The 53,601-nt window shown below is 44.9% G+C and overlaps 5 protein-coding genes, 13 non-coding genes and 1 pseudogene across 18 annotated transcripts; 7 read left to right on the forward strand and 12 right to left on the reverse strand.

Annotated features, from left to right (window-relative positions):
- Positions 1–303: 303 nt before the first annotated feature.
- On the reverse strand, positions 304–11,116 carry LOC116589449. The gene is made up of 3 exons (XM_032341387.1): positions 9,840–11,116; positions 1,699–2,057; positions 304–788 (listed from the first exon to the last, which is right to left on the reverse strand). Exons 1-3 carry the CDS (start codon positions 10,245–10,247, stop codon positions 326–328), a joined length of 1,230 nt encoding a protein of 409 aa, XP_032197278.1. The 5' UTR covers positions 10,248–11,116; the 3' UTR covers positions 304–325.
- Positions 1,704–5,458, forward strand: LOC116587644 (histone H2B type 1-C/E/F/G/I). Its single transcript, XM_032338271.1, has 2 exons — positions 1,704–2,129; positions 4,726–5,458. Exon 1 carries the CDS (start codon positions 1,740–1,742, stop codon positions 2,118–2,120), a length of 381 nt encoding a protein of 126 aa, XP_032194162.1. The 5' UTR covers positions 1,704–1,739; the 3' UTR covers positions 2,121–2,129; positions 4,726–5,458.
- A 63-nt stretch (positions 11,117–11,179) lies between the features above and the next one.
- Positions 11,180–11,689, reverse strand: LOC116587633 (histone H2A type 1). Its single transcript, XM_032338260.1, has one exon. The coding sequence runs from the start codon at positions 11,639–11,641 to the stop codon at positions 11,249–11,251; it is 393 nt and encodes a 130-aa protein (XP_032194151.1). The 5' UTR covers positions 11,642–11,689; the 3' UTR covers positions 11,180–11,248.
- A 316-nt stretch (positions 11,690–12,005) lies between these two features.
- Positions 12,006–13,610, forward strand: LOC116587645 (histone H2B type 1-C/E/F/G/I). Its single transcript, XM_032338272.1, has one exon. It carries the CDS (start codon positions 12,041–12,043, stop codon positions 12,419–12,421), a length of 381 nt encoding a protein of 126 aa, XP_032194163.1. The 5' UTR covers positions 12,006–12,040; the 3' UTR covers positions 12,422–13,610.
- Positions 13,611–17,321: 3,711 nt separating this feature from the next.
- On the reverse strand, positions 17,322–17,714 carry LOC116587670 (histone H4). The gene has a single exon (XM_032338298.1). The coding sequence runs from the start codon at positions 17,686–17,688 to the stop codon at positions 17,377–17,379; it is 312 nt and encodes a 103-aa protein (XP_032194189.1). The 5' UTR covers positions 17,689–17,714; the 3' UTR covers positions 17,322–17,376.
- Positions 17,715–18,500: 786 nt separating this feature from the next.
- Positions 18,501–18,572, forward strand: TRNAM-CAU. Its single transcript has one exon. It is a non-coding gene; the product is annotated as a tRNA-Met (tRNA).
- A 2,231-nt stretch (positions 18,573–20,803) lies between these two features.
- On the reverse strand, positions 20,804–30,417 carry LOC116589450 (annotated as a pseudogene).
- On the forward strand, positions 22,388–22,460 carry TRNAR-UCG. Its single transcript has one exon. It is a non-coding gene; the product is annotated as a tRNA-Arg (tRNA).
- TRNAS-GCU lies at positions 26,165–26,246 on the reverse strand. The gene has a single exon. It is a non-coding gene; the product is annotated as a tRNA-Ser (tRNA).
- A 1,868-nt stretch (positions 30,418–32,285) lies between the features above and the next one.
- TRNAQ-UUG lies at positions 32,286–32,357 on the reverse strand. Its single transcript has one exon. It is a non-coding gene; the product is annotated as a tRNA-Gln (tRNA).
- Positions 32,358–32,809: 452 nt separating this feature from the next.
- On the reverse strand, positions 32,810–32,881 carry TRNAQ-UUG. Its single transcript has one exon. It is a non-coding gene; the product is annotated as a tRNA-Gln (tRNA).
- Positions 32,882–33,985: 1,104 nt separating this feature from the next.
- Positions 33,986–34,068, reverse strand: TRNAS-UGA. The gene has a single exon. It is a non-coding gene; the product is annotated as a tRNA-Ser (tRNA).
- A 457-nt stretch (positions 34,069–34,525) lies between these two features.
- On the reverse strand, positions 34,526–34,597 carry TRNAM-CAU. The gene has a single exon. It is a non-coding gene; the product is annotated as a tRNA-Met (tRNA).
- A 331-nt stretch (positions 34,598–34,928) lies between these two features.
- TRNAG-GCC lies at positions 34,929–34,999 on the reverse strand. The gene has a single exon. It is a non-coding gene; the product is annotated as a tRNA-Gly (tRNA).
- A 3,727-nt stretch (positions 35,000–38,726) lies between these two features.
- On the forward strand, positions 38,727–38,799 carry TRNAR-UCG. Its single transcript has one exon. It is a non-coding gene; the product is annotated as a tRNA-Arg (tRNA).
- Positions 38,800–41,682: 2,883 nt separating this feature from the next.
- Positions 41,683–41,764, forward strand: TRNAS-AGA. Its single transcript has one exon. It is a non-coding gene; the product is annotated as a tRNA-Ser (tRNA).
- Positions 41,765–42,130: 366 nt separating this feature from the next.
- TRNAR-ACG lies at positions 42,131–42,203 on the forward strand. Its single transcript has one exon. It is a non-coding gene; the product is annotated as a tRNA-Arg (tRNA).
- A 1,471-nt stretch (positions 42,204–43,674) lies between these two features.
- TRNAM-CAU lies at positions 43,675–43,746 on the reverse strand. The gene has a single exon. It is a non-coding gene; the product is annotated as a tRNA-Met (tRNA).
- Positions 43,747–44,799: 1,053 nt separating this feature from the next.
- TRNAW-CCA lies at positions 44,800–44,871 on the reverse strand. Its single transcript has one exon. It is a non-coding gene; the product is annotated as a tRNA-Trp (tRNA).
- Between the last annotated feature and the right edge of the window lie 8,730 nt (positions 44,872–53,601).

The following is a 53,601-nucleotide window of genomic DNA, read 5'->3' on the forward strand; positions in this document are numbered from 1 at the left end:
GCTGGAAACGCAGCTCAATCAGCCTCCGAGGAAACACGGACTGGCCAAGCGACGGATCAGACGTTTGGCGAGGATTCGGGCGAGGGCCGGAGCAGGGCAGTGGGCAGCCAGCGAGAGTGCACAGGATACCTATGCCACCCGAGCAGCACTGGCCGCCACTCCTAGCAGCCCTCCCACGCTTAGCCGGGGGGTGGGGGGGGCGGTAGAGGATGGGGGGTGCGGGGAGGGCGGAAATCCCACTCGTGCGGCAGCTCTTCAGGCCGAAATTGTAGGTGGCTCTGAAAAGAGCCTTTGGGTTTAAAATTGGCGCTCCCCTTGCAGAGACTTAAGCCCTCTCGCCGCGGATGCGGCGCGCCAGCTGGATGTCCTTGGGCATGATGGTGACGCGCTTGGCGTGGATGGCGCACAGGTTGGTGTCCTCGAAGAGCCCCACCAGGTAGGCCTCGCACGCCTCCTGCAGCGCCATGACGGCCGAGCTCTGGAAGCGCAGGTCGGTCTTGAAGTCCTGCGCGATCTCGCGCACCAGCCGCTGGAACGGCAGCTTGCGGATCAGCAGCTCGGTGGACTTCTGGTAGCGCCGGATCTCGCGCAGGGCCACCGTGCCGGGCCGGTAGCGGTGCGGCTTTTTCACGCCGCCCGTGGCCGGCGCGCTCTTGCGGGCCGCCTTGGTGGCCAGCTGCTTGCGCGGGGCCTTGCCGCCGGTCGACTTGCGTGCTGTCTGCTTCGTGCGAGCCATGGTGAAAGACTGCAAACCGGATTTACAACTGAAAGGTCCCTCGCCCCGGCTCCTATTTATAAAGGCAACGTCCCCCTGATTGGTCCGAATCTTCAAATTCCGCGCGGTGAATTAAGTAACCTGGTGAGTCTTGTGATTGGCTACCAAAACTCACTTAAGAAAGTCTTCTGTGGTGATGTGCTTTTATCTTCTCACTTACAGTTCTCCGTCCCTTTTCCAGCCTGTAGTTTGTTTTAGACTGCCTTAATCGGTTTTGTTTTAATCCCCTTGTTCGGTATTAACTTTAGGAAGACACAAAAATGAAAATTCATAGTTCCTGAGCTATAGTTTCAGAAGCTCTGCTCTTGGACCTGATTGACCCAGTCCAGTTTCGTCCTTTATCGTTTCTCAAAGCTTCTGACCTTGAAGAAACGTATTTTTTGCAGTGGAAACACTCTATCCCATAATTCCGAACGCCACTTCCAGATACCACTTCCAGACACTGGTTCTAGGGAACAAAAATCGCATCGCTGTTGAAATGTGACGATCCCCTGAGCCTTAAACCTTAAATTTTGCCGACTTTGATCAAAATGGGAATGTCATGGCATAACGTTGAAAATATTCAGCTAATTTTTGTGTTCTCTTTCCTGCATTGAGTATCCGGGTAACTGCAATTTGGCGGGGAAAGAGGGTCATAAATTTATATCAGGCTTTTGTCTCTTTAGACGGGGATTTGGGAAGACACATAAGACTCATAAATAGTTAATACTGACGAGACAAACTTCAGCTGTTTTTGAAAACTTTTTCCTAATGGAGAAAAGAGGCTAAAGTTGTTGCCACATAAACAGCCAATCGGAAAGGAGATAGGAAGTCTCCTTATTTGCGTAAAGTATTTCTACTGGCTGACTTGCTCCAATCAGGCATTAAGGTAGATTAAGCCGCTATTTGCATACAAGCCATATAAAAGTGGGCCAACCCGGCACCCAACTTTCACTTTAGTAGGTTTAGGTGTTAGATCCTCATCATGCCTGAACCCGCCAAGTCGGCGCCGGCCCCGAAGAAGGGCTCCAAGAAGGCGGTGACCAAGGCGCAGAAGAAGGACGGCAAGAAGCGCAAGCGCAGCCGCAAGGAGAGCTACTCGGTGTACGTGTACAAGGTGCTGAAGCAGGTGCATCCCGACACCGGCATCTCGTCCAAGGCCATGGGCATCATGAACTCGTTCGTCAACGACATCTTCGAGCGCATCGCGGGCGAGGCGTCCCGCCTGGCGCACTACAACAAGCGCTCGACCATCACGTCCAGGGAGATCCAGACGGCCGTGCGCCTGCTGCTGCCCGGGGAGCTGGCCAAGCACGCCGTGTCCGAGGGCACCAAGGCCGTCACCAAGTACACCAGCTCCAAGTGAGCCCGCCAAGTAAGCTTCTTGGTATATACCAAACCCCAAAGGCTCTTTTCAGAGCCACTCATTCTTTCAACTTAAAGAGCTTTAATACTGAACTGTTTTAGTACTAGAAAAAAGCTGTGACGCAAGCTAAAAATTTCTATCTCCTACATTCCCATCCTTGTTTTCTTAGTAGCTTGTCTTACTGCGGCAGAAATGGCTTTAGGAAACGCAGAACAAAAAGAAAAAAAAAAAAAAAACCCTTGCTTTAAAGATAAGGTATTTGTAGTTGCTGAACTTTGGTTTAGAATTTCAGAAATTCTTCAGGACTTGCAGCTGCGAAAGTTCTGAGTTGTCCCTACAAGTTGAATATATATCGGGCATTCTTTATAGACAGGCTTGTCTAGAGAGCATGCTGTGCTCTGGGTCTGTGAGACCTACTTAGTGGAAAACAGGAAAATGTATACCTGGAAGTGTGAGAAACTAACTTTCTAGTAAATGGAAGTGGTTGAGGGGAAAACTTTACTGAAAAGAAAGGATGTCTTGAAGAATAACTCACTCAAAACTAATTATTTTGCAAGTAATAGAGACATTCAGGCTTCTTTGAAAAAGGTTAAACAGGACTCACAGGGAGAAGGGGAAGAAGCAACAGCAAACAGCCTAGGAACAGTGCCTCTCTTATTGGGGGCAATGTCTCTGGCTGTCAACACAGAAGCCAGGCGTGGGTAGTCTCCCCTTAAGAGACTTGATAGGAACCATTAGCAGAATATAATGTCAGCTATAGATTTTTTAAATACCTTGAAATTAATCTCAACCACGATACTTCAGTTACTGTCCTCACTTTTGACATTTCACCCTTCTAGACATTTACCTGTTGGGTCATGGAGTTTGGGGCAGGGAGGGCAGTGGTTAGTACAGAGTATTCTAGAATCATAGATTAAATTCCTGTCGAGTGGAAGGACGAGGACTCTGAATTGATTCCCTCATGTATTGGAGCCTATTAAGTTTCAGAAAGTGACAGGTACTTGGGAAAGATCAGTGAGCAGGATAGAAACAATCCTTGACCTCACAGGGCTCCCCGTCTAGAATGGACATTTTAGCAACCACACAGACTAACAGAAGGGGCAAGCCTCTGTCTGAAGATCACTTTAGCATTGCCAAAGCTGAATGGATTTAATCTTGAAAAGCAATTCTGGTAGAGTAAGAGACAATAATAAGGAAAAACAAGACAGCAAGAGAGGAGAATCGATGTAGAGGAAAAGACACCCAGAGTTTGTGTTTATGGACTATAGTTAACCGCAGGGGCTCTACAGTTACACTTTCATCTAGCCATGTCTCATCTTTGGTTCACGAGGATTTTGAGAAGTCCTAGTGGTATGCCTTACTAAAATACAGGATCTGATCTTGCTGAAATGCAGAAAGGAATGTTAGCATAGCAAATCTGGTCCACTGGTCCTTTTAAGGACTGTATTTTATGTACCCCTATGAGTTAGTACTAGATACTCTTGGAAGTTACTGGTTAAACTAGATAAAAGTCTGTTTCTCACACAGATACATAGCTCAGGCCTGGAATGGGGCCCCGCTCTCCTGAGGGAACTCCTTTCCCTGTGTGTAATGTGTGTTTGCTCTATTATTTGAGAATAGTCTCAAATACATTCTGCTATTAAATTCTGCTACTGAGGACCAAGACAAGACCAAAAATTGGATGGGTGAAACTCCTAAGAAATGTTAAGTAGGTGATTTCTAAGTAAAACACTTCTAAGAAGTGTTAAATAGGTAAGCGAGGAATTTTATGAGATGGAGACAATAATTCAAAAGCTGTATTTAACAAGAATCATAAATTAGTAGCCCAGAAGTCATGACACGTGGAAAAAGAAAGCAGAGCTCATGTGCTACACGTAGATAGGAAGAGAGGAAAGGACGGAGAAGTGCCAAGGATTTGTGAGACACCAAACAGTGATGAGACAGTCAGGATTTATATAGTCTTAAATTGTCCACCCATGTTCCACCCACCCACCCACATTAGCCACCTTTGTCCTCTGAAGACAACACCCACATAAAATGTATGGTTGCTTGGGGTGTCCCTGTCAGCCTACACAGGAGGCCATGTGCCTCAAAAATGGCGTGCCTCATAGTGTGTTTGACGACACTACAAACTAATCTAACACGTAAGTAATTTCCTACCTTTAGTCTAAGATGTCCACTCCAGCTCCAACTATCTTGTTCACATCCCATTCTGAAGGAAGGAGGAAAGGGTAAGGAGACAGCCCCACCCTTTAGTGAAATCCTGAGAACGGTGGAACACTGCCTTTGCTAATACACCGTTGGCCACAAATAGTCGATGGCCACACCAGCCACAAAACTTGGGGAGTTCAATTAGTATCTAAGAAAGGAAAATTCATTTCAGGAGACAACTACTTACCTGGAAATAAGTAGGTAGTTCCTGCTTAAGTAGGTAATTATAAATTATAAATATTATTAATAAGAGGTAAACTGATGAGTTCTTACAGGAGGACACTGGAGCTTCCTGGTGCAACACAAATGAATTCTAAATATTGGCAATACTTGCTTCAGTTAAGAAGAAAATAAAACAATATAACTCTAGTTAGAATCACATTTTCTGTTTCAGATGCAGAGTGCTCAATGCTATTGGGAATCCCAGTTGAGCTAGAGGCAATCAGCACAAGTCTTGGAAGATCAAGAAAACACGTTGCAAGTGGAGGAAGACCTCCATGGGCGGATTCGTGAAAAAGATCAGGCTGAGTTTGGAGTCCAGTGTCAGCCCACTGGTTTTAATGTGCATTCCAAGTCTGACCATCCGGTATACAAGTTCAAGTCTTCCCTGCCTCAGTCCTGGCTTTTATGCTCTTTTATCTTAGTGGATTTTCTCAACTCCTTCAATCATTTCGTCAACTCATTGTTTATGTGTCAAACCTCCTGTAAGATTCAGTGTTGCTTTTATGCTAAAAGCTCTGCTCTTGCATTTCAAGAAACCCTGACAGGTTCCTCGGAGCCTTCCAAGTCTGAAATGCCTACCTCACTCAACTGGATGTATATCATTCAATTAAAACACAAGGGTGAACCAGCCATGGTCTTTGTTACTAGCACATGAAATCTTATCTTGTAGAGGACATGATAAGGTACGCAACTACAAAACAGCAATAAGACATGCTTAAAATTGGAGGGATTTGAGGCCCACTACTTGGGCTGAAATTTGTGTCATCATTTACCAGCTGGTTGACCTTAGGAATTGTGAAGAACCACTTTGTTTCCGTACTCTTTCTTCTGAAAAATGATGACAGTGATTATTTGGAAACTCAGATCTCTTACTTTTTATTTTAAATAGATTATCACACAATTAATACTCTTTTCCTTAATAACTGTTGTCTTTCAAACCATAAGAGACTCTTAATCTCACAAAACAAACTGAGGGTTGCTGGGGGGAGGGGGGTAGGGAAAGGGGGGTGGGGTTATGGACTTGGGAAGGGTATGTGCTATGGTGAGTGCTGTGAAGTGTGTAAACCTGGCGCTTCACAGACCTGTACCCCTCGGGCTAATAATACATTCTATGTTAATTTAAAAAAATTTTTAAAATAACTGTTGTCTTTGAATCAGGCTGGCGGTCCTCCAGGAGATTAACACTCCTTTATTCCTGCCCTTGCCTCTTGGATCAGCATCCAAATTAGGTGTGCTCAGGAACCTGGACTCATACTTTTTAAAAACATTAAAAATATGTGAATCAATACTGAATTTACCTAGCAACTCCAGCTTGAGAAAACAGAAGACGACCCTGGTTCTATCTAGTTGTCTATCAGACCGCTGAGTATGCTCCCAACTTAGGATCTGTTTAGTCATCACTGTAACTTCTCCGTGGAAGGGTCCTCTCACAGGTGTGTGCAGACCTGTCTCCCTCCCAGATGCCTCCGGGGCATCTGAGGGGCCAAGTCTTCCCCACCCACCTTATTTAAAACTACAAGCCTCCACTACCACCCCACTCCACAGTCCTTAATCTTCTTGGCCTGTTTTCTTAATCTCTTTCCTACCAAAATACTGTATTTGTTTATTTTTGTTTATTTCTGGTCTCCCACAGTGAGAACATCCGTGAGCTCCACACAGGGAACTTTCCCAATGTTTGTCATTGCTCTGTTTTCGTCCCCTAGAACAATGTGGGACACATAGTAAGCACTCAAAAAGTTTTGGATGGATGGATGGATGGATGGATGGAGTGAAATTAAACCATGCAGGTAACACAAAATGGTCCTCCATTCTCTAGCAGCAGAGATAATATTTCCATGACTGGATTATTCAAATGAACCCTGTGTAAAGGAGTTCCCCTCACTACGCTTCTTCGACACTGTATTTGGGCTACTAAAGGCCCCTAACCCACAGAGTTATTGGCTGGATTAAATAAAATGATCAATGTAGGAACCAAAGTATACTTTTGAACTAATGAAGTCACAGCTTTTTTACCTACACAATTTCCACAGCAGGTTTCATTAACACCCTTCTTGGACAACTGACGTAACAGAAACAGCTGTTACCCAGAGCCCGCAGCTGGCCATCAGAGGGCTTGGATACCTCCAGAAACACCGCTGCTGACGGCCCCAGTGTAGTACAGGTGGGGAGCTCACCCCGGGTTCTGGACCCAAGAACCTCTTGCCTAGACCCTGAAGACATTTGCATTTGTAATCCGAATAAACGGGAGTCTGTTGCCTGAGGGTAAACATTTTGCCTGTGGCAAGACAAACTAGTGAATTTGAAAGACCAGGATATGAATTGCATTTAACCCCTAACTTTCAGAGATTTTCCCTTTTCTAACTATAAAATGCTCAAGGTCAGCTTCTATTTTCAAGGTCTGGAATGCACAAAGCAGGAAGAAAACTGGGCCCTAAGTTTTGTACTGGAGCCCAATGGAGACTACCTAAAGCAGAACCTGCTTATACGAGAAACAGACACAGAAAGTCCTGTGTTTAATTCCTCTCAAGACCTTACACGTCGGAGCTAACGTCTACAAGCCCGTACTTGATCGTTTTCTCTCTGTTTCTCTGCCTTCATCTCCTCCGACTGTGCCCTGTCCATTGCAGGAAGCCTCCTGGCAGTTCAGCAACCCTCCCCCCTTTTTTAAGGGTTTTTTTTTTTCTTTTTAAGATTTTATTTATTTGACACACAGAGAGAGAGCACAAGTAGGCAGAGAAGCATGTGGGGGCGGAGGTGGGGAGTAGAAGCAGGTTCACCGCTGAGCAGAAAGCCTGAAGCGGGGCTCGATCCCAGAACCCTGAGATCATGACCTGCGCCGAAGACGGAGGCATCTTTCAAGTCTCTGAGTCTCCACTGATTCTATTAGTGTCATCTGCACAGGTGGCCTTATCTAAGTCTCAGCTCCCCATGGCACTCCTTACTGTAGCTTTATTTTTCTCCTACGTACCGTTTAACATACTACACGTGGCATCTACCTGATGTATTGTCCCTCCTAGACTCACATGTAAATTCCACAAGGGCAAAGGATTCTGTCTGGATGGTTCTGAGTATATTCCCAAAGCACAGAAAATCATCTGGCACATTGCACGCTCTCAACAAAGATATGTGGAGTAAAAACACTTTTTAAATTCACGCACGTTAAGAAACATTTGTTGGGGGCGCCTGGGTGGCTCAGTGGGTTAAGCCGCTGCCTTCGGCTCAGGTCATGATCTCAGGGTCCTGGAATCGAGTCCCGCCTGGGGCTTTCTGCTCAGCAGGGAGCCTGCTTCTCTCTCTCTCTCTCTCTCTCTCTCTCTCTGCCTCTCCGTCTACTTGTGATCTCTGTCAAAAAAATAAAATCTTAAAAAAAAAAAAAAGAAAGAAAAATTTGTTGGGGGAATCGTCATGGCATAATGAGGTCTTTAAATGGTGGACATGTTTTTAAAGTATTGAGAGCAAAAATGATACCATTTCCCTTATGATGATCAAGGCAGTGGGCGGAAGAGACACCGATAAAACATCTGGCTAGTGTTGGTGATGTGGAAGCTGGGTGCAGGGTACATAGAGTTTATGAAGCTAATATTTCTGCTTTCTTATATTATGAAATGTCACATAATGAAAAAGTTTTTTTTTTTTTAATGAAAAGATTAGGGGAAAAACAAAACAAATCAATTAATAAATAATGGCCATGGAGAAAAGCCAGGTGAATAAGCAAACAGGACTTTGTGTCCAGTGGGAAGATAGACAGGTCTCCACAGGTTGTCTGCCAGAAATCCAGAAGGTTCCTCTTTGTAGCATCCCTTAAAACCTGGCATTGCCAATCGCCCAAAGCAGATCTCATCATAGACTCACATAGAGTCTATACATAGTCTATATACAGAGCCCCATCCTAAGAAATTGCTATGAAAGTCAGATACTGTTTGATTCATTGCAGAGACTAACAGCCCTCAAGCAAGCCAGAAAATCATCTTTTAAGAGAGCATGACATTCTCTCTGAAAGCAAGCTACAAGAAAGCCTTGTTCCGTAGATAAATCCTTGCTAAAACTGAAGTCAAATCCAGCAGGAGCTAAGCACATGATTAGAATTTATGTAGCATCTGTTCTCGACCCTAACGACCTATTGGAAGCACCTGAGTTTTGATTACTTTTGCCTGGGATCACCCCCACAGACTACAATTAAAATGCTACTGATTGGACCCCAGGTAAAGATATTTTTTTATAAAACATCCAATGGTCTGTAATGTGCACTCAATATTGAGATCACTGATCTCTATTAAGTCAAACTATCTTCCCACGTTCTTCTTAGAGAACTTTTAACTCTGATATAAATAAGCATGCTATTTACAAATGTTCATTCCTGGTGAGAGTTCACAGTTGCTTTCTTGAGGCCAAAAATATTTTTTAAAATGGCCTTCTTAACTAGTATTAGTGTAAGCCACATGAGGTGAATCTGGTACAGTGTAAATCCTGACTAGCCCTAGGGGGGTGGGGGGGTGGCGGGTCGTGCAGGGGTGGGGTGTTTCTGATGATTTTCATCTCTAGCAAGCTGATGTCCAAGTCACTGTGATTAGACACTTGATGGGTCAGAGTGTAAAAGCCATCATGACTGTCTTGGGCTCTGCTCCCAGTAAGCTCATTAGAAATTCTCGTAATTCTTTAAGTCAACTACTAGTCTGCTTTCTGCCTGTAAAGGTCATGTCATAGGAAAGCCCTAACTTTCAATTTCAACTAGAGATGGGAATTCAGCAAATTGCCTTCAGACGTGAAAAGACAACCGAACATGACCACATACATAGCTGGTTTTTCAACTGTCGTAGCCCAAACTTGTGGGAACTCACCCTTGCAAGGAGCAATAGCAAACAGCGACCTTCACCCAACTTCAACCTCTTATGGATAAAGGACCTCATCTTCCACCTGTGCCCGGAGAAGCGTAGAACTACCTACACTTGCCAACAACCTTAAAGTGGATACTCCCCGTCCCAAGTCAAAGCGACCCTCGGGCTGCCAGGTGCGACTTACATAGCATTTCTCCAGTCAGAAGTTACATTATGATATGCCCAGGCCAAGCTTGAAGGGCCAAGGAATGTAGGAGACGGCTCAGGAGCTTGCAATTCTGAAACCAAACGCCTCCTACGAAGTGTAAATATCAGGAACCAACTCCAAAGATAACCTCAAAAGGCATTTAATACCTCGACAATTCGCAGTCATTATTACAGCCATCTTAGAGAAGTGGGTGGCTCTTAGAAGAGCCTTTGAGTTAATAGGACCAAGGAGGGGAAAGCTTTACGCCCTCTCGCCGCGGATGCGGCGCGCCAGCTGGATGTCCTTGGGCATGATGGTGACGCGCTTGGCGTGGATGGCGCACAGGTTGGTGTCCTCGAAGAGCCCCACCAGGTAGGCCTCGCACGCCTCCTGCAGCGCCATGACGGCCGAGCTCTGGAAGCGCAGGTCGGTCTTGAAGTCCTGCGCGATCTCGCGCACCAGCCGCTGGAACGGCAGCTTGCGGATCAGCAGCTCGGTGGACTTCTGGTAGCGCCGGATCTCGCGCAGGGCCACCGTGCCGGGCCGGTAGCGGTGCGGCTTCTTCACGCCGCCCGTGGCCGGCGCGCTCTTGCGGGCCGCCTTGGTGGCCAGCTGCTTGCGCGGGGCCTTGCCGCCGGTCGACTTGCGCGCCGTCTGCTTCGTGCGAGCCATCTTACGGGGAGTTCAGGAGTAAAACTAAACTGAGAAGTAAGCCTGAAGACTTTACCATTATATAGACTCAGAAACCTTCCGATTGGTCTTGCATTTTTCAAAAGTCCCGCGCAAAAAAACCATTGGCTAAAGAGGGAAAGACGTGATTGGTGAATTACTACTAGACTCCGATTGGATGAATTAGTCAACATTCCAATCTCCGTCTTTACTGTAGACCGCGATCCGAGAAGTTAGCTTAATATTCTGCTTCATCTCAAATTCTAAACAAGTCACCTGGGGATCGGGGAAGATGCCAAATCTGGGGATCTACGTAGTGAGGCCTAAGATTCCGAGGGTCACGCTTTCAGAACAAACATGTATTTTCGTTTTCTTAAGTGGTTACTTTTACTGAACTGAACCTTGAGTGCCCTGGACTGACCCTTCCTATCTCCACTCTGGGAAACCACACGTTAAACGCCTAGCGGATGTACCAGTGTGCAACAAATGGTGACCGACTCCCGTACAGGGGCTAATTAAGCTTCATTCAATTCCTCCTTGAAACAGCTCGCGCCGATTTCCTGTCCTATAGCTCTACTAATAGCTAAGCCATTCCAGGCTAGCACCCCTTCCACAGCGACTCCCTTAACTACCCCTTTTCTTCTCGCTTCTCTAACTCTACTAAACACGACTCAGGGAGCAAAAAGTCAAACTGTCCATCTAGAGACAAGGTTTTGTAAACGTTACCATCACTAACTAGTTTTTCTTCAACTATAGTAAACCCTTGCTTACATACTAAGAAAGTCCCCTTACCCTGGGCCACAAAGTACGGTTGGACAGCCAAAACAAGCGACAGTAAGTAAACTACCGTTGGCCTACCCAGACTGTAACCAGTTAAGGCTTACATAGTAGAAAAGCAGGACTCCGATTTGGCTACAAGCTTTTTTGTGAAAATGTGGACGGCTCTGAAAAGAGCCTTTGAGTGAGACAGGTTTTAACTAGATACACCAGTATGTTACGTAGATTCACTTGCCCTTGGCCTTGTGGTGGCTCTCGGTCTTCTTGGGCAACAGCACGGCCTGGATGTTGGGCAGCACGCCGCCCTGCGCGATGGTGACCTTACCCAGCAGCTTGTTGAGCTCCTCGTCGTTGCGGATGGCCAGCTGCAGGTGGCGCGGGATGATGCGCGTCTTCTTGTTGTCGCGCGCCGCGTTGCCCGCCAGCTCCAGGATCTCGGCCGTCAGGTACTCGAGCACGGCCGCCAGGTACACGGGCGCGCCGGCCCCGACCCGCTCCGCATAGTTGCCCTTGCGGAGCAGGCGGTGCACGCGGCCCACCGGGAACTGCAGACCCGCCCGCGACGAGCGCGTCTTGGCCTTGGCGCGGGCCTTACCGCCCTGCTTTCCGCGTCCAGACATGCTCAGCAAGACAACAACGCACCAAAAAGAGAAAAGGAACGCCTCACTAGGCAAGAAGCTAGAATATTATAGTCTGCGGCGGCCTGGTAAAGTAGCCTATGCCGTGGGCCCAACACAAACCCCAGCCAATCAAAAGGCCCATACAAATCAACCATCCTCTTAATTTACATAGGGCGTTTACTGTTGCAAGGTCAATTTACTTAAAGTTGGATATATGGGGGAAGAGCCAATGAGAGTTTAGGATAATCAAGGAGCCTATCAGGGGTTAGGATATTTCAGAAGCCAATCAGAAAGCTCAATTCTGCAATCCCTAATTTGCATACACACCAAATAAATAGGAGGGCGCTGGGCCGTGGGCGTGCATCTTTCGTTTTGTGGTAGAGGTGATATACCAGTGCCATGCCTGAACCCGCGAAATCCGCTCCAGCCCCGAAGAAGGGCTCTAAGAAGGCGGTGACCAAGGCGCAGAAGAAGGACGGCAAGAAGCGCAAGCGCAGCCGCAAGGAGAGCTACTCGGTGTACGTGTACAAGGTGCTGAAGCAGGTGCACCCCGACACCGGCATCTCGTCCAAGGCCATGGGCATCATGAACTCGTTCGTCAACGACATCTTCGAGCGCATCGCGGGCGAGGCGTCCCGCCTGGCGCACTACAACAAGCGCTCGACCATCACGTCCAGGGAGATCCAGACGGCCGTGCGCCTGCTGCTGCCCGGGGAGCTGGCCAAGCACGCCGTGTCCGAGGGCACCAAGGCCGTCACCAAGTACACCAGCTCCAAGTAAACTTGTCACCTTCGGCAGCACCAACGTCATCAGGCTCTTTTAAGAGCCACCCACGTTGTCATTTAAAGAGCTGTAACTTTACAAGCTTGGTGAAAATAGAACAAACAGTATTTTTGGTCGCTAATAACTATCTGGGAACACAAGTTTCCGGCATGAGACCATGAGACCATCACCAAGGAATAAATCTAAGTAACCAAGACTACCATGCATTCTGCTTCGCTACTCCATAGCTACTAAAAGCAATACACCTATGATGTTCCCACCTCGAGAGAAGGCTTTCCCGTTTTCAGTTTTTCGTTGTTCTCCCATTACTCTAGATCGGGAGTAAGTAGGGGAAAGCCGTTCTCCCGGTTTTGAGTTGCCCTAAAATCAAAACAAGGGAGTAAGCATTCTTGAGAAAACGAAACTACCTTCCTCCACCCCCCACCCCCGTTAACTTTTTGTGAGGTTGGGAGTGGCTACAGCGGCATCTAATGGAGCAGGGCACTGTCTGCAACTTGCATTTCTAAACCACAGTGGGTGACTGCCAGTCTCAAACGCGCGTCCTTCCATTTCGACTAATCTTCACCGCATATTTTAACGTAGCTAAATATTGCCTCTTGGCAAGTTCAGAAACTTTTCCACTAGTTTTCTACCCGGCTGAATACATAGGGGTTTAAGAGACCCTCCTTACAAATGGAAAACATGAAGGGGGAGGAAGCAAGTGAAAGTCTCCATCTGTGATTTGGCGCGCGGGGGTGGAGGGGTGAGGGGGGTGGGAGGGTAGGAGTTGCGGGGGAGGCATTAAGAGAGAGATCTGCCTCAATTTCTCAGCCTCTTCACTCCTCAGCCCATTGGAGTCCCAGAGTTCTCCCTAAACCTCTCCGTGTCCCCAGTGATCTTGTCCTCAGTCACATCCTCATTCCCTGGGATTTTAAGGGAGAAGAGTTAAAAAGGAATTACCATTCGTGTGCTTGTCCTTTGCCTGATTTCAGCCTGCAGTCATACAAAATGGAATCTCCCATTTTACAAGGGAATGACCTGAGGAATTAAGGTTAAGTAGCCCCTTGCATAAATAAATAAAAATGGGGTCTGAATCCCCATCTAAGGACTGTTGACTTTTTCTCAAACTAGAGACCGGTTGCAATCATAGGAATGGGCTAACAGGCTCAGAGGGAAAACTGACCATTAGAATAAAAGAAAAGTAAAACTGACCAGGAGATAACACTTGTGCTTTGATGCATAGCACAGTTTAAACCGGCCAAAGTATAAAACAAGATATGGAAACTAAGGATCACTAGGCAGCAACTTTGGCTTTTCTGAGCACTGTGCTTTAGGGGGTAAACCATGAGCAGTGGCAATGTATAATAGCTCAGAAATCTGCTTCTCCTTATTAGCTACATGTCTTTATCTACAAATCTCTACAAAGTAGATCTCTATGAACATTAATATAAGTGATGTGGGAAAAGAAAAGCAAGGCAAAAGAAGAAAATTTCCTTACATCCTACAGCCTATTGGCAAGTCCTTGAAGCAGGTAGAGTGACCTTCCTGTGGGAGCTCAGCTGCCTCCACGTTAACACCTTGCCAGAGGCAATCTTAGCTTAACATTTTGGCAATGCCCCCAGAATCCTGTAAGTCTACTTCAATACATAAAAATTCCCTTGGAAACTTTTTTCTCTACCCCCACAAGATATCTGTTAGCGGTCATTCTCCAAACATATGATCCACTGATAATACATCTGAAGAGTCTCATGAATGAGTTTTTACTAAGTAGTAATAAATGACTTTTTCCTAACAATAGCTAGTTCCCTCAAGGTCCTGAAAACCGTCTTTCCAAATATCTTGAAAGCTTGTGCTGTCCCTTACCCCCTCCCAACTTGAAAGCATATAATGGGCCAAGCCTCATGGCCCCACTGCAGCTCTTTGAGCCCAGGTGTCCTGTCCCCGTACTTTAATAAAACCACCTTTTTGCACCAAAGATGTCTCAAGAATTCTTTCTTGGACATCAACTCTGAACCCCAACCGTTTCCTACATAAGTGACTCGGGTTTGTAATGGAGTTTGTGAAGATTCTCTAAGCCCCACAGGTAATTAAGGCATCCATTTCAGGCTCTCCAAAGCTAATTTTAAGTGCATTTGAAAACACTTCATGAAAAGACATACACAAGCGTGCCTTAAGGAAGAATCTCTTAGAACATGATACAGTCCTGATGGCCTGTTTTCAATGCTAAATTTTGGCCAGTTTCTTAAACCTTCCCAAGCATTTCCTTACCTCTAAAATGGGAATAATGAGCAGTAACTACCATGTGAAATTGCAGAATGATCAGTAAAAGAACACAGTAAAGCATTTAGGACAGCACCTACTCAGAGGAAAGTCTCCCAAAATATTAACTGTAGCTAAAGCCTCTGGTTGAAGTGTGCCCAGGTCCCACGGGAAGGTGCCCGTGGTCCTGCCCATATTAGAATCTGAGTCTTGAGGCTTTGAACAAGGCAGTAGGCCACAAAAACTACCAGCAAGTGACACTAATTAGGTTTCCTTGTCTGGCAGTATGAGTAATCTATATCCCCCTACTAAGAGTCTAAACCACTCCTTAGAATATCTCTGGACCCTGTGAACTCTTTAGAGGACAACCTGGGCTTCCCTGACAGACTTCCCTTGCCTCTGCCTGCCAATTCAAGCAACATGTGTCTCATTTTCCAGGGACTTCCTCATGTCTCACTAGTACTAAGGGTACCTCATTGAACAGAATGTTGAGTTATAAGGAAGGGACCCTGGAAATTCACACAAGAGCTAAGTAGGAACTTTTTATTCCTGTTTTGTTCTCATGCCTCCAGTTTTCTTTGCCTAATTTCACTGTAGCGTCTGGCCAGTCTGAAGAATCATCTTCAGAAAAGGAGCTGCACTTTTAAAGCAAGAAGAAAATCATGAAATTGCCATCCATAACCTCTCCCAGACTAGGGAATTCTAGGGCCACGCTTAAGATTGCTGCTGTGTTGCCAACAACTTAGAAGACTGCTATCAGTCTCACTTCATAAAAGAACTATACTTTGATACACTCAAAGGAAAATCAGATAACCTCAAAATAAGAAATCTTTATACCAAATAAATGACCCACAGTCAAACATTACGAGCAAAACATGAAACTTTATCATAGTAAATCACTGGGATTTGGGGATTGTTCATCACAGCATAATTAGCCTAGGTGGATCAAGACGTATTACACTGCATCTAGTTTCTGGGAATTGCTTTTATCAGGGAACAATGAGTTGCCATATTGCTACATCTGGCTAAAGCTCATTTGTTTTCGGAGCAATGTTAGATTGTGTGATTACGCCTGATTGTGTTATAAATCACCTATCTATTGGTTGACATCTGCTTGGTTGTTTGCATTTTTAAAAAATGTACAGGAGGAGCACCTGGGTAGCACAGGCAGTTAAGGGCCTGCCTTTGGCTCCAAGGGCCTGCCTTCAGCTCGGGTCATGATCTCAGTGTCCTGGGATGGAGCCCCATGTCCTACTTCCTCTCAGCTGGGTCCTGCTTCTTCCTTTCACCCTGCTTGTTCTTTCTGTCAAATATAAATAAAATCTTAAAAAAAAAAATGTATAGATGCTTTGCTGCAAAATATTAAGTAGAAATTTCATTGTGTGGATTATTTTATAATATTCTATTAATAACATGTGTGGATTACTTATAATAATGGACTATAAGGCTTAAAACCAGGAAGTGAGAAGTAGATATAATTATAGGGAACATTGTCAGGAAATCTGCTTTAACCCTGTCCCTCCTCCCCAATTAGCTAAGCTGACTCAAAGACACTTTTTTCAATGTTAAAAATGAAGGACTCGAACAAATCATTGGTTTCCAAATGCTCATCTATGGTTAGTATCATCAGTCTGTCCCAGTTTTCTCTATTTTCTATTTTCCCTACTCTTTGTAAAAGTGAAAGTAAGGTCGGTGCAGTAAATTTTAATTTAAAAGTTATATAAAGGTTTTTAAAAAATTATATTAAAGGTTAATTTACATGTTTTTAATCCTATAATTCCTCACTGATATATTGTCTTGTCTAAAAGGTACAAAAACTGCCTGCCTCAGTCGTTTGTGTCTCAATTTCATTATTGGGCCTCTGCACGCAGGTAATAAAACTGCATTTTTTCCTCCTGTTCATACGTCAGTGTAAATTTTAATCCAGCTAGAAGAACCTTGAAGGAAGAGGGCTCTTTCCTTCCCTATACTTAGTAATTTGGGGTGAAGAATCCCGATGCCTGTATCTACAGGTTTTAAAAAGTCCCGCTCATTACATAACAACCTTATCTACGTGAGGTTTTCAAACTCAGAAAATTTCGGGGGCTATGCTAAACACTAGCGGTCAACCCGCGAGTGAATCTCTGCCCCACCCCACCCCCACCCCCGGGAGTGCCTCCGGGACCTCCGAGCCCGCGGGAAAAGCGCGGCCAACCCGAGGCCGGGGCGGGGCCGGCCGTTCCGCGGGAACTCCTCTTTGTTCCCCGCCGCCCGGCGCCGCGGGCCTGCTCCCTTTGTCCCTCGCCCGCCCCGCCATCTTGGGCACGGAAGCCCGGCGGAGAAGCCTGGCCCGCAGCCTGCCCGCCGGGAATCCCCACTTCCTAGACATCAAGATCCGAGCGAGCACTTCTATCCCCGAAGTACTCGAGAACAGAGGCGACCCCGTGGGAAAGCAGACAATGCCACGTGGGCTCTCTGCCGCCACAGACACGCTCTGGGGGCGGCTTAAACAGACCCGAATGCCGCGAAGCAGAGGCAGCACAATGAGGTGAACTCCCGAGTCCGAAAGTAATCAGGTTAAGTCAACACACCAAGGAATTTCTATTAGTTTTGAAATCTTAACTCAAGTACCGAGGCTTAAAACGGGATAAGGCAGGCTGCAGCTCTCTCAAGAGACATGTGGGCGGCCCTGAAAAGGGCCTTTTGGATGAGAAGTACGGCGGGTGAGATCGGTTTTAGCCCCCGAAGCCGTAGAGGGTGCGGCCCTGGCGCTTGAGCGCGTAGACCACGTCCATGGCCGTGACCGTCTTGCGCTTGGCGTGCTCCGTGTAGGTGACAGCGTCGCGGATCACGTTCTCCAGGAACACCTTGAGCACCCCGCGGGTCTCCTCGTAGATGAGGCCGGAGATGCGCTTGACGCCGCCGCGCCGGGCGAGCCGCCGGATGGCGGGCTTGGTGATGCCCTGGATGTTGTCGCGCAGCACCTTGCGGTGGCGCTTGGCGCCTCCCTTGCCCAGGCCCTTCCCGCCTTTGCCACGACCAGACATGGTGAGGAGACTGAAAGGATTTCAGAAAAATGCAAAGCGATGGTTAGGGCAATCGCCTTATATGTGCGGAATGCGGACCTAATTGAAAACTGGAAGCGCGCGCGCGGGAACAGCCGTTCCCCGGCCCCGCCCCTCGCGACGAGCTCGGTGACGTCACGGAGGCTGGGCCACAGCGGACAGCCTCCCCCTCCCCGTCCGCCACTGTGCCCTCTGCAGGGACAGCTACAGCGCCCTGGGTCTCCGCCTGGGGATTTCGGACCCCTGAACCGCATCACACTAAAGAAAGGAGAGTTAGGCACTGACTGTCTTGCCGCATGGCGTGCCTTGTGCGATCGCGCAGGCGTCTGCGTGGGCCTGGGCGCCCCCGGCCTTCCTGCGCCCGGGAACCGGCCCTTCCCTCCGCTGGCCTCCGCGCCGGGCTCACGCGGCCAGGCGGCACCTCCGTCACCAAGCCTGGAGAGTGTTCTTCCCAAAGGTGAACGCGCGCCTGATCAGGGTCTCCGAAGCGGAATGTTCGCCCGCCGTGCGGAAGCCCGCCTTCCTTCCCTGTTGATTAAAGCTTCTCATTCTCTCTTGTGTATCCTGCCACCTCTCTTCTGCGTCCGAAATCCGAACAGAGTGCTCGTGTTACCTTCTCTGCGCCTACTTTGTTCTCTCTTTGATTCTGGTAGCGAGATTAATCCTAAGAGAACTGGTAGCTCGTGGGAAGCGAAGGGCTGAAGCAAACAGAAGACCGTGCGTGGGTTCTTCCAATAGGAGGAATAGCCTTAGAACACAGTTAAGAGTATTACTAGGAAAACAGATTTCATAGGAGCAGAGTGGCGCAGCGGAAGCGTGCTGGGCCCATAACCCAGAGGTCGATGGATCGAAACCATCCTCTGCTAATGCAGTTTTTGCTATACTGCACCATTTTAGCTGAAGCTTTGTAGCTTAGTGTCACGACAGGGAAAGAAAACAGACCCAGATGTTTTGTTTTGTTTTGTTTTGTTTTGTTTTGTTTTGTTTTGTTTTGTTTTGTTTTGTCTAACTCCGGAGTTTAAATTACTTCCTGAAAATAAACGTGAAACTGTTTACAGTCTCTAGAGATAAATAGAACGTCGGCAAATCACAATTATTATTAACTAATATGTCTTCCCATAATAAACGCTATTTCTAGGGGTTGCCCAAGTGATAGTGCTATTGTTGCCACCAGTTATCACGACAGTCTCATTGCCACAGGAAGCCGGGGAAACGCTAAAATAAGCTGAGTGTGGCAGTGAGGGCAGGGATGGAAGTCCAGATAAATTTAATCTTCTATAAGTAATTCAGAAAGCCCCACTTGTTACGTAGTTGTGGCCATGGGGCTAGAGGGATAGAAAAGAAATCTACCGGGCCGTCCCAGCGCCAAACCTTTGCAATTCAAGAGTCTTAATCTTCGAAGTAAATAAATAACAGTCTGAGCCAGAGTGTAAAGTTTTGGTGGCCACGATGGAACTCTGACCTGAGAAAACCACTTATGTGGTCGCTGCTGCCATCCTTTGCAGTCTCTAACAGGACTGTTATCTATGCTCATTTTTTAAAGTGTATGTTTTATATATTTCTCAGAAAAGATCCCTATTCAGATATTTATGTGTCAGATACTGTGCTAAGCACAAAGTAGCCTATAGTCTAGACATACTTTCAAACAAGTATGTATAGTAGAATAAGACATTTCTTTTAAAAGATTATACACCAAATGTAGTGAGAATAAGGAAAAATGATTGGTCCTGATAGCCCCATGATCAACCAGTAATTGGATGAATTTCTAGAAGGACTCCCATGACTGAACATATACTCAAAGTTAAGATTTATTACAGCACAGGGGAAAGTGCAGACACAGCAGGAAAGAGATATTCTGATTAAGTATTCTGACAACCTAGTTCATAGTGGCCCACTGCTTCAGGTACACAGGATAGCATCATGATGCAGTAATTAAGTGAACATTCCGGTATTTTAGTTTACAGAGTGTGACCAAGGGTCATCACCATGGCTACAGACATCTGTGAAAACTTGAGTAAAATAGGTTTGCTGCATTACCTTTGCCCTGACAATGCACCAATTTGGAAAAGAGGTTTCTAGATAGGGAAATAAACAAATAAATAAATACAAGGAGGCATAACAGTTAAGAGTCTCTAGAGAACTACAAAACATTCAGTGTGCTCAAGCACACTGCACGGCACGGCAGTGAGGGAGATAGGAGGAGAAGGATTTGGGGAGAAAAGTAGAATGGCTGTATTCTGATCATCTCCCATTCACCCTAGAGGTGAAGGAACAGTCCTCCGCCCTAAACAATGCCAGATGGCCGGACACACCATGCTCAACACTGGGCAGATGAGATGGGTAGCTGTTTACCAGTCACATATACTCACAGCCTGGAGGGGGAGGGCACAGCATGGCACGCAAGTTGGCTAAGATCACACTCCCGAGTGACCAGCAAAGGCTGTGGGAGGTAAGCTTTGTAGCAGACAGAGAAGAGTGACCGCTGGCTTCCTCCAAAGGATGGAACTGGCTTATTTTCTTCCTTCCAGAACCAACAGAGAGGCGAAATCCATTAGGCTGAGGAGCTGGGATGCACCTGGTCTGATTGATAGAGAAATTAGCGAGGTAGAAAGCATATCCTATGAGAACAGGTGAATTCCCAGGACTGTTTAGGGCCCTGTAAGATTCAAAGATGCCAAAGGAGTCCTTGAAATTTTAGGTCTTCCAACATAATACCGAGCTGTGGAAGAAGAGATAAGGAAAGGGACAATCATAAGGAAGTTAATATGCAGTGCAAACAGCTTTCGATTTTATTCCTCTATGGGCAATAAGAAACTATCACCAAGTTTGATCAGAGGAGTAATATAATCAAATTTTCTAGCCAGAAACAAAAAATCTCTGCAGCTTTCAAGTTTATGGTCTGGTCTTTGATTGTGTCTTTGTTTTTTATTTGTTTTATCATAAACTATACAATAATGTCTTTTATAATGTATAGGGTTTTAAAAAATTATTTCTTCAACTTCAATTTCAACTTCAACATATACAGGCACAAGTAAGCGGACTAACCTATTGGAACTTGCAAACTTGATCACTTCAGAGAGAAGAGAAAATTATCCCTTCAGCCCGCTAAACCAGGAAGCCAATTCATCTGCCCACCTCCAAAAACATGCAGTTGAAATGATAGATGGATTGACTCCCCCGGCCCCAACCATCATTCACAGCCATAACCAGGCCCATATTAGCAACACATTTCTCGTCAATAATCATTAACTGTCCAAGGCTTTCATCATGATCTTCTGCTACAGATATCTGGGATATCTGTTTCTTAGGTATCCCCAGAAAGGACATTGACGCTTGAGGGGAAAGATCTTTGACACCAAGACACCAGTCATCCTCAAGAATTCTTTTGGCTGGAGATCCTTGCCAGTGATCTTCCTGAAGATTGTGTCTCCCTCCACTGGGTTGGGTGACTGAGCCTTGGCGATCTCCTCTTACCACTCAACCCAACACTAACCATGATGGTTTAGCCACCATCTTCCTGCTTCCAGAGAGAGAGGAAGAGAACAAGTCCATAATCAGATTTTTGCAGGATAAAGGAATCTTTGAGTTAAATAATACCCATATTAAAAATGATTGCAAAATTCAAAAATATATGTATTTGAGAAATTCAGCATGTTTTTATTGAGCTCCTACTATTTGCCAGATGTAATCCTGTGGATAGGGAAAAAAAGACTGTATAAAAGACTCCATTTCTGTGCTCCAGAAACTGCTAATTTAACATCACAAATGAGCCAAGAGGGCCAAAGCTCCCAAGGCCTGGGATTTTAGAAAATTAAGGTAATTCGACATGCGTATACTCGACATTATCCTCAAACAAGGTGCATGAGGTCACACAGATTCACTGATGAACTCAAAAACAGTCATCCAAAATGTTACTTGAAATCTCTATCACTTTATGGGGCCAAGCGCTCTACAAAACATTATAAACTCTATAAATATCTCGACCATACAAAGAATGATCTTATTGCAACACATTTTTGTGTTGAATCATCTATTAACTGTAAGAATTGTTAACAGTCGAAATTTTTGTAATCCTACTAGAGTGTTAATTTCTTAATATGTGGAAGCTTCAGATAACACTAATGACCTTGGACCATTCTATACCCCTCCTGAAACGCCAACCAAAGATTGCTATTCTTCTCCAAACAGATAGAGACACACGTGGGAAAGTGCTCTGATGTCACATTACAACAATCCAATAAGTCCCAGAGGAGTATGAGAAGTGGGCCCTGCAGGTATCCATGCAGGACAGCGAGAAAGAAAATGGTGCAGATGCTAAGACTTGCCTTCTGGGTGCGGTTTGCACAGTAACTGTTAGGAGGACCTTCCAAGGACCTAGAGTCTCAAAATAGTGAATGCGGACAATATTCAGTATTTTGGCAGCTTTCAGGTGCCATGAACAGCTTTTCTGCTCAGGAGTGGTAATGTCCATGACTTTTCTCCCCCTGGAGGACCCAAGACCGAAATAACTGTCAGTTCCTACCCTTCCTGAGTCCCGACTCGGTGGCCCCAAATAACCCTGATCATCTCATTTCCCTTTCTTCAATAGCGAGAAACGCGGGTGGCCGGCGTTTGACAACTCGGGACGGGTCGGAAAGTTCATTATACTTTCTAAGTTCTGCGGCAGAATGCCACAGCTGGGGACCACGTGGCCTAACGGATAAGGCGTCTGACTTCGGATCAGAAGATTGAGGGTTCGAATCCCTTCGTGGTTAGTCCTTTTTATGCGCTCTCCCAAACTGCTGTATTTCATGTGCTGGGAAGAATCGCTCGTTACCTGTTTTCCAAACCCGTTTCTTTTCTTCTACTCTAATTTTTTTTTAACTTTTTTTGTTTTTAATTTAAATTCTACTAGCCAACTTCTAGTACACCAGTAGTTTCATATGTCGTGTTCAATAATTTATCACTTACATATAACACCCAGTGCTCATCACATCAGGTGCCCTCCTTAATGCCCATCACAGGGCTACCCCATCCTTCCACCCAACTCCCCTCCAGCAACCCTCAGTTTGTTTCCTAGAGTTAAGAATCTCTCATGGTTTTTTCTCCTCTCTCATGACCTCCCACTCTGTTTTCCCTCCCTTCCCCGATGGTCCTCTGCCCTGTTTCTTATATTCCTCATATGAGTGAAACATATGATAATTGTCTTTCTCCGACTGACTTATTTCGCTCAGCATAATCCCCTCCAGTACCAACTCTAAAGAGGTCCTTCTCAAAGACCTGCGGAGAACCAGTGTCAAGACGCAAGACAGGCTGAGAGTCAAAACTGGAGCAAGGCCGTCCCAGAAACTGAGGGCTCCCAAGCTCTCCTCAAATTTGGATTTTAAGAGGCTGAGTTTCATTTTCACAGTTTCAAAGGAACTCAGGTCTGTAAAGCGACAGTTCTCTCAGATTTGCTGAGTCCCAGACCAAGGCCCGACCCCAGGGGCCAGGACAGTGGGAGCTTTTTGCTTCTCCTGTTTTCCTTCTTTTCCTTCACATTGGTCTTCTAGTCTGAGTCTGCACATCCTTGCAAGATCTGGCTGCTGAAGGCTGTGTTACTGGTTTTCACTCTTCCCCCGCCTTTTCCTTCTTAACCTCCCTTTTTCCTTTGCTTTTATTGCTGTCAAAAAAGGATGACAACAGCCCAGATTCAAACCTAAATTACAGAACAGAAAAACATAAAGTAATGAAAAGATCCCAGCTGTTTACAGAGTGTGTAGGCAAGCAGGAAAACAGAGAAGACAGCTGCACAAAATACACAAAGACACATTTTTGTGCCTAAATAGCTGAATTTAATAATTTGGGATGAAGAAAAAGTAATTTCCAATTCTTGACTTCATGGTGAAACACAGTTCCTTCAGATCACGTGAAGGATGCTTTCACTGGGTGAAGCAATGAATATTAAAACAAGGTAATAATTACATCTTCCTTTCCCCAGCCTCTTTTTTAGATGTCCGGTATGACTCTGGTTTTCCCTAGGCAGCTGTCATGTCCAAATTGTACAGAGTTGGGGCTTGAGCATTTGTTGCCACGCATTGAGATTTCTCAGACTAAAAACAATTGCTATGTGTTAATGTCATGTGAAGCCACTCACTGTCCCTTCCTCACAAAACGTACCATGTACACTAAGTATCCTTTTATAAACCAGAAAAAGGATATACTCTCGAAAGAACTGAAATCATGAAGACAGCAGATGTGTGTGAAGCAGGCTCAACAGTGCAAACATATTTAAAGGCCCAGCCTGACTCATATCTACTAATACCCCATTGATTGAAGTCAACCTCATGCCCCAGCCCATAGGCTAGGGCCAACACTCCACCTCTTGAAAAGCAATGGAGAAGTTACTAGACAAAGGGCTTGGATATAGGAAGGAATGAAAAACTGAGGCCAATACTTTGGTCATTTGAGGAGTCAATGCAGATTTACAAATTCTAGAAATCATTTATCCTTTCCTATTATCTTACACCTTATTGCATTTCATCTTAAAAATGAGTTCCCAAGTGTATGAATTACATGGATTTTGAGAAAGAGAAGAGCAGTGCCTGACACTCAGGGCCAGGTCTGACGCTCACAGCTCAGCCTTGGTGTTGCCAGGAGCTGGCCTGGCCCTCACAGCTAAGCCCTTGTCAATTCCTGTGGAACATAAATAATTTTAAATAATTTCAAAGGCAAGGCCATTCTGTGACCCCTAGGAAGCAAGATAAAAACAAAAACACTGTCCATGATCATATGTCCTACTTGGATCTTCTCATCTTCCACACAAGAATTATTAAAATAACCAACCAATCATAGAGTTACTGAGTCACTTGCTAGATCACTGTGATCTTTTGCCTCCCTTGTTGCAACAAGACAATATATCCAACTTTGTTCAACTATAGTGTGTCTCTCATAGTCTTTGGCAGAAGATCAATTATCTTGAATTTTGAAGCACTAAATATCACAGACATAAGGACAATGGACTGTTTTGTGATATCTTCCTTTCATCCATCGCCTAGCCAGGTTAAGGCGAGAGGGGTTAAAAAGTTGGAGAAAATATTTGCATGTCACAGGAGTGACAAAATTTTCCAGTTTGCCATATCTTAACATGCTATGTTTTGTTGAGATATGGGCTGTCTTGGGCCATGTGACAGTCTTAAATTTTTATTTAAGAATTTTAACAATATTTTCCATTGGGGGGGGGGGGTGCTGGGTGGCTCCGTGGGTTAAAGCCTCTGCCTTCAGCTCAGGTCATGATCATGAGGGGTCCCGGAATCGAGCCCCTCATTGGGCTCTCTGCTAGGCGGGGGAACCTGCTTCCCCCCCCCCCCCGTCTCTCTGCCTATTTGTGATCTCTGTCTGTCAAATAAATAAATAAAATCTTTAAAAAAAATTTTTTTTTCATTGTGATTTTTTTAACATTATATCATTTTTAGTGGTCTTCTTTTATTTAGGAGTTGTAAACCATCTTCAAACTATGTATATCATATAACCAGATATTGTTAGATAAAATTCAAAATCAGATATTGCTTCAAATTTCATGCTTTTGTAAGCCTCAATCTTCATGAGGCTTTGGATCATGACAAATGTTATTAGTTTGGTTTCTGCCTCCGTTTCCGCATCACCTGAGACAGGTGCTAGAGGGGGGTCGTTTTAGATACATCACCTCTACAGTCCCTTCGAATTTTGTGATCCCACGCTGTGTACCCGACCCCTTGCTCTAGTTCACAGTAAAGTGAAAAGAGGAGACAGGAGAGATTTTATGGGATTGTGTGCTCAAATTAAGATGTAACTGGCAGAAGAGGACCAAAGAAGGGAGAAACCAGTAGAGGCTGGAGCGCGTGTAAGAGATCTTTGATTTAAATTAATCCAACTGAAATACAAAAAAGGAGAATGGTGCCTTTCTTTGCGAATTCACCGGAAGAGTACCTAAGATCTGGGCCTTGCAAAAGGATTTTTTTTTTCTTGCCAGAAGGAGGCGCGAGCATCACCTGCGCGCCCACCACTCCTCGGAGGGCTGGACCGCCCCTGGGAGAGCTGAGGTCACGGTTGGGGGGCGGGAGACCCAAGCGGGCCGAGGGAAGCGCGTAGGGGAAACGCCGAGGGGCGCGGTACCTGCAGCCCCGGTGGGAACGCGGGCAGCAGGGGCCTGAGGGCCTCTTGCGCGAGCAGCTCAGTGGCGGGAGAAGTCGGAGAACTAGAAGTCCGGAACTAGGGTCTCAGGCCTACAGTGGAGACCCCGGGGGCGCCTTGAGCCCCCGCCGCGGGAGCAGATTCGGTGCGGCACTGCCAAGCAGGCCGTAGCCCCGGAAACCTCCGTAAAACGGTTAAAGAGGTAGGTTAGGTAGAGCAGTCTCGCCCGTTTTTGGCTTATTTCTCCACCCGCTTCCTGCAAAGCCCGCCGATGGTCTCGCTCACCAAGAGCTAAAACCTCACTCCACCGGCGCAACGGGGGAGCCGCCGACGAGGATGGGATTCGAACCCACGCGTGCAGAGCACAATGGATTAGCAGTCCATCGCCTTAACCACTCGGCCACCTCGTCACCTGCGGGGCAGGCCTCAGATAAGTTTTATGTAGCGATGCTAAGCACGGTTCCATGTTGCAATCTCCGTTGTTGATTATATGTTTTATTAATAAAGAAGACTTCTGTGCTTTCTGTAAGTGGCCTTCCTGCCTTGATAAAGGAAAAAAATAATAAAGAAGAGACTATAGTCCCGGGAAGGAGGGGTTTGGGGAGAGGGGAGTGGACCCGAGTAAAAACCAAATGCACTTCCTCAGGAAACCTGGCAGCCTCCGACGGAAGAATGGAGTTCATGGGTGCTTTGGTGTTAGAAATCAAATTGGTTTTCGTCACTCCTTTAGGCCATGGACGTTGAAAGCACCATGAAAAAAAAAAAAAATGAAAAAAAGAAAAAGAAAGCACCATGAAACGAGCTGTATTGTGCCTGTTATTGCAGGATCCTCCTCGGCAGGGTTCTCAGATGTCTGGTGTAGAGAACATCAGCGCTTCTTAGAAAGAGCCATCACCTCCCAGAAGTGCGAGCGAGGGACTGGTGAGGAGCCGGGGCTGGGAGGTGAAGGTCAGATCCACTGGAACTGGTCCCCAGTGTCAGACCAGAGATTTCGGGCTTTATTAAAGAATTTTAGGACCATCGGACAGAGTTTTGTTTTTGTTTCGACTTGTTTTGTTTGTTTTGTACAGGCAAATTTGATTTTAAAAAGATAATTTATTATTGTCATTTTTTTTATTATTATTATTGCCTATTTCAATGCCCTCCAGACAAAGACCACCAGGAACACACCTGCAGTTGGATTAAGTTGGGATTGTTGCTGCCGCAACTAGGAAGGGCACACACCTGGAGAGACCTTGGAGGATCTCAGTTAAAGGGGGAGTTTTAAGACTTTCTTAAATACAAACGTCCTTCTGTGTTTCACATATTATGCCATATTGTTAACCAAACACAACATTCTTTCATGATTAAAAAAACAAAACAAAACTCTCAACAAGTTTGATACAGAGAGAATGTACCTCAACATAATGAAGGTCATAGACAACCTTCCCATTGGATATAACTCAAATAATGAATTTATCCGAAATTGGATAACTACATGCAGAAATTGAAATTGGACTTCCATCTCACACCACTCACAGAAATTTACTCGAAATGGATTGAAGACAATCCACTTATAGTTAGAGTTATAAGATAAGAAACCGTAAAACTCCTAGAAGAAATCATGAGGGGGTTAGCTCATTGATGTTTATTTTGGCAACGATTTTTCAGATATGGCACCAAAAGAAAAAGAAATCAACAAGTGGGAAGTCTATCAAGCTAGAAAGCTTCAGCACAGCAACAAGAAATCAAGTTGATGAAAAAGTAAGCTGTGAAATGGGAGAAAATATTTGCAAACCACGTGTTGAGAAAGGAGTTAATATCCAAAATATACAGAGAGAACTCAGACAGCTTAGTAACGACCAAAAAAAATCCAGTTTAAAAATGGTCAGAGAACTATATCAATCTAGACTTGTTAGCCTCCTCCTTCAGTCTTCCAGCTCCTTTGGCTTCCAGGGGTCATTTGCATGGACCTTCCTTTCACAGAACAATGCTTCTCCAAAGAAAACATCTAAATGGCCTGCTCAACATCACCAGTAATCAGGGAAATGCAAGTCAAAAACACCATGAGCTATCATCTCATGTCTTTTACAATGCCTATCACCAAAACGTCAAGAGAGAAGAAGCGTTAGCAACTCCGTGGAGAAAGGGGACCCACGGTGCACTGTTGGTGGGAATGGAAATTGGGGCAGCCACTGTGCAAAACATTATGGCGGTTCCCCAAAAAATTAAAGACAGCAATCCCACTTCGGGGTTTTTATCCAGAGGAAATGAAAACAGGTTATCAAAGAGATATCTTTGCCATATTGTTGACCAAACACAAGATTCTTTCATGATATCAAAGAGATATCCAAGAAATATCCCATGCCGGGTGCAGCATTATTTACAATAGCCAAAACGCAGAAACACCAGTGTCAGTGAATGAATGGAGAAAGAGGAAGCTGTGCACACATACACATTAGTACTACAAGGATACGCAGAAACAGTGGAGTCTTACTCAACCGTAAGAAGGAACATGTCCTTTGTGACAATGTGGTTAGAACTTGAGGACATTATGCCCAGTGAGACAAGTCAGACACAGAAAGACAAATACTGCGTGGTCTCACTTCTATATAGAATCTTAAAAAACTGAACACTGAAATTTTAGAAATACAGAGTAGAAAAAAAAAAAAAATACAGAGTAGAATGGTGGTTACCGGGGTCTGGGCAGGGGGTGGAATTGGGGAGTTGGGGGGTCAAAGGGAACAAAACTTGCTGTGAGAAGATAAGTGACTTCTCGAGAGCTGATGCACAAGCTCGTGATTATAGTCAACAATATTACATTATATAAAGTGGTAAGACACCCTATCTTAAATATTCTCGTCACACAAAAAGGAAATGGTAATTCTGTGACACGATGAAGGTGTTACGCAATGCTGTGCAACATATAAAAGCATCAACACGCTGCACATCTCCCACAATGTTCTATGTCGATTATATCTCAAATTTGAAAAGAAAAAAAAAAAGGCGGGAGGGGTACTTATTGTAACATTTGTCTTCTGTTGGATGATTGAGGGAAGGGACAAGGAAGCCGGACTTTGTCCTGGGTCAGGAAGGGAGGGCATAATTCTGTGATTTCGTATCTTCATAAATTCTATCTTGAAAAAGGTAATAGAATGAAGCTAAATTTGGAACACTAGCGGTCCCTGGCTGCTTTTCTCTTTCTCATCTACGTTCAAGGTCATTAAACAAAAACAATAATAATAATAACTCTGCATGTGTGCGCGCACAGCTCTATGACGTGATCGGGATTCAAATTGCAGGCTCTAAGGAGGTACCAAGGAATGATTTAATAAATAGAAAATGTTAATTATCAAATCAATATAATAAATACCTGTAAACAGGTCAAAAAAAATACAGAGTTGTACTTGTTTTTAAGCTTAAGAGAGTGACAAATTCTAAAATGTTTCTGGAAAGAAAAAATGTATTTGGGTTTGGTGCTGTTAGAACTGGAAATGGTCAAAACCTATGACCAGCGTTAAACTGAAGAGTTCGTTGATTCTTTCATTGATTCAATCTTTCCAAGAATATTTATCAAGCTTCTCTTATGTGCCAGGCCCTGTTCTAAGTACAGGAACGAACACCATGCATAAAATCCCCTCTCCCGGTGAAAGTGAATTAGGCAGAAATAGGCAACAAATAATTAAAAACTCAAAACATACACTATGTCAGAAAGTAGCAAATGCCATGGAGTGGTAGCCAGATGAATACGGTGGTCAGGGAAAAATCAGCTCAGTGGGCCTCACTGCTTCTAGCACATTCGAATCCAGGAGGAACTTTGGGAAAATAGCCACGTCTGGGCATTACACTGTGAGATTCTGATTCACCTGTCAGGAGTGATATTAGAAGAGTGATAGTTGAACTCTTCGATGCTGGCTTAATTGTAAAGAAAGATAAAGGAAAACTATAAAAGCTAACACCTAGAAGTAATTTTCCCAATTGGGAGGTACTGGGAATTGCTCTTGATATAGCAATCACTGACAAAGCCTTAAATAAAATAAAAAGCTGCTTGCAAAGTATCAGTCATAGCAGAAAGCCATTCAGCTTCGGGATCTCTAGAGCCTTTGAAACCCAGGGTGGTAAATGTACTTTTTCTAAAATACCTTCCCTTCAGTGAGGGCTGGACCCAGGGACTTGCTCCTAACCTACAGAACACAGTAAATGTGATGGGATCTCACTCGCATGATTAGATTACAACAGATTGTGATTTCTGACTTTACCAAAACATTTGCACGGTTGCTTTCTCAGCTCACATGCTTTGACAAAACAAGCTGCCACGTTGGTAAGGTCCACGTGTCTGGACTCCAGCCAGCAACCAGCCCACAACTGAGGCCCTCAGTTCCACAACCTTTAAGCAACTGAATCCTGCCACACGCAACGTGACTCTGGAAATGGATCCTTCCCCAGCTGAGCTCTGAGATGACCCCAGTCTGGCCCGTACCTTGAAGGCCGATCACAAAAGACACCGAAGCAGAAAGACCCAGCTATGCTCACCCTGGAGATCCAGAGCAACTGTAAGGTGAAGAGCGTCTTGTTTGAAGTGTCAGTGCTGTGGTAATTCATGCCGGTCCTGCTGGTAATTACACATTGGATAGATAACCAGGAAACTCAGGAAGGCTGAAGGCCCAGAGAGCCTGTGGCTGGGAGGGAAGACCATTGAGAAGGTGGAGACACAAGGTACCCCAAGATTGTTAGATTTGAGTTCAGATGTCAATCATCCCACCAGGGAGCCGCTCTAGAAGAGTCTCTTTAAAAAAAGGCATGTGGAACCTGGATCCGAATTTTACCTCTGAGAAAAGTCCTCATGAACAGAATCAATCCAAAGAGCATTAATAGACATGTGCTGTTTAGTACTGCAGGCTGTGGTAAGCTGCACCATGGCTTCTAACAAAGGCCCAAATCCCAATCCCCAGAACATGTGAATACATTACCTTACCTTTATAGATGTGATTAAATTGAGGATTAAAATTAAGTTGAGATGAAGAGATTATCCTGGACTTTCTAAGGATACCCAGAGAAAGGTCAGAGTCAATAATAGGAAACATGACTGCAAAAGCAAGACGCGACACAGGGAAAAGTCCTCTAGAAGCTGAACATGGCAAGGACACAAGATTCTTCCCTGAAGTCCCCAGAAAACCTGCTGACATCTTGATTTCAGATTTCTGATCTCCAGAACTGTAAGAAAAGTAGACTGTGATCTTTGAGCCACTAAATTTGTGGTCATTTGCTACAGCCGCAGTAGGAAATTAATACATTATGTAAACGTTCTAATGTTCTAAAACATTACCATGACTTGGGCTTAGCTATGAGGAAGTTTGCAGGGCTTTTTCTAGAACGATGTTTAGAGGCCACTGGAGTTTCTGGGGGCTTTTCTTTTGCTGTCACTGAGAACACTGGAGAATATGCTTGAATGAAAGAGAGTCAAGAGAAGGAATTTAGGGTCCAATGTCTAGAGAGAGTGTTGATCACCACACATGGGACCTCTGTGACAACAGACCTTCAAGGGAAGACATGGATACTGTTGCATCCGGTCAGTAGATCTTCAAAGTGTGCGGGTGTAAATTCAATCGAAGACACATTAAAGGAGGGCCTCTGGTATGCAAACAGTGGAAACTCTCAAATGACAATGATGGTGGGGGTTTCTCTCCATGGTCGGGACATTTTCAGGTCTACAGAGGATGTGCATGAACCTCGTAGGAAGAAAAGTCACAGGTGGGGCCTGTGACATATGAACTCTTCATCACCAGAAGCACATAATTAACGCCCGTGGATCTGACTGACTTCAGACAAAAACAGGCACCAAGAGGGATTCTAAGGGGGCGGTGGGGGAATAGTCAGAGACAATTTTCTCTTGGCCAAGGACTCTATGTTGATTTGGTTGTGGATTTGGAAGTAAATGGCATGTGTAGAATTCCAGAAGGTGAGTAAACGAGTTAGAAGAACCACAGAAGGAAAACTGCCCATGGACGATGAGGTCCCAAAGAGATGTGGACTCAGATTACTGGGTTTAGAGCCCACAGTGCTCACCATAGACTCCTACACTAGATCTTAGCCAAAACGCCAAGAAGCAATCACCAAAGAGTCCTTTACCCAGGAGATTTCTGATGGAATTGTTATGCACATTCTTGCTCCTGGCCCTTACATTTTGAGGAGCTACAGGAGTAGAAAAGAAGGAAGGGTTTCTGGCACAAAAACTGTTAGGGCCTTAAGACTAAAGCAGATCAGATGGACTTTGGGATCCTGGGGAGTCAGTGTGAGTGCTCTTCAAGGACACAAAGGTGGTATAAAAAGGTCATTCTTCATAAAGTGAGAAGATAGTAAGAATTACAGAACGCTCTTTAGATGGAGAGAGCGTGAGTGGAAAGATCCTGCCCACACACAAGGATGCAATAGCGATTTGAAATATGGGGTGAGGTCACCAAAACCAGAGCAGGTCCCACCGAGATTTGAACTCGGATCGCTGGATTCAAAGTCCAGAGTGCTAACCATTACACCATGGGGCCACATTTTACTTGTTCCTGACGGAATATCTCTGAATATTCAATGCAGAGTTTTTCATTGTGTTCAGCACGCTGTGAACTATAGTAAGAATTTCTTAAATATTAATAGAAAATCTGCTGTATCCCAGAGAGCAAAGCAACTGGGGCGCACACGCATCAGGAGCTTCTCAAGGTCACGTTCATGTTAGAAACTAATGGAACCCGAACCCAGAACTGAGGTCTAGGGTGTGAAACAGTACTTAGGGCGTTCGGACGACAACCTGCTTCCTCTGCGAAGGAGGAGGGGCACAGGAGGACAGACGTAGAATTTCAGAAGAAAGCGCAGAAAACAGTGTCGCCTTGCAGTGTCGCCTCGCCGACCGTGATGCGCTTGTGAGGTGCGCAAGGGCTCAGGTGTTTCTGGCCAAGTCAAGGCGCAGGTGTAACTTAAGGGGGAAGGACACGAAAAGGTTGAGAGGTCCCACCGAGATTTGAACTCGGATCGCTGGATTCAAAGTCCAGAGTGCTAACCATTACACCATGGGGCCGCGAACAACCGTTCTCCCAGGCAAGCTTTTGGACGCTCTTTACAATGAGTGGCATGTGAGTGGCACTTGAGTACCTGTCTGGGACAGGTGGAGAAGGTTCACTGTCCCAGAATCCAAGGAGGCAATAAACTTGCTCCGCGGGGCGGGGGGGACCCAACAGAGCTCATCTTTGCCTGGAACTTTCCCCAGGGTCCACGAAGGGCTTAGTACCGCATTCTTGGAAAAATCTAAACTATGCATATACTAAATTCCTAACCTGGACAGTGAACATTTGCTACCTATGGGTTTATAGAAGAAACTGTCAACACCAAAAAATCTCTTAGGACATGTGAAGATGCAAGAAAAAATTTAAATATAACATGGGAATTTTCTAGTAATTTCAAGGATTAAGAACTTTCACATTTCTAAGTTATTTTTACTTTCTTCTTTTGGATTATCTTCATTCTGTAATGGATCGATTGCAAGTGTAATAAAAGAAATTTTTGTTACATTTACTCTCTTATTTATGTTGCATATACAGTATTGTGTATGTGTTAAGTTTTATACAGCAAAACAGCTTTTTTTTTTTTTTTTTAATGAGATTTAGCCAAGATCTGAAAACAGCTTTGAAAATTCTCTATCCTGTACTTCCTCTCTGCAATTCTGGCTTACTGAGTGGAATGATAGGAGGGACCCAGGAGGAGGAAAGATTGGAAATTTCTGTTTTGAGATATTGATTCCAAAACACCAAAGGTGCTCAGGAGTAGGATAGTAATGCCCTGCAGGAACGTCAAGCGGAAGAAGTAAGAGGCAAGCAAGGTTTCAGAAGTCAGACCCAAGCTGGATTTCAGATAAGGAAATAGAAAATTAAAGAAAGAATTAACCCTGGGCCTTTTTTTCAGCATCTTTATACAGTGGTCTCAGAAATGCCTAGTGTTTTCCCAAAATCATTTTCAAAAATATTCTTCACCCACTGCTACACTGAAGGACTAGACTGCCTGTTTACATTTCATGGGGAAATATAATAATACCCAGGAAAACGGTGTATATTATGCTATTTGGTGTGCTTTGCTCTTTCCGAAATTGGTCCAGCAGGTGTTAACACCTGGAAAGAAAACACTACTCCGTAGTCGGCAGGATTCGAACCTGCGCGGGGAAGACCCCAATGGATTTCAAGTCCATCGCCTTAACCACTCGGCCACGACTACACGACTGCTGACTGTTTGTCTGGATATATTCCCATGAGAAATAACACCTTTCCAGTTTACAAAATGACCTTTCTGTTGATTTCCATGACAACTGCTCTGGAGTACCTGCCATCACACTAAAAAGAACACGATTTTGAATATCGAGACGCTGGTAACAGACGTTATTACAAATTGTAACGCTTGCCTGACCTGCGAGATACCAAAGCGATTGCTAGGGTGGCACTCAGTCCCTAACAGGTGTAATGGCCCCCTAATCAGAGACTGAATTTCAACACACTAACCAGTCACACTGGAGAGATTTGCCTCTGTTAAAGACAGGAAACGGGATTTGCAACAAATTACCTTGGGGATTCTTACTCATCCAGAACGGGTCCACAGACCCTTTCTGATAGTGACCAACTTTATTCAATCCCTTTTTCGAAAATCTGCTTTTGAACCAAAAGAGTTACAAGAAGCATAGCAGAGGATGGTTTCGATCCATCGACCTCTGGGTTATGGGCCCAGCACGCTTCCGCTGCGCCACTCTGCTCACTCCGAGAGCACTACCTTTTTCCATATTTAAATTTCAAGAAGATAAGCTTTGGCGCCTTCTTAATTTTCTGGTTATTTTTCAGTGATCGCTGCCAAGACAATAAGGATACCTTGATCTCCGCTCCAATAGGATGATGTTTCGGCTCATTAGAAAACAAAATGCATGCCGATTGGCATAATTTCTGAAGGAGAAATTGCAAGAGGGTTAACTTTAATCTTTCTCAGCCATATTCGGATACAAGAAACACAGTTACCTCACAGTATTTTTAGTTTGTAATTTTTCAGGGAAAATATTTTTACCCCTGCCGTGGTTTATGAAAACGGAACGTTGCATTGGCCGGGAATCGAACCCGGGCCTCCCGCGTGGCAGGCGAGAATTCTACCACTGAACCACCAATGCCCCGCAAGCTAATGTCCTTTTATTTGTCCTCATAGCTACAGTTCCATGGTCTCTGCCTTATTAGTAAAACATTGATATGGTATGTTTTTTCTCCTGGATTCCTTAAATCCGATTAAACAAAAAGCTATACCGAAACACTCTGAGAAAATTTGTGACCTAGAAGAAAGGTGAAACTGACATGTGGCCCTTGGAGGCTTTTGAAGGTGAAAAACAAGTATAAATACCCAACATAAAAAACTGTCTTTCCTTCAAGACAATTATCATACGATCTCACTGATATGTGGAATTTGATAAACAAGGCAGAGGATCATAGGGGAAGAGAGGAAAAAAATGAAACAAGAAGAAACCAGAAATGGAGACAAACCATAAGAGACTCTTAATCTCAGGTAACAAACTGAGAGTTGCTGGAGGGTGGGAGGTAAGGATAGGGTGGCCGGGTGATGGACATTGGAAAGGGTATGTGCTATGCTGAGTGCTGTGAACTGTGTAAGACTGATGAATCACAGACCTATACCCCTGAAACAAACAATGCATTATATGTTAATAATATATATCTATATCTGTATATCTATAGATATCTGTATATCTATATCTCTATATCTATAGATATATCTATATCTCTATATCTATAGATATACAGATATCTATAGATATAGAGATATAGATATACAAAGTCTTTCTTTCTCCATCCCCTCCCCACCACCTTTAAATCATTAATGAAAACAACTCTGAAAATATCTCATTTTTATGATGCAAACCAATTCAGTTAACTAGTAGGTCACAGCACTCAATCCAAGTTTGAAACAATCTTATTTTGGAAAAAAAAACCTATTGTCATTCTGCTATGAGGACCCAAGCTTGGGCAAGGAAGGGATAGTCATCAGAAGTGAGAATAGTAAAGAAAATCCTGCTGAGGTCCATGTGGGGTCTTGGAATCAAAAGCCAAAGGAAGCCTGGAAATAAATAGGAATTATGGCCCCTGTTTTTAAGGACTTTTCAGTAGTTTGGAGAAAAAGCCAACACAGAAAAACATTAACGATCGATGTAAATTATCTTTACCGAAGTGAGTTTTGAGCTTGGGTTTCAGGGAGGTAACGAACTCCGAATCTGGATTATATGAAGCAGGTGAAAGCCAGGAGGTTTTTCACATGCCTCTATCTTGCTCTAGACTCTCTTTTCACCTCTTCTTCAGAACAGAGAACTTACAGTATTTACTTGGCAGCTGTGGTTAGGATGCTTTGAAGGGGAAGAATGGCAGGAAGCTACAGCAGCAAATTAAAAGGCTATCAATGTTGATCTTAAAAGAAGAATTTGGGCCATAAAGTAGGTTTCTCCAAATCCTAACAGAAGAAAACAGAACTGGACAGAATAAGGCATATAAATCACCTTGGTACTTCTGAGGGAAACCGTGTTGTTTTTCATTTCTTCTTCCCCATAAAAGGACACCTACAACTGACCCCAACGTGATTTGAACACACAACCTTCTGATCTGGAGTCAGATGCGCTACTGTTACACCACGAGGCCACAGTGAGAAGGAGCTAGGATTTAAATCCTAGTTAATGCTTTATCCTTTCCTTCAGGTTCTAAAGATTTGTCTTTTTATTGGTGGAGTTAATCATTTTTGTCCACTCTATCCATTACTTCTCTAATGCTTTGTTAAGAAAGAAAAGGAATTTAAAAAAAAAAAGGAAAAGAAAAGAAAAGAAAGGAATCGACCAGATTCAATATTGACGCAAAAACCCAAATGCTTCCTTTTGGGGGGAAAAAAAACTCAGTGTTTTCTCATGCTCAGTCTTTCCACTTATTAAAGTTCTTCTGTTTGGAGACAAATCCCATACTTATTGGGTTTAGATCCACAGTGAAATGAGAGTCATAATGGTTATACATTTTGCACTACTACTTTTCCTACAATTCACTAGACTCCTCCCTCTTCTGAAACAGGCCCCCAGCCCTGCCCAGCCCTGCAGTGCCCACTCTGGCCAGGCACCACCTCCCTCCTTTCTCAGCGTCTACCAGTTCCATACTCAACCTGCTGAAAAGCTCAGTCTCCAAAGTCAAGTTTAAATGACATCTCCTTGCAACTGATCAATCACTAAACCCTACCTGTGAAACGAATAATACACTGTATGTTAAGTAATCGAATTTAAATTTTTAAAAATAAAAATAAATAAATAACATCTCTTCCTAAAATTCTCACTTGCTCCTCTCAGTCAGAATGCGTGGGCCTTCTGGTCTGTATAGAAGGCCACGAGCGACAAGTCAGAGAAGGATCTCCCTCCAGCCTTGTGAGTCTCAGAAAGCGCTCCCTGGAACTGGAGCGTAACATCAGCGGGACACTTGTTAGAAATGTTCATCTTTGTCCGCACCCCAGAACCACCGAGTCAGAAGCTCTGGAGGTGGGCCCTGGAGGTCTATGTTTTAACAAGTTCTCCAGGCGATTGTGATTCAGGGGACGGTTTGAGCATGACTTCCCCAGCCTGGAGATGACATACTTTCCTGTCTCAAGAAAATAAATGTCCAGTCTTCTTCCAGGGTGTAGGAAGGGCAATGGATGAGTGGGCTCGGGCTTCTACAACTCAGGGCCACAGATTGGGTTCAGGAGTCTAGAAACAGATCAACCCTGTCAGCAGGGTTTCTAGATGGCTCTCTTCTCCCGGGGTCCACGTGGTGTGTCTTCCTCTGTGTGTGTGTGTGCCAAGCTCTTTTTATAAGGACACCAGTCATGCTGGGTCAGGGCCCACCCCTATGACCTCACCCTACTTTATGTATGTCTTTGGAAGCCCTGCCTCCAAATACAGTGACATTCAGGGGTGCTGGGGGTTAGGGCTTCAGCAAGTGAAGGCGGCTGGCTGTAGGACACACAATCCCACCCCTAACAGGCAGTTTCCAGAAGAGCACGCCGCTGACCATCCCTGAGCCTGGCCCTGGGGCATGAAGATGGAGGGTTTATGGGTAAATCTGACCATTTGACCCACTCTTTGCTTTTTCCACAGACTTAATTAGGATTCAGCTTTCTGGGATCTGACAAGTCATCTATCACACCTCCATTGGCCTCCCAGATAACAAACTACGGTTGTTGTGATCTCCTCTCCCCAGCTGTTTTTGTCCTAGTTGAACTTCTCTGTTGGAGTTATTTTGAGCGGGGTTTCTGGAGTGTGCAGAAGTGAATTCTCTCATTTATCCACAATCTCTGCCTGCCTCCCCCCACCCCCAGCCCTTGGCTCAGGCGTCCCCTTCTCGATGTGGCCTTTTCTGCCAGATCCCTGTCCGAAGATAAAGCTCTTTCTTACTGGTTATTGTCGCACCATATTCCCCTCCTTGGTGGTTATCTCAGTTGTAACTTTACCATGGTTTTTTGACCATTAGGATCAACTGGTTTCTCCAACTAAACTGTAGGATTTCTTTCTTCCCCCCCCCCCAAGATCTTTAAATTACCATACTGTCTAATATTAGTTTCAGGTGTAGAATTCAGCCATTCGTCCCATAAGTGTAATCCCCCTGCTCATCACAACAGGCGTCTCCTGCATCCCCATCCCCGTTTCCCCCAAAGCCCCACCCACCTCCCTCCGGGAAACCTCGGTGTGTTCTCCGGCTTAAAAGTCTAGACTGGAAGGTTTTTGGAAATGCCTTGGTTTATAGTGATAATTTCCCTTGGTAGTTGTTATACCGCCAAGATTATTTTCTTTCAACAAATTTTAGACACACATCCCCCTTGACTTGTAGGAGGACCACGTGGCCTAATGGATAAGGCGTCTGACTTCGGATCAGAAGATTGAGGGTTCGAATCCCTTCGTGGTTGTTGGGGGTCTTCTTTATTCTCCCTTTCAGACACTCGGGTGACGTCGGTGGTCCACTTTTCTCGGTTAAAGTCGGCAAACACAATCTTCTCCTTTTCACAATAACCTAATAGCTTCTTCACCCGGGTTTGACTCCTCCGCCCGTCACTCTTTTCTCTTTGTTCCTTTGTTCCCCTTCTCCCCCGAGCGTCTGTCCCCCGACAGCAGCGCAGCCTCTTTGGGGCCGCAGACCAGCCGCAGTGGCTTCTCGGAAATGCAAACTTTCCCGGCCAGCCGCCCCACCCGGTCCCTCTCAGCGCTCCCCTCCGCCCACAAAGTCAGGATCTTTGGGGCGCTGTCTCGGACCCGGGGTTCAGCCCGCGAGCCCGAGGAGTCCTGACGCCCGCAGCTGCCGGACGCCTCGCACCTGCCCACCTGCGCACCTGCATCCCCAGACTGCTATAACCGCGGGACGTAAAGCTGTCGTGGGAACACCAGGAAAGCCTGTGGGGGGTTGGGGAAAAGGCAGCGGAAAGGTCGAGCGTCACGATGCCCTCTAACAAATGTAGGAGAGTGGTGGGATTAGATGACTCCCCATCTGCGATCCCCAGAGAAATCAGACACTCAGCAAAAAGCTTTCACGACCTCAAAAGCCTTAGGACCCTTAGGGGTTTGGGAAGCAGCGCGTGCAAGGTGTTAAAGGACCACCTCAAGATTACTTGCTGATTCCAAAGGGTAAAAGAAAGCTCCGAGGGACCCCTGACAAGTGCCTCCTCGAGTGACGTACATACTGTAGCGAGTAAGTCAAGCCCCAATTTTTAACAGAACTCTAATCTAAACAAAATAGACCTAATCGATCATTTTGACTTGACTTCTAGTTTGAAGAGGGTCAAGGAATAAATTGAAAGTTGCCTTCAGGAAACAATGAGCCGGATACGGAGAGTGGGACCGTCTACAAGACGACGGGCTGGATTTTTTTTTTTTTTTAAGTCAATGTCAATAACAGCAACAATAAGCTGGCGCGAAGTTCTGAACTGAAACGTACCAAGGAAACATTACAAATCAAATGCAGTGCATGCATGAACTTTGACTCGATCCTGGTTAGAAACCCCCGCTCCGAAAAACATACTTAGAGAAATTTAAATAAGGCTGACATAGTAGATGTTTTTATAAAGAATCACCAGAGTTTTTCGTTATGATAATGGTATCCTAGTTATATAAGACATGGGCGTGGTTGATTCACGAGTACATTGTGATGTCTGCAAAGGAATTTTATATTCCCGAAGAATACAGTAGATAAGACTAATAGGGCAAAATGTTAACAGTTGTTGAATCGGGGTGGTGGGTATACAGATAATCCCTTACTTTTTCAACTTTTTTACGCTTTAAAATTTTTGTAGTATAAGTTCCAATTAAAAAAAAAAAAAAAGTCTTGGAAGAAGCTATCCTATTTAAACAGAGGCCCTAAAGAAAAGGCACAGAGCTCTCTCATTGCTGCCCCTCCTTGGATCTCTCCAAAAAACAAGTTCCAGCAAGACAGAACTTTCTTCAGTTTCTTTCATATTCTGTGAGGCTTAGGTCTAGAACACCACACCCCTTTCCAACTTGGCTAACTCCTACACATCTTTCAGATCTGAGCTTAAATATGATTCATGCCACATATAGTCATTGAGTACCCACTTACCCATCCAGAGGCAGCAAAGGTAGAGCTGGACACTTTCTTCATGAAACTTGAAGTCTAATGAGTGACTCTCCAGGCACTTATCTAAGATGTCGGGGCCTGGGGCTGAGCATGACTCCTAGAGGCTACTTGGCCCATGGGACCTCTCTTGTCACACTCACTTGTAAATGTTCACTTCTATAATTGTTTACTCTGGAAATCACTCAAGGAGCGGCTATACTTTTCTTGGTCTCCACTGAATAGCAGTACCTAGCAGAGTGCTTGGCACGTAATTGGGCTCAGAATAAAATTTTTGAAAGGATGAAGAAATGAATGAATGCTTTAAAATATTTTGATCTTTACCAAAAAATAGGAGACAGGTTTCCCTTTGGAACATTTTGATGGGTTCCTCTTTCCCAAATTTAAAAATGATGCTTACAATAACAGCTGACATTTATTGAGTCCTTATTCCAGGCCCTGGATTACGTGTCTGAAGACATAGGGTATCTGTAAGGACATCTGTCGGATTATTTATTGAGGATAAAGTTTCTACTTCAAGCATGAGCAACCTGGAGAGGCAGAGGGAGAAATAGACTCCCTGCCCAGCGGGGAGCTCAATGTGGGGCTCAATCCCAGGACCTCAGGATCATGACCTGAGCCAAAAGCAGATGCTCAACCAACCGACTGAGCCACCCAGGCACCCTAGTTTTCACATTTCTATTTATAAAATGTATTTTTCATCTCAAAGCATTTGATATTTGTGTTTAATTATTAATATTTTCCCAATCATTTAAATGGCTTAGTATATAAAGAAATATTTAGCCTCACCTGGCAATCACCAAAAGGGTTTCTACTAGGATCTAGCCAATCAAATCGTTTGTTTTAAAACAACCAATGGGTTATATGTGTATGTTTTTAAGTGGTATATAACAGCAGTTTAATATAGATTTCTAAACATTAAAAAAAAGTACCTACTTCAGCAAGAATATGAGGTTTTTTAAAGAATCATTTAAAGGGGATAATTTAAAGAGAATTATTGCAACATATGGCTGATTTGTTTTCTAGAAAAGACCCAATGAGCATTCTCAATTTACCATGTGCTGGAATGGAAGTTGGTTGATTCCTCTTTGGTTTCATTAACGGGGATTCTTTGCTTCCCTCTCTTGTATTACTAAATCCTGAAGTAGTCTAGAATACATGATATATACGGTAACATGAAGGAGATCGAAAAACGCTCTTGGAAGATGTAGTCGTGGCCGAGTGGTTAAGGCGATGGACTAGAAATCCATTGGGGTCCCCCCGCGCAGGTTCGAATCCTGCCGACTACGATGGTTTGCCCTTTTACATACTTGCACCTTCTCCGCTCGGTGTAATTCATCTTCAACCACAGCCTACTTTTTTTTAATTAATTTATTTTTTACAGCCTACTTTTAAACATTAGAACATTCTCTCAGACTTTTTCAAGTTACATCAAAATGGAGTTCTTATTGACCACGAAAGAATCACTGTATGAGTGAACAAAAGCAAAGGAACCAATAGAACTCTTTTGTTTGAATTCTAAGGTTTTAGGGTTGGAAATCCTGGTAATAAGAAAAAAGGAAGTCGAAAGAAAAGATTTCACACATTCATATTTAGAGCAACATAGCAAATCGACTACTTCCTTTTTCTATAAGTGTAAATGAGAAAGCATGTGTGGGCCAGTGGCGCAATGGATAACGCGTCTGACTACGGATCAGAAGATTCCAGGTTCGACTCCTGGCTGGCTCGTTATTTTGGCTGTCCTCTTTCAGGTCCCCAGTTCTCATCTGTTTTAGGCCACTATAATTATACATATAAATTTTCTTTTTAAATTTCTTTTGTAACATCATTTTACACAAAGTGACAAAATTGTTAACAATACAGCCACCCGTGATAATTCTCTACTCCTTTCTTACATATGTAAATTTTCTTTAAATCACATCATTAAATTGATTGTTTTCAAAATTGACTAGTACTCACATTAGATGATAAACTTACAAGAAGGAAGACTTTTCATTCTTTGAAAGTAAAAATTGGGAGTTTTGCAAAGACTATTTCTAAGTACCAATTCTTCTCCTCTCTCTTTCTTTCAAGATGTACTTTTTCGGAACAGTTTTAGGTTCACAGCAAAATGGAGAGGAAGATACCACATGCACTGCCCCCCCCCACTCCCCCATTATCAACATCCCCCACCAGAGTGGCACATTTGTTACAATTGATGAACCTACTTTGACACACTGTAATCACCCAAAGTTTATAGTGTACATTACAGTTCACCCTTGGTGTTATAGTTCTGTGGGTTTGGACAGAGGCAAGATGAAATATATCCATCGTTATAGTATCGCGCAGTGCATTTTCACTGCCCTTCCCCCACATCCTCTGAGCTCTCTGGGCTCTGCCTATTAATTCTTTCTCTGCCAAACAGCCTGACAACCGCTGATCACTCAGGGTCTCACCATAGGTTGGGCTTTTTCAGAGTGTCATATATTTGGAATCATATATCATGTAGCCTCTCAGCTTGACTTCTTTTACTTAGTAATATACAATTAAGTCTTCTCCATGTCATCTAATGGCTTGATAGCTCATTTCTTGTTAATGCTGAATAATATCTCATTATCTGGGTGGACCACAATTTATTCATCCATTCGCCTACTGAAAGGCATCTTGATGGCTTCCAAGTTTTGGCAATTACAAATAAGCGGCTATAAATATCTGTGTTCAGGTTTTTGCGTGGACATATATTTTAACTCCTTTGGGCAAATAACAAGTAGTGCAATTGCTGGGTTGAATGCTAAGAGTATGTTTAATTGTGTAAGAAACTGGCAAACTCTTCCCCCCTGGCTGTACCATTTTGTACTCCCATCAGCAGTGAATGAGAGTTCCTGTTGCTCCACATCCTTACGAGCCTTTGATATCAGCGTTCTGGATTTTGGACATTCTACAAGTGGTGTTGTGGTATCTCACTGTTGTTTCAGTTTTTATTTCTCTCATGACCTATGATGTGGAGCACTTTTTTGTATGTTAATAAAATATGCCGATGGGCTTATCTGACACCACCAAAGATTTGTATGGCATACTGCAAATTTCGTTGGGTTTTTATTTCTACCCTTTTTACATAGACATAATTTAAAGAGTCAAACCTTTCACAAGATTAAATCTCTTCTTTCTTGCTCCCAGGGCTGAAGGGAGTAGATCGCCGTGGGGAGAAAAGGGTCATACCTAGCAGAGGATGGTTTCGATCCATCGACCTCTGGGTTATGGGCCCAGCACGCTTCCGCTGCGCCACTCTGCTACAGAAACTAACGGCCCCATAGTTAATACTCAGCTCTTCCCTGATTTGTCTACCCCACCCCCACCCCCGTCTTTTTCTTCAATCCATAAAAATTTAAAAATGGGTTTTCATTTTCCCCTTCGGAGTAGTGATTTGTCGCTCAGCCTGAACTAACTCCTAAGAGAAGGGTTAAGAAGAAATGGGAAAAGGTTATTGCGGATATGTTTCCAAGGCTTGCTTAGATGGGACAACTGTTACCGCATGCTGCGTGAACGTGTACATGATAGCACAATGTCCGCTGAGATCCCAAATGCCGTGTCTTAAACTTATTCTGTTACACAAAATGTGATGTGTGACGGTGATGACGTAAATGTGCTTTCCCTTTTTTCCATGTTGTAACGCGATGGTTCATAATCTGTTGATGGAGGGCGGAAGTCTGGATCCCCAGGTGAGAGCAAAACACACATTCCTGCACATAATCCTGACACAGAGTTTTAGGGGATTCACGGAACTTCTAGCCCAGCAGGCTTTCTCTCATTCCCTGTAGTCTCAATTTGACAAACAAAACTGTGTTCAGGTTTTCCAGGTCTGGAAAGGAACTGACCTCTTCTGTGATTTGAAGTGGTAAGAAATCCCAGAGAGCCAAGGGTGGGCTGGCTAGGGGACCTCTCCAGCATGGAAAAGCTGAGCCAGGTGTGCAGCAGGTGAGCTGAGGTCACCTACTAGAAGCAGATTAGTTGTCTGAAAAGATCTGCCAAGGTTCGGAAGGTTAGAAAGATATGTGGATGAAGAAATGGGTCTGCGAGCTCAGACGTGAAGGTCGGCAGCTTTGGGATTATTAATGGACGAGTTGGTGAAATTCAGAACATTTGCAATAGAAGAGTAAAAATGTCTCTATGAGCTTCCCAAAAAAGCCCCAAAATACAACCTCGATATTGTATGCTGCCAATTATTTACTTTTTAAAAGTATTTAAATGAGGATAGCCAAGGTGAGAGAAAGAGGGGAAGGTACCTCTCCGTTCCTTCTTGTATCTCACTTTCCAGACCTGGACCTTCCCCGGACGCTAAAACTACTGACCCCGACGTGATTTGAACACGCAACCTTCTGATCTGGAGTCAGACGCGCTACCGTTGCGCCACGAGGTCCTCGAGGGCGCCCCCGATTTCTTTACCTGTCAGCCTGATCCATGAAATTAATCCTCTGCGCGCGGTGAAGATCACGTAGGTGAATAAATATAGTGCCTGGCTGCCTCCTCGATCAAAATGCTGTCCCTCCGATCACTCCCCGATTCGGCTTCCCAGTTGCTTCTATTTACAGCCCTTCCGATCCTTTTTCATTCCTGTTTTCCTCCAGATACATTAAAAAAAAAAAAGATGTTTGGAGGAGTTTCGTTGGTTTTTGGTCTTTTTAGAAAAATGGACATTTTGTCTTTTTAGAAATACGGCTATTTATTGAAGGGCGAGGTAGGGGAGGTAGGGGAGGTAGCAAAGAAAAATCACGTGTCCTCTCTCGCGCCTGTCAGGGCTACCGGGGCGAAGTTCGAATTTGTTTCCCGAGCGTAGACTGCAGCTGGTGCGGAAGGAGGTCGAGGCGGGGGCAGCGCGGTGTGAGGTTAGGGACCTGGAAGAGGGATGTGTTGGAGCCCGCAGCACTGGGAGGTGAGAAGAACCGGCCTTTCAGAACCGACCTTTCAGAAAGTAAACCACCAAAGGTTTGGGAGAATCTGAGGCCTCTTACCAAAAAATGGGTGTACAAGCGTGCTGCTGCCGGAAAATTCAGCGTGATCGATGTTAGCTGAGAGTTGTCGTTTATACTTTCCTCACCTACCTGTAAAATGGGGATAGTAACAGTAGTGCCTGCCGCCTAGCATTGCCTTCATACATGTCATGTGCCCTAAATGAGTTTATATATTTATTTATGTTTAGAATGATGTCTACAGGGCTCACAATAAGCTCTCAATAACGGTAACTGGGGTGTCTGGCTGTCTCAGTGCAGAGAGCACGCAGCTTATCATCTGTGGGTTGTGAGTTCAAACCCCATGGCAGGTGTAGAAGTTATTAAACAAGTAGATAAACTTTCAATAAATGTCAGTGTAACTACTATCACTATAAAGCTTGGTAAAATCCTTTTAAGTAACCTCTACACTCAACGTGAGGCTCAAACTCACAACCTCAAGATCAAGTGTCACACACTGCACCCACTGAGCCAGCCAGGTGCCCCTAAGGCTTGCTGGAATTCTTAAAAGCATTTACACACATCACCAGCCTGGTTTGGCAGAGACTGTGTAAAATGTACGTTTGTCACTTGTTAGTTTCTTCCATGGATTTAGAGTTCGCTGTCATCAAACAGAATCAAATGAACTGGCTTATATCAAATGGTAGAACTATTTTTTATATATATACATAAGTAAAAATTTTTTAAATTAGTAAAAAAAAAAAAAAAAGCTCTGTATTGGAGTGGTTTGGGATAATATTTTTAAATTAAAGTGTTATTCATCCTCACAAACACATTCCCAGAGCATCTCACCCCTTGCTTTGTCTTGCGGCAGGCGTAGCACTTTCTTTCCTAGAGACCCATGGTCCCAGGCGTTGCAGACTTGGTTTTGCTAATTACTCTATTCCAATCTAAGTCTTCAGGCAAGTGAATTTTCAGGATCCCTCCCAGCCAGGGTCTTAGCACCAAATCACCTTTATAGTTTACTTTGATCTTGAGCCTCGGTTCTGATAGCTGGCATTGTCTTTGTGTACAAGTTTTCTGTTTCTACTTAGTACCTATTCCAGAAACTTGGATCTAGTCCTGGAGAGCTCAAGAAGGGGACTCCTTCTTGAGTAAGGAATAAGCCCTTTGGTTCTGGCCAGGCCCCTCCCACAGACCATCTCCTGCCCACCATCACCCACCTGCCAACAGACTGCCACCATTTCAGTAGCTTGCCGGAGGCTCCAAATGTCTTTGTTCCTGTCACACACCTCATTCATGAGATCTTCACACCCTCTTTAACCAGATACTGTGCTGAAATCTCCTGACTGCTCACCTGAACACCGACCACCCCGCCACCTCCTCTGAGGGGTCCCCCCTCTTGGCTGGGTTCTCTCCTGGTTCCTCACCCTCAAGCCTCCCCCACCTGCTGGGCAGGCCAAGTTTTGGGCTGCTTCTGCCATGTCAACATAAATTTGTGTTTGGGGTGGAAAACGTGTCAAGTGTAATTCTGTGTGTTTAAAACTAAATTGAAAGATTTACACCCATTATGGTGGTTATTACCAAAAAAGAAAGACAAAGGACCCTGGGTGTTGGCAAGATACGGACAATTTGGCACTCTTTTGCATCACTGGTGGAAATGTACAATGACGCAACCACTTTGGAAAACGGTATAGTGGTTCCTTGAGAAATTAAACATAGAATCACCATATAGACCAGCAATTTTACTTCAAGGTATACGTATAATCAAAAAGGTTGAAAGCAGGGACTCAGACACTGTACTTGTGATATTTTACTGGAGAATTCCATTTACATGGGGGTTCCTGGAATAGTCAAATTCAGAGACAGAAGGTAGAATGGTGGTCACAGGGACTGAGAGGTGGAAATGGGGAGTTGTTTAATGGGGACAGAATTTTAGTTTAAGATGATAAAAAGTTCTGAGAATGGATGGTGATGATGTTTTCACAGCAATGTCTTGCTCTTCTTGCCACTGAATTTACACTTTAAATTTGTCAAAATGGAAAACTTGGTTAGGTATATTTCACTACAATAAAAAAAATACAAAACTCATTAAAAAAGAAAGGCAGAGGGCACACATAAGGAGGAACTGGAGGTTAGAAAAGACAGCCATATAGGGGCAACATGATAACTTTTCACTGTCCCCTTTTTGGATGCGAAAAATGACACACTGGGTGTGTTGTGGGTAAGGTTGGCGTCTCCCCACCCGCCTTCCTTTCTGTGCTCTGTCCCTGCCGCACTGGCCTCAGTAAGGGAAAAATCACGGAAGTTTCTTTGTGAAGGGAGGCAATGTCTTCTTCACCCTTACTTCCTTAGTGCATCTCTTTAAAAACACAATATGTTCAATATGAGGTCACACTTTTTGATTTTACAATTCCCGGTCTGCCCCTTGGCTGTAAACCCATGCCATTCATGAGCTATACAAAAGATACAAGGTATATCCTTTGTGGGGGGGGGTGGGGAATGGAACTTTGAATGGATACATTTTACCAGGCAAATTATTTTTAACTGTATAAATTTGTGTGAATTCTTTCCAGAATTTTCAGCACTTTTGTGCTACCTTATACACCTGTAAATGTGATAGTGTTTAAGTAAGTCATAAATTGGATTCCCTCTTCTAATTGGTATAGAGATATCTTTTGTTGGCAGGATTAGTTAATTTCCGCAATATCTCCCTGCTCCAGGCTGGTCCCACCTCAGGGCCTTTGCACTTGCTGTTCCTGCTGCCTGGGCTGTTCTTTCACCAGATTTTTTCAGAGCATGTCCCCTCACCTTTGAGGTCTTTGCCAGCTTCCCCGTCCACTCTGATCAAAGCTCTATGCCTCCCTCTCTGCACACCTCTCCTCCTAGCTTTCTTGTTCTCTGTAGTACTTAGCAGCCTCTAGCGTACTATATGTTTTATTCATACATTTATTTATTACCTATCAAAACTAACTAAATTAAGAGCCAAGACACAGCCACTTCAGGGCTCTGTGTGGGAGGTCCGCTTGCCCTCCACATTGTATATTCCCAGGGGTTACCACACCCCCTCCCCACCACATCAGGTGTACTGCTCCCTACAGAGAACAAACACTAGGGAGTTTACCCACAGGGTTGGCAGCCGCTCGGGAAAGCAGACTCTCAGACTGGCTACACATCTTTCCCTTGGTTGTGGATCTCCTGGGATCCAGAATAAATGGTACATTATTGCGGCAGAGGCTGCTCTTGTCGGTTTATCAAAGTCCGTTTCCTTTTCCCGTTGGAAACACACCTGTCTCATCCCACTCAGGAAGCGAGAGAAAAGACAGCACAGACTGGGTAGCTGAACAACCAACGTTTCTTTCCCACCGTTCAGGAAGCTGGGCGTCCCAGTTCCTCCAGATGGCAATCGAGAGCCGGCGACTCTTCGCCTCGCGGGCACAGCTCAGAACTCTTCTCTTCATCCCCTAAGTGCGATACAGTTCCGAGGAAACAGGGAGCCCCTACATTAACTCCTGAGTTTGTGGCCCACAGAATCCAAACAGATTCACGGGATCTTCTAATTCTATTACAACGTTCTTGCCGGCAAAACCCCCGTCTTTCAGTTCTTAGGATCCTCACGGTGTGTAGTCCTTGACTTGTGCATTGCCAGGACCCTTCGCTGATCTCCCTGCACAGGTGGCTTGCTCCGCGGCGCGGTGCGCGTGCAGACACGCGCAGCGGCCACTAGGGGGCGGAGAAGCCTAAAAATGACCAAGTGGGACCCGAACGGAGGGAGAGGCGGTGTGAGAAGTGGAGGGAGCAGGGAAGGGAGAGACGGGGGAGAGAGAGAGCTGGAGGTCCGCCCCAGAAGCATCGAGAGGTGGAGGGAGCCGGGGAAGGGAGGAAACAAGTTATGGGGGGGGGGACGTAACTGTCTGGGTGGCAGTTAGGATACTTCACATCTGTCAAAGATAAAAAATCCAACTAAATAAATTTGAAGACCTAATAGGCTCTATTGGGCAAGCCCTCAACGGGGAAGCTTCCAATCTAGCAAGTAGGTGGGGCTCTGAGGGGCGCTATAAAATGGGAGGCTTTTATAGGAAGGTGGCGCAAGGAGGTTATTAGCAAAACAAAAGGCCAAGTTGCCTTCACCCCAGGACTGTGAGGAGGAATTGGAGCAGGCCCTGGGAGAAGACCACCTCGTTTTGGTGGGGACCAGAAGGTTTCTGACTGACCTGTTAAGACTGCATTTCTGGGGGAGATTAGAAGTGCAATTCGGTCAGGTCTAAAGCCCTGGTTTGGTAAGTGTCCCCATTTGAGGCCTGTGGTTTTCTCTTTGACCTTTGACAATGGTCAAATGACAATGGTCAATGACAAACAGTATAGATACTGTTTCCTTTTTTCCTAACAAAAACCCAGTTAGATCATGATTCCTACGCACTTTTGTGTTCAACCTGAAATACTGTGGATTAAAACAGAAAACAGACTTTATACGTGAAAAAATGAAGAGAAAAAGTTGAGGTGGGGCTGTCCAGACTGCTGGAGCTTTACTCGATCTTACACTTTTATTAAATCCATTTCTTTTTTTTTTTTAATGACATCTATAGGGTTTTGTTTGTTTGTTGTTGTTGTTGTTGTTGTTTAAGATTTTATTTATTTAATTGCCAGACAGATCACAAGGCAGAGAGGCAGGCAGAGAGAGGGAGAGGGAAGCAGGCTCCCAGCCAAGCAGAGAGCGATTCGGAGCTCCGAAGGCAGAGGCTTAACCCACTGAGCCACCCAGGCGCCCCCTAAAGGATTCTTTTTACTATTTTCTCTACTTCCGTGTCTATTCGGAATTTACCTTAATACAAATTTTTTAAATAGGCTCAAAAAAATGGCATGAACATCTACCTAGTACACTGTTCAATTACAAAATTGCACAAAACTTTAAGAATTCATTTGGGAAGGAAAAAAAAGGAATTCATCTGGGAACAGATACATACATTGATCCATTCCACAAATAATTAGCAAACCCCTACAATGTATCAGAGACTGTTCAAAGCACCAGGGAAAGAGTCGACTGAGACCTACGGAGACATAGAGTTCATGCTCTACAGTGATAAGAAACAAACAAGATGCCTGAAGAAAATTGAAAAGAGGTAAGATAGAGCAGTGGTTCTCAGACAGGATGGAGATGATTTACCCGCCCTCAGGGAACATTTGGCCACATAGGGAGGCATAATTGATTAACACAAATTGGGGGGGTGATGCTCCTGGCACCTAGAGGGTAGAGTCCTGGGGGGCTACTAAACATCAGACCGCGTACAGGACGGCTCCCCACTGTCCGGGTCTAAATGTCAATAGTGCTGAGGTTGAGAAACTCTCCAGCAAGATGGGGCGGTCAGGAGCAGCCTGTTTGAGGAGGTGCTGGCTGAGCTGAGCTGAGACAGGAATGATGAGAAATAAGGCATCTTCTGAGAGGAGAGTGTGCAGGCAGTGGAGCAGAGCCCTTGGAGCTGGAAAGCTTTCACCGGAAAAGGAATAGACAGAAGGCCTTTGAAAGGAGGTGACTGAAGGGTAAATGGGGGAATGGGAGGTGGGGACAGGTCATAGAGGATGTTCCACTGGGGTCCATGAGCCTGAAGCACCAAGCTCACTCAAAATGGCAAGTCTCAAGCCCCACCCCAGATTTACGGAGTCAAGTCTATATTTTAATGAGATCCCCATAGGGGGCATGGAGACCCACATCTCAGGGAAGCACGCTCTGGAGAATGGTTAAGGAACTTGGATCTTATATAAGCTGCAAGTGTTGCCAGCTGAACCGGGAAGACCCCAGGCCATGGGGCCTTGACCCAGCCAGAGCTGAAGGAGACACCAAAGGTTCTTGGTCGTGTCAGGAGGAGGAATTCAAGGACAGGAATTCAAGACGCAGCAGAGTGGACAAGGGACACCGTGGAAAGTTTACTAAAATGAAAAGTACACTCTGGTGAGATGGAAGGGGAGGGGGAGAGAGAGGTGCACCACCTGGGGGGTGGGTTTCTATCTTTTACTGACAGTTGTTATCGGGCGGGAATAGTCATTACTTGGAGCCGGAAGCAGGCTCAGGGGTTTCCGGTTGTGGCGCCGCCATCTTGGGCCTGTCTGGTGGGGTCCGGCTTCTCGCTAGGTTTCTGACCTTCCCCACGGCGGTCCGTGGCCTCCTCCTTGCTGGCCTCTGGGCGTCCCGTTAGAGCCTCAGTAACTACCTACCCTGACCCAAGGACCACTGGGGGGCATGTGGGGAGGCTGCCTTGATGACCCTCCTTCCCCGTGATGTGAGGTACGCGTGGCAGGACCGAGTGCAGAGGAGGGAGACAGCGGCTGCCGGCTGTGCCAGAGATGGTGGCGCGGGCTTGCGTCGTGGTGGGAACTGTGCAGTCTCAGAATGTAAATCAGGGTTTTTTTGGAAGTCGAGCTGATAGGACTGGCTGGTGGTTTAGATGCTGATGGAAATGGGGAGGATGGAAGCAAGGACTTTCCAGTTGGGTGGAGCATATGCGCAGATGGCAGGCCACTAGGAGAAAAGTAATTCAGCCGGGTTTCCTTTGGTGTTGGGAGTGTGTGTGTGTATATGTGTGTGTGTGTGTGTGTGTGTGTTTTGTGTTTAACGCATGCTACTTCTGTGGTCAGAGCTCTTCTGTCGTGCATAGGACCAATTCCCCCCAATTCTTCTGTTGTCAGCCATGTGTCTTTGCCGTGCAACATTTCCTTTTTTTTTTTTTTTAAGATTTTATTTATTTATTTGACACAGAGACAGCAAGAGAAGGAACACAAACCAGGGGGAATGGGAGAGGGAGAAGCAAGCTTCCCTCTGGTCAGGGAGCCCACCCCACTTGGGGCTTTATACCAGGATCCTGAAATCATGACCTGAGCCAAAGGCAGACGCGTCCCGACTGAGCCACCCACTCCCCCCCACCTCATGCCACACCTCCTTAACTTTGGGCTTGGCCAGTGGAATATTGGTGAAGTGGGCCAGAGCTCTAGATGGGCTTGATACCATCCCCTGAGATGTTTGGTGTTTGTTTTGAGGCATGGTTACAATAGAAACCTGTCTACTAGACATGCACCCAGTATAAAGTAGGTGTTATTACCATTATTTTTTTAAATATAAGAATGGTAAATCCTTGCCATTGATTAGTTGGGGGATTATTTTGGCTATATCTGAGGTTCCTATTTTGTGACTTTGAGCAGCGTCATCATTGCTGAGCATGGGGGGTGGGGGGTGGGAAGGAACCTGACTGAGGACCAAGGACCCTTGCTTAACTCCAGGGCCGAATCTGGATAAGGGATAATTCCAGGGACGGGAAGGGAAAACCTGTTTTCCAACCTACTTACTATTTCATGAAGTCTATTTAATGAGGAATGTAGCCTTTTATTCAACAATTAGAAATCACAGATTTCAAATGCAGGATAAAAAAAAGTAAAGCAGGGCGCCTGGGTGGCTCAGTTGGTTAAGCGACTGCCTTCGGCTCAGGTCATCATCCTGGAGTCTTAGAATTGAGTCCCAGGATCAAGTCCCACATTGGGCTCCTAGCTCCATGGGGAGTCTGCTTCTCCCTCTGACCTTTTCTTGCTCTCTCTCTCTCTCCCTCAAATAAATAAAATCTTAAAAAAAAAAAAGTAAAGCAAATGAGTTTTTAAGGTAGATAATGACGATCTCCCTCACTCTCTCTTTTGTTCTGTTTCTTCAGCCAGTGGTTTGGGTACCTCCCCGTCTTTCAGGCACTAACTCCAGTTCCGCTCAAGTACACCAATGCGAAATACAAGAGGCTTCACCTTACAGAAGCTCATCTGATAAGGGGTCGGGTTAAAAAGTCAGCAGGGCCTGGGCATTTGAAACAGTACCCAGAGGAGACTGGATATCCTGAAGTCAAACTTCTCAAATTCCACAAATTGGCCTCAGGTAAGGTCTAGTTTTAAAACAAACAGAAATAGGGGCTAAAGGGATTCGCTCCATTCCATGCATGGATTAGCCTGTCTTTGCAAGCCTTCAGACTCTGTCAGTTCGAAATTACCATCGCCAGAGCTGAGAACAGCATTTCTGGAGAGTACCTCTCTCTTGGCTGAATACAACGTCACAACAAACAAACACACACACAAAAGCAGAAGAGACTGCCAAGGTTTATTTGTTCTCTCGAGTGGGGCTCACCTCTCAGGTGTGCTCCGAGTAACAACAGCTTTCCCCACTGAGGCTGAGGAAC

This window comes from Mustela erminea, chromosome 4 (genome assembly GCF_009829155.1).
Source record: "Mustela erminea isolate mMusErm1 chromosome 4, mMusErm1.Pri, whole genome shotgun sequence".
NCBI classification, from domain to species: domain Eukaryota; kingdom Metazoa; phylum Chordata; class Mammalia; order Carnivora; family Mustelidae; genus Mustela; species Mustela erminea.

What these genes read in the sequence shown, in the direction of transcription:
- LOC116587644 (XM_032338271.1), top strand. Translation starts at nt 1,740, where the DNA reads ATGCCTGAACCCGCCAAGTCGGCGCCGGCCCCGAAGAAGGGCTCCAAG.
- LOC116589449 (XM_032341387.1), bottom strand. Translation starts at nt 10,247, where the DNA reads ATGGCTCGCACGAAGCAGACGGCGCGCAAGTCGACCGGCGGCAAGGCC. An exon ending in GCATCCGCGGCGAGAGGGCG is followed by an intron (nt 2,058 to 9,839) that starts TAAAGCTTTCCC and finishes GTGCTTGGCCAG; the next exon opens with CTCCCCGGGCAGCAGCAGGC. An exon ending in CCTACTAAAGTGAAAGTTGG is followed by an intron (nt 789 to 1,698) that starts GTGCCGGGTTGG and finishes CTTTATAAATAG; the next exon opens with GAGCCGGGGCGAGGGACCTT.
- LOC116587633 (XM_032338260.1), bottom strand. Translation starts at nt 11,641, where the DNA reads ATGTCTGGACGCGGAAAGCAGGGCGGTAAGGCCCGCGCCAAGGCCAAG.
- LOC116587645 (XM_032338272.1), top strand. Translation starts at nt 12,041, where the DNA reads ATGCCTGAACCCGCGAAATCCGCTCCAGCCCCGAAGAAGGGCTCTAAG.
- LOC116587670 (XM_032338298.1), bottom strand. Translation starts at nt 17,688, where the DNA reads ATGTCTGGTCGTGGCAAAGGCGGGAAGGGCCTGGGCAAGGGAGGCGCC.